The 72,089-nt window shown below is 42.2% G+C and overlaps 1 protein-coding gene across 1 annotated transcript; it reads left to right on the plus strand.

Annotated features, from left to right (window-relative positions):
• Nucleotides 1-5,349: 5,349 nt before the first annotated feature.
• On the plus strand, nt 5,350-50,809 carry tbx15 (T-box transcription factor 15). The gene is made up of 8 exons (XM_071536169.1): nt 5,350-5,536; nt 14,064-14,271; nt 18,029-18,130; nt 27,366-27,537; nt 38,028-38,195; nt 40,224-40,288; nt 45,746-45,843; nt 49,974-50,809. The coding sequence occupies exons 1-8, from the start codon at nt 5,350-5,352 to the stop codon at nt 50,807-50,809; spliced, it is 1,836 nt and encodes a 611-aa protein (XP_071392270.1).
• Nucleotides 50,810-72,089: the final 21,280 nt, after the last annotated feature.

A 72,089-nucleotide genomic window follows, 5' to 3' on the forward strand; every position in this document is an offset into this window, starting at 1 on the left:
CAGGATTGGGGCGCAAAACAAAACGGAAACCCCGTCTGACAAGCGGCGAACGAAAAATCACTTCAATATTCCTCTAATATTCCTGCAGGGACTTATAATGAGTCTGAGGCACTTAATATGGGTTTATAGTGACTTAATCGCGCTTTATGGTATTTTTATCGCCTATGGTATCACTATAATATTCATACAGGGACTTACAGTGAGTCTGATTTTACAGTGACCTAATATATTTTTTATTTTCTATAGTCTTTTCGGTGGTAGTCTATCATTTTTTAATATAGCTGCATATTTTAAATTTTGTTGTGATATTTGTATAGTATCCCTATACGATTTGCTATAGGTTTATAGTTCTCTTAAGGTTATGAGGTTAAACGACCTCAGAAAATAAAAGAAATGCGACAGAATGAAATATTAAAGGGTTATGCAGCTATTCATTGGGTGAATACATAGCCTGTGTTTAAAATTTGCCATAATTCACAGTCTAAAATCATCACGATCAAGATCTTATTGAGGCTACAAGCTTCTTTTCCTATAAAATTATTCCTATATAATATTCCTATAAAAAGCGCAATGCATATTTAGATCTATCGACTGTTAGTCTGAAATGCTTTAGGCCTACTACTCCTTTTTAATATGGTCTATTGGGCTATTTCCAAAAAGTTTTCTTTCATGCTCCAACAAAACGTACAGAAAATGAACAATATGTCTATAATAAAGCCTATGTGGTAGTTTTTATCATAAATAAGAATCCCTGCGCGCATGATTCATTATTTCCTTAAGTGCTGATGTTTTTTTTCTTTTCATTTTTATAGTTTTTTCATGATTAAATCCCAGAGCCGCAGTCTGTAATCCCAGCCCGGGTTCTAATCTCTGAACTGACAGACAGACAGAAACTAGAAACCAACAAGAACTGAACTTTCACTTTCTGATCCGGATGAGCTGAGCAGTTCGTCTCCGGTTTGGTCCGACCTGATGGAGATCCCAGTGTGTGTGTGTCTGTGTGTGTGTGTGTGTGTGTGTGTGTGTGTGTGTGGTGGGAGGGATCCGGGGGAGAAAGTCTCTTGGAAAAAAGATTAAAAACGGCCTCTTCAATATCAGTATCCCCTCATTTTAATAACTTGTGAGCGATATAGCCTATGAGTAAACTCTGACCTGCGGTATTTGATCATCTGAAGACAAGAAAACCAACAATTTCTAATGTAAAAAGCATTCATTTATGTCTCGTTTATACTTTTACTTTTGTCTTTAACGGCCCTATCGTCTCCTCACATCACTTTGATGCTTCTCACTGATGCAAACTGTGAATTTGCGCCTATAAATGTGGATAAACTGCCTTCCAGCTGCCTTCCACTCCATCCCTGCCCATAATACTGACAAATCCTAATCCTCACATATTCAATATTATGTTTTCAATGCCATGGGTTCCTCCAGTTGTTCTCCGCAGTATATTTAGAGTATACCGTCCTGGGGAACCGGAGTCCTCGGCCTTCCTCGCCCGGCCCGGCCTGAAGGTGCTAAAACAACGCGAGAGCTGTCGTTTGGGACGCTTTACTGCTTGTTGCATGCTTTATTTCCCAGGGGGACGCGCGGGGTCAGAGGGCGGCTTTTACTAATTGAATATTAACGGCGCGTTTGACTGTTTCCACCCACCGTCCGCCTGCCGGGGCGCAGGCTACACCCAGAAGAAGGAGGTTCCTCAGGGGGTTTCGGTTTGGGAAGAGAGGCGTAAACACGCAAATAACCCTCTGATTTGTTAAAAAATAGAATACAAAAACAAAAAAACTGTCAAATGTGAATAAAAAAAACCCGGCGTGGTTCTTAAAAGAATGTATTTTAATACTGCTGGAACATTTCATAAAGCCGTTTTCGAGCGCCATGAAGGATTTGAACCTTTCTTTAATGGTTCCTTATAGCAGAGGTTCTCAACGTGGGGTCCGGGGACCGCCAGGGGTCCTTGAGCGGGTTCCAGGGGGTCCCCGGCAAAATGATGAATCGTTGGACTTCATTATTTAATTTACAAGTTAACACAATCAAGGATGACTATTATAGTCGTAGTAGTTTCTCTGTTATCTCTCTACCTACAATACAGATAGTCATGGAATTCTGCACTAAATCATATCTAACAATAAAAATATTCTCAGATTTGGGTACGAGGGACAAATTCTCATCAAATGGGGGTCCGCGGCCCTAATGTGGACTAAACTAGGGGTTCTTGAAATGAAAAAGGTTGAGAACCACTGCCTTATAGAACCAAAAATGGTTCTGCTACTGCGCAAGCCTCGAGAACCAATTACTTAACCTTTTTTTGTTCAGAGTGATCTATCCAGTCCAGTGTGAACCCAGTCGGCCTGTCCGCTCCGTGCTGGGTGAATGAGATGCCAGGACTATAATTGGGATCTAAATGGCAAACAGTTGGTTTTAGTTTTTACTGCTTGTGTTTAATGAGTTTCCTCCCAGAGGGACCGAGACCCCCGCTACACACACACACACACACACACACACACACACAGACAATATTTACCATTAGTTTACCATACCAGGAGTTTGCGCAAAAACACCCATAAAGGCTAAATTCATGTCCCCCTAATCAACTACATATTTCGCAAAAATAGTTTTATAAATCATCCGATAGGACTCACAGTGAGTCTGCGGTACTCAATAGTCAGTTTTGATCCCAAATCAAATCGTCGTATTTTAGTAGGCCTGTTTAACGCGCTGTTACGCAGTGAGAGTATTTCATTTCCATTACGCTACTTTACCATACAGCCTACAGGAAAATGCATATATTTTCTCTTTCTCCCTGCAGAATAATGACAGAATAATAACTTAATTGCACCGTGTTAAACTACAGAAGCTGCCCCTAAAGAAAAATCACTTTGATATTTCTATAATATTCCTATAATGACTTATAGTGTCTGTGGTACTGAATAGTGACCTATCGCACTTTATTGTATTCTTCTCCTGTGGTATCACTATAATATTGTTATTATATTCCTATAGTGACTTATAGTCTGCGGTATCCAATAGTGAGTTTTTAGTGACCTTATTGAACTTTATGGTATTTTTGTCTCCTATCTCCTATGGGAATATTATAGTTTTGCTGTGATATTTGTATAGTATTCTTCTAAAATGTATTATAGGATTACTATAGTTGTTTTTAGCGAGAGATAATTATTGTTTTTAAGATTACAAATACAAAATTCCCCCTTCAGGTTATGCAGCTTCAGCAGATGCAGGTTCACTGAAGGATTTGGCCTGAAAGTGGAAGCTGCAACACGCAGCGCGTCTCCTGAACACACTTCCAGTTTCATGAAACGTTCGTTTTGCTGGTTACCTGTTGCGCGTTTTGGGCGGATGGGAAACGTGTGAAATATATTTTTCACATGGTATAAAATGATCAGTTGTGTTTGGAGGTGTTCAGCCCGAAACCCCCAAAATCACATTTCTATCACCCGTGTTTCATTAAAACCAGGCGCCGCTCTCCTCCTGTCCGCCTCATCAGGCTGCAGCTCTGCGATGCCGGTTTGACCAGAGAGAGAACACAGCCGGTCCCGTTTTTATTTTAAAAAAGCTGATAATTAGAATAGGCCTATATATGTGGCCGAAGCAGTCTGACCCTGACTATTTTATTATTATTATTATCATTATTATTATTATTATTATTATTATTATCATTATTATTATTATTATTTCAGACGTTTAGGCTACTGACAATTCTCGTGAAAATATGAAAAACCTATTTGCTCATTTGACCAAATACAAAATCTCATTTTTTATTTTGGCAATATAGCGTTTCCGTTTAGGTAGCAGTCTTCATAGGCACCGTGAAGCGCACGGATTTGTTTTACGGTTACTGATTGTGTCATTGAATATTCATTAGTTTAATGATAAATGAGACTTGGGCTAATATCGGTATAAAAAACAGAAAAACATGAAGAACTGATTTTGTAGAGGCAATTTTATTCCAATATTGGCGTTACCAGTTTTGGCATTAGAATATATTGTTAGAACAGAGTTAATATAATAATTATAACCGGACAGTTAATTAATAGACAACAGGGCAGCGGTATAAATCTCTGTTTCATGCTGCAGGTCCTGGATGATCCCTCTCTAAGATCTCACTCAGTCTGCTGTCCGTCATCCAGAAGAATATTTGACTGTTACCGACCTGCAGACGCACCGCGGATCCGGTGAAAGCGCTCACCGCGTGCCGGGAAGAGCCACCGGTGTTTTGTGTTTTTTTCTCTCCCCCCAAACCATTTCTGTCGCTAATCTGTCCGTCCCTGCGCCCCCGGGACGGAGCGCCACCTGTCCCGCTGCAGCGCGGCGCGGCGCGGCGCGGCGCGCGGCTCGGCTGCTCAGCTGTCCGGTGACACCATGGAGCTGTAATGTGACTTCCCCCCCCCCCCCCCCCAATCCCCGGTAATGATGGAATCAGCGTCCCAGCCGCGCAGCGTTTACTTGATGAAAAGACAACGATTAAAATTATTGTTGGATGTTCGCCATGTCGTAAAGCTTTATCAGATGGGCAGCGGGCCGCGGGTCGGCCTTGGCCGGGCTTTTCCTGCTGGGAGACCCAAACACAGTGCGGATCAAACCTCGATCTATAAGTCGAGCAGCAGGCCAGGTTTGATACAGAGGGAGAGGAGTGCTGTTCTGTTAATAAATGGACATTAAAAGACAAATTCACACTCTGGTGATTCCCTATTACCGTTTGTCGGGGGAGAAGCTGCATTTAAGGCAAATCTGTTTGTTTCAGATGTCATGGGAATAATTAACCAGATGATAAGATAATGCATTTTTCCATACAGTCGAGTCAGTTCATTTACTGCAGTCCGGCTTTGGGCTCCTCTTCCAGGACAAGCTGTCTCCCTCCGCTGCCATTGGGGGAAACATTTTGTCTCGCTGCCTTTCCTCACTTCTGATTGGACGCGGCGGGTTTGACAGGGCGCAGGAGGGCCGCCCTTCGCGCCTGGGAAAGCAAAAAAATAACTGCTCCAGAAGTGAGTATCAATCAGAGAGAAGTTAGAGGGACAGAAAGAGAAAAAGAAAGACGCGGAGAAGACGGACGGAGAGACGCAAAACGCGACAGAGCGGCATCAAAACGATCAATCCTCCTCGAACTCGAGCTCACCGCGCAGCCGGGATGGCACAGTCCGGGTTCAGCAGTTTGACGCGGCGTTTCTAGTCAGAGTTGGGATTACTTTGGACACTTGGTGAGTTTGCGCCCCCGCTGTAAACACTGACGTGCGCATTTTTTTTTCTCCGCTTTGCTGCGTTGGACGGACCGGAGTGGGCTTTGTTGCTGCTTTCCCTCCCTCCCCCCCCCATCGGGTGGATTTGAGAGAAATGAGTGAGAGGAGGCGATCTGCCGCAGCTCTGAGCTCGAGAGCCCACGCTTTTTCCGTGGAAGCCCTGATCGGCTCCAACAAGAAGAGGAAGCTCCGGGGCTGGGAGGAGAAGGAGCTGGAGTTGTCCATGGAGAGCCTCGCCACCGACGGAGAGGACCCGGCGCACTGTCTGGATATGGACCCGGGTCAGTGCGCAAACACGCACCACACCGACAAAAAAAAACAAAAAAAAAAAACGCCAAAAACGCCAGGATCTCCCTTACACCGCTGCAGTTCTAACCCACGAGCCCCGAGTCAAAACATGGCTACACATGCAGTGACCCAACCCACGGTGGGACAGTCAGGCTCCACGCTGCACAGGACTCCATCTGAATCCAGTATGGAGTCCTGAAGTCTGATTTTTCTTAAACCCAAGTGAGAGATTCTGCCAGTGGGGTGAGATGGTTCACTCGGTTCCGGCGCGGTTCCACTTGTTGAAGTGAATTTTACAGAAGCAAAAGTGTCAGTATAGTGAGTGCCGTGTAGGAGATGTAGATTGTAGACATGCTGCATGTAGGGCAGACACACACACACACACACACACACACACACACACACACACACACACACACACACACACGATGATTCAAGGAAATTCCTGGAACGATCCGATTTGCATTGGAAACAGGTGAAATCATCTCACTCCTACTGGCAGATTCCTTTTCCATTTGTTTTTAATAAAAATACGATTTCAAGACAAGCGCGCAGCCTAAACGTCATATCCCGGTTTGGGTTGTGGAGGTTTTGATTCAGGACTGGTGGATTATACTGAGGCGCTGTAATTGAAATAGCCTACTGAAAACCCGCTTGGATCACTTTAGTAAATCAAAGCGTAAAGCTGTTTGGCTGTTTGGGGGCGAGCTGCTAGTCCGCCTGCTGTGTTCAACATGAATTAGTCTGTATGGGCCTGCAGGAGGCCTCGGCATGTTATACACAACCGAATCACTGAGGCGTATTGACAAAACACATGACATAATCTGATACATTTTACGCTCAAAGTGAACCAATAACTGCAAATGTTATTTTGGATTATAGTCCCTGTTGTTAAAATCCGCGCTAGGCCTTGGGCAGCCTTATAACACATTGCGCAATAAAAGCATCCGCCTCGCGCCACAGTTCCTCCAATATTCTCCACCTATAACACACTTACAGAACCTTTTTACAGTTAATATTTAAGGCTCTGCCATTCGCGAAGAATGTCTATTTAGAGAAAGTATCAGTGTTAAAATGTAAAAAAAAAAATATATAAACCGAGATTATAGTCCAAGCAGCCAGCCTGCAGCTCCAGGCCGGCGCGTAAAACTATTCTCATGATTAAGGGTTGGAATTGTTGGAAATGTGTTAGTAGTTACTGAAGTGTTGTGGAGGAATTGGCCAGTCGTGGAAAACAAGCTGAAAAAGAGAGAGCGCGCTCACACACCAAACTGATTCATATTTTGCTTCAAGCAGACTTAAAAATAGGACTGAATATGTTTTATTAGTTGTTACTTTTCCTACACACCATCTTCTGAATGTCTCATTAAAACTTTATATAAAAACGGTCATGACTAGGCCAATGCCATTTTTTATTATAGCATTTATTTTGCTGAGATTGTATAACTTTTCAATTCACTCTATTTGCAACACCTTTTAACGTGAATTTAATGATTAGGCTGTATACAATTAAGCAAAATGCCGAGTAAATTGATGAGTTCATTAATGAAATAGTCGGCTAGTTGAAGTGTTGAATCTGTGTTTTTTTGGCTCCTCCATCTCCAACATTCTGCTGTTTGTCTGCGGAGGGACTGGAGAGCTAAAGCCTGTAAGGAATGATTTCAATAACAGACGTGAAGTGACTTTTAACCTCGATGCTTTGCTCTGAGCTCAAACGTCGCCACTTTATTTAGTAGACGGCCTCCCTGAGCTGACGTGTGCAGAGGCGCGCGCCCCGCTTCAGCCAAACTTTTTATGCTTTTGGAGAATTGTTGTTGGGGATAGTTTCTAATAAAACACGGGGATTCAGTCCAAAACAACATTTGAAGGCGATCCGAGCTTCGTCAGACTCCAGACTGGATGAAACTTGAATGATCCTCGTGGAGAAACTGGGTCCAAATGGGCCCGCATATTTTTAGAAAACTACAGTATTTATATTTGGCGAGAAAAAAAAACCCCAAATGATTATCTTATAAATCACAGCTTAATTAATCGTTTTAGAAATATTTTATAGAAATAGAATATAAACGAGTCTTTCTCGGGACAGACAGTCCCAGGCCGGCGGTGGATCCTGCGGCAGGTTGCAGGTTGACCTCCGGGGCGCAGCGCCTTTACGCGCGGCTCCTCTTCGGTCTGAACCGCTTCAAACGCCTGCGCTTGGGATAAAAAAAACAGGAAGAACTGAGTTAAATTTGTTTAGGCATTCCCCTACAGCGAGCATGTGACCCTACATGGCATATTAGAGGCTATCAAACGTGTTAGTGTCCAAACAGACACATCAGGACACATTGGTAAGACTCTGTCCCAGGAAGCCCATATGGGAAGATTTTAGTTGTTGATGATGCAGAATTGAATTGTAGAAATGTCTGCAGAGCAAATGGAGGAGATGAAAGTGGTGAGAGGGAAACATTCATGCGAAGACAAACCGCTACTTTTTGTGTGTTTGAAAGGTCAAAGATCATGGCTGGGTTTAGATTTAATAGCAACACAAATATTCCTTAAATGCTATTAAATAGCCTAAAGCGCACATAGATAAAGCCTGAAGTATTTTTTCTCATGCAGTTTCTGCTTTTTGGCGCCGTATGGCAGGATAGTCATTCTACTAATCCTCACATTTGGATAATTTCTAGTGAATTAAATTAGGGTGTAGGCTAATTAAACTGTCCCTCAGTATGTTGAAGACACCCTGGAAATCCCTCAAATGACCCCGGACCCCTCTAAAGGACCCCTGGGTGTCCCCGGACCCCAGTTTTAGAAGCGCGTGTCCCGTCCCCGGCCCTGTCCCGGCCCCTGCAGCCCTCCTCGGGCTTGCCACGGGTTGTTTCAGGGTGTAAAGGCTAGTTGATTAAATAACCCGGTTTACCGGTTCCCCGCTCCCGCAGGTCCGCCTCATTACAGCAGCCGGCTCCAGGCAGAGCGGCGGATCCTGCTCCAGATCCAGAGCCTCCGGTTTTGACGCGCCGGGCGGCGGTGACCGGGAACAGCGAGTCTCTGTGGTCAGATTATGTGGTTTAGAGGAATCTTTAACTGAGTCATTTTTTTTCTACTCAAGTCAAGGCGAGGCTCTAAGCCGGCTGGTCATATAACATGTTTATTAGGCTGAAAGACAAGGCCAGGACTGCAGCGAGTTACAGTCCCAGAGAAACGCAGCGGGTCTAAATCCTGACTGGCGTGGATTCTCATTTACCAGACTGAGGGAGAGATGTTCAGTTCATTTAGCGCGGTGTGTGTGTATGTGTGTGTGCGCCGGCGCAGAGGTGAATATTTAAACATACAAGGCCTAACAACCCTACTACAACTAAATGTCCTTTAGATTTCCCCTTCCAGACGAATATAAACAGGTTTTAACAGGGCTGCAGGGCTTATAGCGACATATTTTGTATTTAAATCTATTGATCAAAGACCTGACTGAAACTTTCTTCACTTCCACCGATAATATGACATGAGATATTTATATTTTACCCTCAAATAAAATCCAAACATCTTTTTGTTATCCGTGGTGCTGCAATTTACGAGTTGATATTTTCGCTTTTACGCGCACAGTTTCATTCATTTTTTTTCCAGCAAAACTCTCCGGATAAATCCAAAGACTTCTACCAATAAAGTTCCATCATAATTACGGAGTGATACAGGCCTAAAAAGGAGCCAAACGCCGCTCCTTTCAGCGAGTATTTCTTTCATAAAATACTTTATCAGTCCACTTTCTCCGCGCAGGCTGACAATAGAGATGTGAGCGCATTATATGAGCGGGATTAAACCGTTTATTGCTTCCTTCTTGCCTGAGTCTCCATCAGTGCGCAGGGGAAACAGGTGCTCTCTCAATATGGATTGGGTTACTCAGTGATTTCATGGTTGGCAGATTGCTACTGCCCACTTACAAAAAATCTGCTGCAACTTCATTAAATGCATCTCCCAGTCATACATGAGCTGCAGCACAGGCATCAGCGATAATAAAGGATATCAATATTTCACTACACGCAGAAGGAAAAATTCAATCTGCGACCCAGTTGAAAAAATGGTTTCCACTTAATTATATGCGTCTCCAAATCGTAATTGGCTTCTTTAGAGGGATGCGAGACCGACAATAAAGGAATATTTCACTTTGTAGATGCAGGATAGGACTTGAATCTACTACCCAATTTAAAAATAATAATAATTATAATCATTACAACTTCATTCCACACATCTACTATTGGTTAATGGGCGTCATTAGAGGCATATGAGAGCAGAAATAAAGGAATATTTCACACTAGCTGTAGAATTTCTATCTATTACCCATTTAAAAAAAAATCTGCTATAACTTCATTAAATCCATCTGCTGTTCCCAAACACTCTCAGACCAAAAATAAAGGAATAGTTTACTGTAGATGTAAAATTTATATTTATTATTACCCAATTAAAAACAGTTACAACTGAATGAAATCCCTCTCCTATTCATAAATGTCTTCCATAAGAGTGGCAATAAAGGATTATTTCTCTATTGATGTACAAATAGCCAATTAGAAATAGTTGCAATTTAATCAAACAAATCTATTCACTGGTTATGACTTCTTTAAATGCATTTCCTTCTCCTGTAATGTTTATTTTTATTATTGAAAGTATATTATGCCTAGACTCCATTTCCAAGCGGCCAAGTGGAGCTCTACCAGTGTCTTATCTTTAGATGTTTTGAAATGAGAGTCTGTCAAGCCTGATGTGAACATGGATGGATGGAATAACACAGAGGACGATGGTGAGATACTGACTTGTTTAACTTCAGACCAATTAGTGGCATGAAATGGATGTTAGCCTCTTTTTAATGAGGCCTGGCATGAGCTGATTGGGAGCCGTTAACCACAAGATACAGGCTGTGTGTATGTGTGTGCGTGTGTGTGTGTGTGTGTGCGTGTGTGTGTGTGCGTGTGTGTGTGTGAACGTGAAGTTAGGCCATGGAGCTAACCACAGCAGATGTCAGGGCAGCGTTCTGCTGAGCGGGCAAATTTTTAGTCATCAATAAACGTCACTTTCTATTCATTCAACGCAAGAAAAAAAAAAAATATATATATATATATAATGCAACTCCAACTTTAAACTCGGGATTTGTATTGAAGCCGCTGAATATAGTGATACTGGACAGAGATTGTTGCTTTATGTCAGTTTTACCATTTTTAAACAATTTTTTAACAATTTCTGAGCTTTGTAAATGAATCCTCAAGTCAGCTGGTTAACACTGCATACACATACAAACACATGCGAGCAAGGATACACACACACACACACACACACACACACCCATATACGCAAGGATACATGCATGCAAGGATGCACGGCATGCATGTGCACACACACACACACACACACAAAGGCTGCTTTCCTTGTCAGTATTGAGTATTATTGAGTAATACAGTATCTGATAGGTGGTATTTCAAATGTGTGTGTGTGTGTGTGTGTGTGTGTAGGACCATAGACTGCTGTAGCGATTATCCAGTGTTGTGTTTTGTCTGTCTGCCTGCATTCAGCTGTTGGTTTAGACTCTAGCATCCAGTGTGTGTGTGTGTGTGTGTGTGTATGGGTGTGTGTGTGCGCCTGCTCGGCCCTCCTTCACACATCTACAACATGCATCCGTAATGCATTCCTGCAAAATTATCTCATTTAATCTGGCTGCTTCGGTCGCAGGAATGTGTCTGTATGTCTCTGACGGCTTCAGTTTCCCATCTGAGCTCAGCAGGATGCGAGCCGAGGCCATGAGACAAACACGCTTACAGTGGAAACTAACCCTATAACCCAGGCCCATACCAAAATCCATATTCTTCTACTGCAGTTTGTGATAGCTGACATTTCGCACTGATATTCACTATCTTCCCCAAAAATGACAAGTATTCAGTGTCCCCCCCCCCCCTCCCCCAGACTTTTCTTCGTGTCAGGGTGGCAAAAAAGCCTCTGAAAGAGCATCTCGGGACACTTAAAACTCTCCACTGATGACATTCTGTTAGTGTCAGCAGCTCTTTAAAGGCAGAGAGACACACCACACCTATGCACTGGTAGAGAAACACTCTGGGAAACATTAGGCCTCTAAGGGAAGAATTCATTCATTCATTCATTCATTCATTCATTCATTCATTCAAGAATTCATCTGCAAATTCCAACAATTCAAAGAATAAATAAAATGTGCAAAGAAAATCAAATTTCATGTCAGATTTTCAGGAGGAGCCTCCATCATATCAGAGGTGGATGATATCTGATATTTAATCAAAGCTCAATATTGACAAATGGATATATCACTCTTACTCTAGTTTACAAAACTCTATTGGCAGTCAGGATGTAGTTTCCCAGCAGCACCTTAATGCTGAGATCATCTCTGTCTTACTGACTTTCAGTGCACCAACCAATATTAGGCTATACTATTATAATATTAATATTAATATTATGTGAAGAAAGGCTTTGGGAAAGCTGCTGTCAGGATTCTCCAGTTTTACCGTTTTTAAACAATTTTTTTTTAAACAATTTTTAACAATTTCTGAGCTTTGTAAATGAATCCTCAAGTCAGCTGGTTAACACTGCATACACATACGGACACAAACACATGCAAGCAAGGATACACACACACACACACACACACACACACACACACACGTATGCAAGGATACATGCATGCAAGGCTGCACGGCATGCATGTGCACACACACACACAAAGGTTGCTTTCCTTGTCAGTATTGAGTATTATTGAGTAATACAGTGTGTGTGTGTATTAATTGAGTATTATTGAGTAATACAGTGTGTGTGTGTATTAATTAATATTCATATTATGTGAAGAAGGCTTTAGGAAAGCTGCTGTCAGGATTCGGGCCGTCGGTCGTCTTCCTCAGCTCCATGTCTGTGTGTAATAAGCGTGTTAAGAGAGAGTGAGTGTGTGTGTGTGTGTACGTGTGTGTTGTATCTGCATGCTTGCGCGTGAACAAGTGTGTGTATTTGAGCTAACAAAAAAAAAAAAAAGAAAAAAGAAAGAGAGAGAGCACATGTATGTGGGCGAGGGTCCTGACCGGCTGAAAGGATCTCCCAAGAAGATGATGGAAAGTGTCAGCTCCGTCTCTGCTCTCTCTCTCTCTCTCTGCGGTCCCTGATCCCCCCCCCCCCACCACCACACACACACACACACACACACACACACTCACACCCTCCCTCCCTCCCTCCTCCCTCTGTATCTTCCCTCCTCCTGCCTCTTGCTCTTGTTTCCAGCCGGTTTGGCCGGCCGCTCTGCGGTGGTGAAGCCGGGACTCTGTCCAGTCTCTCAGCAGCTCTGCATTTGCATAACCATATTTGTGTGCCCCGGTCTGCCAAGTCAACCTCCTCATGTCAGGGCCCTCAATAAATAATACATTATTAGAGAGAGGGAGGGGGTGGGCAGGAGATTTAGCTATAAGCTCTTTCTGAGAAAAAGGAAAAAAAAAAAAAAGAAGAGCAGATTGTGAGTTTGGAGTTATGAGGTTTCATCTGGGTGGAGTTCAGTTCTGAGATGCATCAAAGATGTGACAACCAAGCTGGCAAAACTGTTCCGTACTTTCTATCTATTTTAAATATTTAACCGCAAAAAGATACTTAACAATACACCACACTAAGCATAAAGTAGCATTCAAACATCATGAATATGCTGATTTTGATTTCTGATTTAAGAATAATAATAATAAAAAATAAAAAAAAAGTCAGGTACAACCATATAATTCCAAGTCCATGAAATTGAGAAATTCTGCATTTGTCTTCAGTGTAGGAGCGGATCTCACAGTGTTTTTATGATCTTTGTTAAACGAGAAAAATGCAATGTGGATTCAGAATCTGCTGTAATTGTATAATCTTATTCCGAATATTGAGGGATTTTCCTTTGCCACAGTTTTAGTGTTTTACTTTCAATCAGTCCTATTTAGTTTGATGATTTTCAAATAAACCATAACAGAGACAAGGGGTGGAAATAGACTCTGCCTGTCTGTGATCCTGACAGCTGAGTAAAGACTTAAAATAAAGTGAACAGCGACAGATTTAAAGTCCGAGGTCTTCCTGTCTGTCAACCTCGGAGGCTCAAATGTATCAAATCTGTCCTGTAGGTCTGGATGAGCTTCGGTTTAATCAGCTTTACCCCGGGACAGTGTCAGGGACTGTCAACGGTCACTGACTTTCTCCAGAAGGGGGAAAAAGCTCTTTGGGGGGGAAACTGCATCTGCTGAGCGTTTCCCATCGGATTCTTCACTGTGTGGCCCGATTTAAACTTCAATATTTTCTCCATCGCATCCCACGCTGCATTTAGTCTGCTTTTGACACGAACCCAAACTCCATGACGAGTTGAGCCGGGGAGCCAAACTCCAAGCTTGCAAGCTGCAGGTGATCTGGACGCAGCGGAGCGCGCGCCGCTGTACTTTTCACTGCGCCAAGTTTCCTGCGCAAAGCCGCTATTAATTCCTCTGTTTCACACACAGCCGGGTTCTCATCATCCCGTTCGTTCCCCCCATATAGACTCCGAGGCGAGCCCCGGCTCGGACGGAGAGGGTCTAGCCGAGAGGACGTCGTGCTCCTTCGGCTCCCCTGCGGACCTGGCCCCGGGCCCCTGCGACCCGTCGCCCCCGGCCTCCATGGAGGAGATCCAGGTGGAGCTGCAGTGCGCGGACCTGTGGAAGCGCTTCCATGAGATCGGCACGGAGATGATCATCACCAAGGCCGGCAGGTAAATCACCCCCCCCCCCCCACACACACACCGTGCCGATCCGCGTAAAAAAAACAACGTAGGCTATTTGTCCCGTTATATGGCGAGGAAAACAGCCGATTGATTCCCGTTAAAATCCTTTATCAGTCATGTTTTGGAGAAGAAACTAAGCGCGCGCTGTTATAGGCTAGATGGGTTATTCTGTGACTAAATATCCTAGCACTCTCTCTCTCTCTCTCTCTCTCACACACACACACACACACGCGCGCAACACAAAGTAATTTTTACAGATATTAAGAGAAAAGTCGTTACTCATTACTCATTAATTTCTTTAACGCCCGCCCCGAACACACACACACACACACGCACACACACACACACACACACACACACACACACACACACCCTGGACTGTGTTTTGCTGGGTGCTAATGTGTTGCACATGCAGGCCGCTGTGTGATCCGGTTCAGGCCGACATGACGCGGCGGCTCTTCCTGGTGTCAGAGAGGAAGGAGAGCTGCTTCTAATTAATCTCTCCGGCGTGTTTTGTGTTTCTCGCTCTTTCGGGCCACGATTACAACCCAGCGCGAGCGTATGACTTGACCTACGGATCCTCAGGAAGGACCTTTCCCTGCTCTCTGCCCCGCTCGCTCGCCTGGGGCGCAAACACTTCCACAGATTTCCAGATATTTTCTTCTCTTGCTGGACTCTTACGACCAACCGATTAGGCTATTATTAGCAGCCTAATCGTTTTTTCAAATGCACTGCAGAATATCCATCGTTCCAGGTCATTTATTCTAGATTTGAGTCTTAAAAGCATATTTTTCTTAAATTAAGTGAATAAATCTGCCAGCGGGGTGAGATAATTTCCCTTCCCCCCCCCCAATGCAAATCAATTTGCATGGAGCATTTTATTGAGTAAAGTGTCATTTTCTTCACTCTGGTGGAGTCTAATCCAAATTCTTTCAAGATAGTGACACTTTCCTGAAACCAGTAAAGCTGCGTTTGTCTGAGCCAGCTGGCCGAAATGTTCCACTTGTTTTAAGAAAAAAAAGATTTTCAGACTAAATATGTGACTAAAAGCCGCATTTTTGCAGTGTGGATTTTTCCCCCCCTAAAATGGATTGAGTGCTTTTCACTTCATTGGGAAATGTGGAATATTTGTATTGTGCAAAAGGCAAACCTATAAGGGCAAACTATAGGCCTATATTATTATTTCTGGGTTATTTAAGCAAGACGAGCTGAAGATGAACCTAAACTGACCTAGTGTAGTTCAAAAGGCCCAAGCTGGCCTATCCGATCTAGATTTAGTGAAACAGGGGAAGTCCGAGGCCAAATCAATTATCGCAGGAATACAAAATTATTCCACGAAATATGAATCATATTTTCCATGTTTAACAGGTGATTCACGTTGGTTTTAATTTATAAAATAGCGGTGACGTGACCGTATGCTTTATTCCAGCCTATTAGTCTGTAAAATAAGCTTCACTTGTTTCGTTCTGTTCGGAAAAGCTTTTGAAACAAGTATTTTCTTTTCTTATTTGATGTTGTTTTGGATTGAAATGCCATTAGAAAGATGCAGACCGGAGCTATTTTTCATCTCCTCCTCTCTGGTCTGAATTCAGATGAATAGAAACTGGAATATTGGCCTCCCCTCTCTACCCGGTTTCGTTATAGACCTTTTTTTTTTTTATGAATTGGCTTTAAATTGGTAATCGCCTCATAAATAGAGCAACAATCAGTGTCCGCTGCAGCAGAGTCGGGCTGACACGACCGTCGCCGCGCGTATTTCATGCCTCGCTCATAATAAGCCTATAAATTCAGAGGGAAGGGAAGTAAGAAAACAGCCCTCTTTTCTCATTACGCGGGCCGGGATTTACGACCTTTAAATGAAAAGGGGAAAAAAATGCAGCGTTTGAAGTGCAAAACGAGGAATTAAGTTAAAATGTCTCCCTCTCCGTATACACACCATTATTTAATAATAGGCGCCTTTTTTTTTCTATTTCAGACTAATTTTCTTGGGGTTTGCATCGGATTAGTGTGCAGCAATAAATCCCGTTTACTCTATTTAGGCTAGATATATGAATAATATTTCCATTTTCCCGTTTTAGATTTTTAGGCATTAGGCTGAAATGACAATGCAACAGCAGAATAACCCTAAAGTACTAGATCAGCAATATTATGAGCAACAGCACTAAAGAGGGCAAAGGTCAGAGGTCAGAGTGGGCGGTTAATGTGGAACAAAATATTTCCTTTCACCCTAAAATGATGGAGAAGTGCTAGGAATAGAAATAAGAGCTGAGGAGAGAGGGAGAAGTTTTTTATTTTGTTTGTGTTTTTTTGACAGGAGCATATTAGCATAATTTATTTTTATTTTTATTTATTTTTTTGGGGGGGGGGGTACAGATGTGTTAAAGGCTCTGGATAAGACTAATGTTCTTCATGGTGTTTTAAAAAATAAATGTAGCTTTGTCAAAAGAGTATTTATTGAATGAATTTGAAGAACTATAAAACTAAGTCGTCACAATTCTGGCCTCTGATTGGCCGACAGCAGCAGCTCCTCTAATTCAAATGAGGTAAACCTGAGTCGAGGCTTTCCAGTTCAAATGCTGCAAACCGGACCCCGATTGGACGGATTTCAGTCATTCATTTAGTGAGGGAGCCAATCAGGACCGAGTCCAGCTGTGATGCTTTTCCTGGAGTTAGTCTGAAACTGCCTGGAATTAAAAAAAAAAAAAGGATGGCTTTTTGAAAATGCAATAACTTTAAATTTAATGTTGATGCTGAAGATGAGGCCTAGAGTGACCTGACTGGCCAGACTGCACCCCCAACACACACACACACACACACACACACACACACACACACACCCCTGCCATTCACCCTGTGGTGTGATGGGCTTGTTCAGTGGGACTGTGTTGAGATTCACGGTCAGTGGGCAGTTTGTTCAAACTGAGCGAACGGGATGCCAGGCTGGAAAATCAACATTTCTCCTGTTTTCTCTCTTTAAACGCCAGGGAAGCAAAGTTGGGACGTCCTGCTAAAAAAAAATATATATAAATGTTGCTCCTTAGGCAAGAAAGATATTCATATTTTGGTATTTTTGTTAATTGTGATTCTCACTGTCTCCTTTTTAAATTAATTCATATAATCTGTATCTTTCTATTTACTGAGATGGTTACAGTTTTGTGAGCGCAATAGGTGAGAATATAACTGATGTGACTGATATAAAAAAGCCTGTAAGCCTATGCAACCTTTCCATAGGCTTGGGATGATTGAAATTCAATATATCGCAATACACAAATGTGACAATACGTAACGTGGGTCATATGTCTTTTTGTAGTTTAATTAAGGCTTACTGCATCCCAGTTTACCCTATTTGAAGAGGTGTGTGTGTGTGTGTGTGTGTGTGTGTGTGTTGGGTCAGCCTGTCTTAAAGAGCTGCTAACCCAATCTGAAATAATTTCATCAGTCTGGTTTCAGTGGAGAGTTTTAGTCTCCCACGATGATCTAAATGCTGTTTCAGAGGCTTTTCCACCCCGATAAGAAGAAAATAATAATATGTTTTTTTGCATAAAAATGGTCAAATTTAAAGATATTGAATATGGGCACAACTGACACACTCTATTTCTCAGTGGCATTTTTTGCACCTGCAGTCACTGTTTTATTATTTTTCAGGTGTATTTTTGCCCCAAGTTGTTCCTGTATAATAAGGCTGAGGTACATTAGTATTACAGTATCAGATATATCAGTATCTCTCTGTGTTGTTCCTCTCCAGGCGGATGTTTCCTGCCATGAGGGTAAAGATCGTTGGCCTGGACCCTCACCAGCAGTATTACATCGCCATGGACATCGTGCCTGTGGACAACAAGAGATACAGGTGCGTTCATCACACACACACACACACACACACACACACAGGTGGGCTGGATACTGCGGTTAGACTGATACATCGGTTTACAGATATATCAGGCCGATATCAGATATTGGCCAGTCAGTGTCGCTTGCTACCGATATGATGGAGGTTTTATTTTCAGATTTTTTCGATTTTTAGTGTCCCACGATGGTCTTTAAATGCTGTTTCAGAGGCTTTTACACCCTGACAAGAATACAGTTCTGTGGGAAACATGGAATACTTGTCAATTTTTTTGGCATAAAAATCTTTGCATATCACCAACAAATCTGCAACTTCGGTCTAAAAATATCAGTATCGGCCTTCAAAAACCCATATCGGTCGAACCCATGCACAGCTGCATACATAGCATGCACACAATATGCACATGGGCAGTCGTATCTGCACACACATGAGTGAACACACACACACACACACACTCGTCCTCCTCCTCCTCCTCCTCCTCCTCCTCCTCCTCCTCCTCCGCTGCTGGACAGAAATCGGTGTTTTCCTGGACTGATTCTCAGATGTTGGACTGAGCATAAATATTTTTGACCTAGTTGGATTTTGCTCATTTCTCGTGCCTCATGTCAGAGACGTAACCGCCTTTGGACCGAGCAAAAACATATTCCAACCTCGTTTTCATTTTCTGAAATTTCTCTTAACTGCTAATGGAAATGTACCTGTCCTAAAAGCAGTTTCTCCCATAGTTTTGAAGTGAAACCAAAGTCCGCACAGTGGGAAAGGCTTATGTGTCGGCTCTCCTCTGGATATGCAATAAGACTGATAGTCTGGCATGCAGCATTACTCCATAAGCCAGAGAGAGGAGATTGAAATGTATTCATCATCCCCCTGGCCTAGAGGATAACTTATAGCCGCAGTCTGTCCCGCAAATAGGATAACTCTCAATATTCAGGTATAATGATGGAAATGGGGGGAAAAAAAGAGGAGGAGATGGAAAGAAAATCCTATAATGCCGCAGTTGCCTCTCTGCAGGTTGCGTGTGGTAGTTTTATGCGTCTAGGGTTACTTTTATGACTCGATATCGTTTTTTTTTTTAAACGTATTATGATAGAAATGGAAAAGAGATGGAGAGCTGACCTGCTTCTCCTTCGACAGCTGTGTTGGGGAAGTTTTATGTTTCCCAGGTGCTGATGCTGGTTGTTTCATCAGGTTGTTTCTGTGTGATCTGATAATGTGGCAACGCACAAATAACCAAGGGACCTGCCTCACTGTATGTAAATTAGTCTTCGACCGATATGGGTTTTTGAAAGCTGATGCTGATATTTCTGCATTGAAGCTGACAATTCAGTATCTTTAAATTTGACCGTTTTCATGCCAAAAATTTTTTAGTGTTACTGCCAGGATTTTATTCTTGTCAACATTATTGAACAATTAAACGACTAAACAAAATGTGCAACGACAATAAAAATTCCTTTTTTTTATTTGTATTTATTTTTTATTTGTATTTATTTTTTTATACAGTTTTTCTCTAGCTGTGGTCATGGAGGAACCTTCTTCATATCAGCAGTGGAAGACATGACCGACCGATATCTGATAATTACTAAAAGGCCGATATCGGCGGATCCAAGATATCGGTCTAAAATCTAATGTAAACATCACTGAAATATCATGGAACTAATTCAGCTTAGGGCTGGGCGATATGGACCAAAAATCATATCTCGGTGTTTTTAGGCTGAATACACGATATATATCTCGGTATTTTCTACAAAGTGTGCTAAATGTTCAGTTGTAAGTAGGGCTGGGCGATATGGACAAAATCAAATATCACAATATTTTTGACCAAATACCTCGATATCGATATTGCGACAATATTGTAGGGATGACTATCGGTGCTTTCACAAAATATTTACACAATGAGATTTTTGATAAATATTCATCAGTAATGTGGATATAATGACTAAGTGGGTAAAGGCAAATAATAGAACAGCTAGAACAGTCTGGTAAGTTCAGAAAATGACATCACTTTACTGTAATGCAGCCTTTAAAACCAGGAAAAGACACTTATGCCATATCACGATATTACCATATCCAAAATCTAAGACGATATCTAGTCTCATATCACGATATCGATATAATATTGATATATTGCCCTGCCCTAGTTCAGCTCATAAAAAGTGATGGAACAGCAGGTCCCATAGGAAAATTATGTAAACGAGTCCAGTTGTGTTTTCAGTACTGAACAGTGCATCAGTGTTTTAACGGCTTCTTTGGCAGCGACTGGCTGCACTTTGAAGCAAAATCAAACCCAACATGTTTACAGCCGGTCGGTTTTGTTTTCATGTGTTGCTCTGTCAGGAATAATATCTGATTAAAGGCAGTGCGTGCCACAGATATGTCCCCCCGTTTTTCTTGCGGTAAAAAACAAAAAGTCTGTCATCTGGGACGGGATTGGAAAAGGTTCGTCCCCCTTGTCTCGAGTCAAGTCAAATTTATTCACGAAAAGCGGACACAAATCCGTATATAATAGAAACACAGGACGGTTAAAGAAGAGACGGCGGTGATGTTTTATACAGCTGTTTATTAATGTTTAAAGTTCAATAAGTTTTCCACCGAAGACCGAGCCGCTCTCTCCCTGCTCTCTCCCCCGCTCTCTCCTCTCCCCGCGCCACCAGCACCACCGAAAATATCACGGAGGATTTTAGAGGCCCAAAAGATCTTGTAAAATTAAATAGGATTTTCTTCCTGGCCGGGGAATTTACCGCAGGGCTTTGCAAACCGAGCCGGGAGCTGTCACTGGTCTGTCTCACGGCCCTCGGGAGTCGGGGGGGGGGGGGGGGGGGGGGGGGGGGTCTGGAAATACGGTCTTTATTGGAATTTACTCGCTTTACTTAGGCTCCCTGCCCCTTCTTTAGGAACGTCTCATTGGTACCGCGCTCATTAAATCTCCATATATTACCGCTCTTTTATGTGGACGCTCGCTAGGGCCCCCGCTGGATGGAGGGGGGGGGGGGGGGGGGGGGGAGAGCGGAGAGCGCCGCTGTCTGGCTGCTCCAACACACAGGAACTCATCCCTGATCCTGAGTGTCACAGCACACACACACACACACAGGGACACACACACACACAGGTATCCGTACACAATCAAAAACACGTTTTAACACACAGAATCACACAAAAGCACACACACATGTTTGTACTGCTATACTTGTGAGGACAGTCATTGATTATATTCATTCCCTAATGCTTAACCTAAATCTAGTCGTAATTCTAATCTTAATCCTAAACCCACATCCTAAAACTTTAACCTAACCTAAACCTAATCGCAATTTTAATCATAACCCTCAACCCAAAACCTAACCCTAAACTAACTTGGACCCTTACCTTAACCTAACCTATTCCTAATCTTCACCCTAAATCCAAGTCCTAACCCCAAACTAACTTTAACCTAATCTAAACTTCATCCTAATTCTGCCTAAACTAAAGCCCAAATCCAAAACTAGCCCGGTAAAACTGAAAAAAACGGTAAAGTGTCGTCACTTTGGATTAGGATTTTCTTGGAATTCTCCTCACCTTTCTATCCTTGTGAGGACATTTGGTCCTCATAAGTATAGAAATACAAGAACACACACACACACATACACACAAAGCCATTGGTCTTCTCTTACAAACTCGGAACACACACCAGTCAACCCTGTATGGTAATTCAATAGCAATATTTACTCTGTCAGTACGGTAACCCAATATACAGCCTGGGTTTGGCAAGTGTGTGTATGCGTGTGTGTGTGTGTGTGTGTGTCTTTTTATGTGCATGCCTGCCTGTATGTCTTTCCATGAAAGAGTATATGTGTGATGAGCTGAGAACACACACACACACACACACACACACACGCACACACAACCTGTTTTTGTGTGCGGCTCAGTGTGTGTCTATCCGCATGCGTGCGTGTTAATGTGTGTTGCGTTACATGTGTGTGTTTGTGCCAGTGGGTTTTGTTTGAGTGGAAGAGAAAGTGTGTGTGTGTGTGTGTGTGTTTGAGAGACAGAGAGAAAGAGATAGAGAGATAGAGAAATGAGAAAAGACGTGGCTGTGTGTTTTTGTCAGCGTGTGTGTGTGTGTGTGAGCGTGCAAGAATGCGTACACGAGTGTTTAAAATGTGTGTGTGAAGTGTGGTGTTGGCTCCCCCTCCATCTGTCCAGCAAGGGTGTCACATAAAGTCCGATCTTTATTGATTGTGCCGGTGCCAGATGGTAGATTTATGGAAGATGAAAGGGGGGACTAATCAGATTTCCAGTCCTGTTTGGGGCTAAAGTTTCCCGGTTCCTTAACACTTTCCCTGCTACGCCGAGCGTAACCCTAAACAGCACTCCAAACAGGAAATTACACAAACGCCTGGCACCTTTTGCATGTGTGCGTGTGTGTGTGTGTGTGTGAGTGTGTGTGTCTAGGTCAAAAGTCAGATGTGTGTGTGGAGGTGTGTGCTTGGTAGTATACGGCAAAAAAGGAGGAGAGGGAGTTAAAATTTGTCTTTTTTCACTGCTGCTATTGCAATAATAATATGGTTTAATGTCGAAGTAAAGACTCATAATCCAAGTCTGTCCGTCAGTAGCCTGTAACTGCCTCATATTTAATCTTTTAATAAAATAAATAAAAGTCTGTTTCGTTCTATCTATCGCCGATTCATTTAACACAACAGCGATTTGACCTATAGCTCCATTTAGCACCAAAGCTGGAGACAAAATAAAAAAAAAAAAAAACGAGACAATCTTGCGGATTATCACTTAAAGGTGATAATCCACAACAACACAAATTATAGTAGACGTGGCAACAGAAAAAAAACGCTAAACACAAACTCGCTTTCCCAGTTTTGCAGACTCACAAATCTCCCAGCAACCACCAGTCTGACACCATCGTTGAGGTCCAGTGGAGAACTGGCTTTGCACAAACAAAGGCTAATATAAAACAACCAGGCTAGAAAAAGAAAGATACTGGAGTAAGCTTGTTGTGGTGTGGCTGTAGACATACTTGCCAACCCTCCCGATTTTCTCGGGAGACTCCCGATTTTCATCGCCCTCTCCCGGTTTCCTCCCGGGGGCCACAATTCTCCCGTATTTCTTCTGATTTATGACAAATTTTCACACCTTTTTTTCCTTTCCGTTATCACAACCTGTTTCTTGCACTGTACAGCGTGTATAAGCCCTACGACTCTAAAATTCTACTGTTTCCCCCCGGACAACAATACAGCTACACCAAATGTATCATTTCCATGGAATGGAATGGAGAGTTCAAAGAGAATGGAGAGTTCAAAGAGAAAGAAATGGTCGTGTAAATTTCAGACGTCCTGGAAAGAAGAATTCCCGTTTCTTACGGAAAGTTTTAAAGGAAAGGGGCGTGCGTTTTGTAAAATCTGCCGGTTCGGATTTTTCCGTCGAGCATGGGGGTCACACCGACCTGAATCACCATCGAGACGCTGAGAAACATAAGAAGGAGATGACAGTGCACCAGGGCCAGCAAAGCACCGTAGGCCTGCTTGGTAAAGGGAGACCTGATGCAGTAGTATATGCTGAGACTAAGATGGCTGTTAGTGGCCAAACAGAACATCCCCTTCACCTTCAGTGATGAAATAAGCATTTAACATAAAAATGCTGTTGCAGTGTACTTATTATTTCGTTATTTTCATTCTTTAAAAGTCACCAGAATGCAGGAAACAAAGTCTCTGAAACTCAAATTTGGGGAGGACCCCCACACCCCCCCGGTTTTGAAATCCTCCCTATTTTTGAGGTCTCAAGGTTGGCAAGTGTGGCTGTAGATCCATTCAGTAATGTTCTCAGTAAAAGTGAATAGTGTGATAAGGTGGATTTGTTTCTAAATGTAGGTTACTGTGACACAGTAAACTGTCTTGTCTTTAGCCCTAGTCTCTACTCCAAAACATGAAGAGTTGTAGCTTGAGAAGAGTCAGCTCAGTTAACCTGAACAAACTGTTAGCTAGCTAACTAGCCAGCAAACACACTGATGTTAACAAGTAGGTCTATCTGCAGCCTGCAGACTCACTACAAGACACGACCCCACCGACTAGTCAGTAGAAGAAATGCCTCCTCATCACGACAGCTTTTCGGCGGGTATTTCAAACTCGTGGCAGAGGAGATCTCTAGAAGCTAACTGGCTATCAAAAGACCGCTGATTCTATGCTACTTAGTTAGCAACTTAACATAGCTAAGCGGACTGATGCTATGATATGTGGTTAGCAAGCTATATCAATGGAAAGTTGAAAAACAATCGTTTGCATAGGAAATTATATGTTTTTTTTCCTTCTGAAAAGTAAAGCTGCGTGAAACTAGCCACAATAAGGAAACTCACTTCCGGTAGAATTTCTTAGCCTTCAAAATAAAAGTCTTGATGTTTTAACAAAATGGTATTTCTCTTGTTGATAATAAATATAAACATGTTAATCACAGAACCCCCTCCAAGAAACTGTGATAGTGACAATGCAGATGCAGGTTCATGTTGATGTTAACTGCATTAATTCACACTGAAAGAGGAAAAAAAGTACACATTCAGCTAGTGTGGCTGGGAAAACTACATTTTGTGCCTTCTTGAAATGGGCGTGAAATTGAATCTACAGGAGAGGAATAAGAAAATGTATAGCCTAGAAGAAACCTATCGTCATTGTAAGTGTGGGGGCTGTATATTCTTACTTCGTGTATCAAGAGCTCTATCAGTGAATTAAGTATACAATTAGACTACTTCAATCACAATTTGTTTTTTATTCTTTAGTTATTTAGGATTAGCCAGATACTATGGTTGGCTAGCTAACAAGCTAGCAAACAGTCACTCAGATTTGCATGTGGGGAAACAATCAGTTCCCACTCAAAAACAGCATAGAAACTAAACTAACCAGGTTTATTCAATTCTGTTGAGACGGACAATTTGTGCATTTAGAAACACAATCAGCTGTCCAAAGCTATTGTTGCCCAAGAGCTGAGGACCTCCAACATGGCCGCCAGAGGCTGCGTTGTGTCACCAGAAAGTCCTCTATACTTCTAGCTAGCACGCATTTGTCCATGCCTGATGTGCTGTGTGTGTTTGTGGCAGAGAGAGGCTGAGCATATTTGTGTGCTAGTCTATAGTAGCCTATTTATACATATGAATGTGTGTGTGTGTGTGTGTGTGTGTGTGTGTGTGTGTGTGACTCAGAGGGAGACAGGGTGGTGCAGCCCTTCAGAGGCAATAACAAAAAGGACCAAATGAGAGTTTTGTCCATGTTTCACCGCTGAGTGATGACTTTGGCAGAGGCGTTGCAGCTGAAGCACTTTCAGCCGAGCACATGGCCAGAACTAAAGGCAAACAGCTGTGCCTCGGGCTCTCTCTCTCCCGCTCTCCCTCTACCTCGCTCGCTCACTCTCTCTTTCTGCCTCTTTCTTTGACTTTCCTCTCTCATTCTCTCTTCTTTCTCCTTCTCTCCATTGACATTATCTCACTTGTTTTTTCCCCTCTCTTTATCTCTTACTTTTTCTCTCCTTTGATTTCTCGCCTCTCTTTCTTTATCTCCCTAGTTTCTCTCTCTCTCACTCTTTCTTTCTCTCCCTTCCTTCCTTTTCCTTCTTTCTTCCTCTCTCTCTCTCCCTCTCTCTCTGCTGTTTAATGGGTGGGACGCCCTTTATTGTACCCAAACTCACACACAACATCATCAAATATTATGGCTGAGCTTAATTGAAACTATGCAGCCGAGTGTGGGACTGCATATGGAATATTTTATGTCGCTGTTGTTAGAAATTTCAAGCACAATGAAGAAACAACAGCTGAGTTTTAAAGGCTGGTGTTGTGGCAACGCGGCCCAGTATTTTGATTTTGTTATCCAGCAAGACGGCAACAATAAGCCGAGACACTCCGTATGCTTTATAATAACTCTTACACCATGTATCCCCCAAAGTAATGCACCCAAAGTGAGTGCTATCTGGAGGTTGCAGTGTCCTTCCAGGGTAGAAAACCGTCAGAAAACTTGCCGACTTCAAATGCAAATCAGATTACTGCATTCAAGTTTTCCTCTTGACCCAAATAAACAATGTGCAAGTGGAAAATGAAAAAAAAAATGCTGTTGTGGTTTTGCATTGCCATTTTCCAATTTGCGTTAGCAGTTAAATAAAGTCAACTGTACGCTTCCCTAGTTCTGCTCTCACAGGGAGTTAAAACGCTTTTGTTTTATTGGTGAATGCACAGTACAGTGAAATCCGCCTTCATGCATTTATCCTGCATTAGTATGGAAGACAGTTATTTCTTTAAAGTTAAAGGAATAGTTCACCCAAAAATGAAAATTCTGTCATCGTCTACTCACCCTCATGCCAAATGAAACACAGGTGAAATTTGTTAGTCCATATAACACACAGGGAGGCTGCAGCACAACTTGGTAGCAGCCTTCTCCAAAACAACTGAAGTCAATGGGGACCTGTTCTTTAGAGTTCCAAAACAAAAACAGCCAAACAATCACACTGTGAATAGAAAGACCTATACACCATTATTTGTTGCAAATCAATCAGCTGTAGTTAAGATTTGCACTAAATGATGGTGTAAATATACTGTAGGTCTTTTTGGAACTCTGAAGAACTGGTCCCCACTGACTTCAGTTGTTTTGGAGAAGGCTGCTATGGAGTTGTGCTGCAGCCTCCCTGTGTGTTATATGGACAAACTTCACCTGTGTTTCAACTGGCATGAGGGGGAGGAGATGATGACAGAATTTTCATTTTTGGGTGAACTATTCCTTTAACCAGTAAAGCCAGATTTGTATTTTCTAAAACAAAAACAGTAATGTGTTTCATCCAGTTATAGTTTCCAGACCAGGGCTGAAAGGAGAGGAAAACTAGATTTTTACAAACAGTGTTTCTTGGAGAAGGAGGAAAAGGGCAGTAAGAAGTGGGACAAAAACATGTTTTTTGTAACAGTTGTACAACTTTTGGTCTCACTTGATTTGGATAATCCAATCCTCAACTTACTATCCAGTGACTATAATGTGTCACTAAAAAGACTGCAGGGTTTCAGGTATAATAGTGAGAAAAGTAGTGTACAGATAGATATTCAGTGTCTGGGTTAGGGTTAATCTTAGGGTTACAGTGTGTGTACAGATAAGTGACATTTTGTTGAACATCTACTCTTTGTCACCTAGTTAGCTGAGCATCAACACTGGGCGATCCAAATAAAGCGTTACACAATCTATGTTTTCAATGGTTTGATTTTTCTAAAACATACTGCTGCTGTCTGTCTGTGCAGGTACGTGTACCACAGCTCCAAGTGGATGGTGGCAGGAAACGCGGACTCCCCGGTGCCTCCGCGGGTCTACATCCACCCGGACTCCCTGGCTTCAGGAGACACCTGGATGAGGCAGGTGGTCAGCTTCGACAAGCTCAAACTCACCAACAACGAGCTGGACGACCAGGGACACGTAAGGACAAAACTTCCTGTTTGGGCTTTTATTTTGAAACTGCCTGTCTGTCTGTCTGTCTGTCTGCCAGTAGACACATTCTTGTAAACACAATAACTCAAGAACAATATAGAAACTTCACACTGACACCACAGGTTCCTCCTATAGAGCAGATGATCAGATTAGATTTCGACACCTTGCTGCATAAATTTACATATAAATGAGGAAAAACAGATGTTCTTGAAACTACTATAATGCTTTAAAATATGGAGCTCATATCAATACCATCCACATGTTATGTGAAGACAGGTATGTTGACATTGAAACACCGTCTAATGCAGTGGTTCTCAACGTGGGGTCCGGGGACCACCAGGGGTCCTTGAGGGGGTTCCAGGGGGTCCCCAGCAAATGGATGAATTGTTAAACTTCACCATTATTTCATTTACAAGAAGTTAACACAATTAGAGAATGTATAACAACGACTGTTCTGATCATAGTTTCTCTGTTATCTCTCTACCTACAATACAGACAGTCATGGAATTCTGGACAAAATAATATCTATCAATAAAAATATTCTCAGATTTGGGTCCAAGAGATAAAAACTCATCAAATGGGGGTCTGTGGCTCTAATGTGGACTAAATTAGGGGTCCTTGATAGGAAAAAGGTTGAAAATCACTGGTCTAATGAATGCATTAATTAGTTGATTATCTTGAATACATCATGGTGGTGGTGGCAGGACGCTCAGCAGCTCAGGTGCCTCTTGTTTTGCAAAAAAAATGTCAACATTTGGCTGCTGCATCATGTGAAAACCTCCTATCTAAAATGGCCACTTCAGGACCCACAGACCAATCAGACGCGAGGATTTTAAAATATTGCTGACTAAGCCTAATCCTGTAATCCTGACAAAGGCTATTACAGTCGAAACGCTTTGGGTTTTAATATTAAAGCTTTGAGTCGTGCACCATGGAGGAGTTTTAAGATTACGACAGATTTTTATGACCTTTAAACCGCCCATGCTAGAGGTGTATGCACTCATGGAACTGTAAAACACAAAGTCTACCAAATGACATTCACTGTATACTTCAGTTGGGACGTTTTTGATGCCTTTGCTTGAAAGGAAAATGTAGACGGTTCTTCATGTGTTGAGTAAATTTCATGACCACCGAAGTCATAAAAACCTTTAAAAACGGAATTTATGTAATACATGGATTTCAACTGGAAAATAAGTTTCTTTAAAAATTACTTTTTGTGTTGCGTTTGTGTGTGTGTGTGTGTGTGTGTGTGTTCTGTGATGATGGGCGGTGTGGGTTGCCACATACTGCACTCCCACACCTAGGCCTTCCTTTTTTTTTTTTTTTTTAAATTAGTCCAGCCTGATTGAATATTATTATGTCTGTGGATTAGTGTGGCGAGATGAAAGGTCTGGGATTTGAACCCATGCCCTTGTTTTACTATTTAATAATTTCTTTTATGGCTCTGTAAAGCACTTTGTAATGAAACGGTTTCGTTAAAGGCACTTAATGAATCAATTTGACTTGATTTGTGGTGCGCTCAAGCAGCCATGCTACTGAGGTAAAAATTTGAATTGCAATACAATTAGTTTGACCGCAGTCTGATTTACTGCCTTGATCATATCCAGTCAATAGCATAACTTTGTGGTGGTGAGTAAAGTAAGTCTCTTATTGGCTCTTGGCTCCTCTACAGTGTAATGTGGGTTTCCTAGGTGAAGTTTTAACTGTAATGCACCGAGTTAGACCACAGTCTGTTTGATTTACTGCCTTCGTTATATATAATTAATGAGGGGGCAGTGAGGTAAAGCGAGTCTCTGATTTGTGCTTTACTGCAGTTTAATATGAATTTCATATGCAAAGAATATGAAGCGAGAGAAAACAGTGTCAGCTTTTGATTATAGGTCTTTATTGGCCTTCGTGTTTAAAAGAAAATGGCAAAAACACAGAGTGTAGCTCACAGTCCCAGTGCTTTTATTACCGACTGTGTCTGGACTGCATGTTAACTATGAGATGATAGTGGAATAGGGAAACTGTACTGTGCTTATATTCTTATAGTCTCTTAAATATATTGTGAGATGGAATTATCTGGTATCTTTTCAAATATTTAACCTTAAAAAAAGGTGTTTTTTCTAAGTAACGTCACACAAGCATAAAGGAAAAACATTCAAAGATCATGAATATGTTGATAACTAAAAATAAAAATAAAAGTCAGATAGAATCGTATCATTTCAAGCTCATAGTATATGGAGCTGAACAGTCACTCCCTCCAAACGTGTGAAGCATGGATCTGCATAAACAAAGACGCTGCAGCATACAAATACAGAGTCAGCTTGGTATTCAGGGGCCGGATTCACAAAACCCTCTTAAGAAAAAAAAATCTTCTCAAGTGCCATTTTTTTCTTAACTTTAGTCTCAAGAAAAAAAATTGGAAAAAATGCTATTCTCAGAAACAGTTCTTAGATATTTTCTTAACTTTCTTCTTAGTTGTCATCCTAAGAAAAAACTTACGAATAAATGGTATTCTTGAAATGAAAGTTGTCAAATTTGTTCTTGATTTTTTTCTTAACTTTACGACGGCCCTTCACCTGTCTTAAAACTACTACAGTGAAAAGGTAAGCCTCTAATATCATATATTTAAACACATTTTAGACAAGTAGGTTATAGTTAAAAGTCTTCATAGGTTCCCCTATACCTAACATTAAGATGAACATTTATTGTAAAGCTTTATTTGGTGTAGGGCCAGGTAGGCCTCTGTCTCATGTTTATTGAAAATAAGCTGCAAATTTTACAGTTACCAACAGCAACCAATGTTTAAATCTTTGCTCTAGTTGCTCTAAATAGGTTTTTCCCCAATTGTTTTGTAGATGGAAGCACTTTGGGTTGCCTCCTAGCCTTGTCGCCTAGCCTTCTAGCCTTATCTCCTAGCCTCCTAGCCTTGTCTCCTAGCCTCAATGGCAGTAAGCCTAAAGTTTATTAACCAGAATTAATTCAGGTTCTATTTTGAGAAGTTCTTAAGTAGGAAAATTAAAGAAATTTGTAAGAAATGAGACTGTTACTAAGAAAATATTGCGGAATTGCACTTAAGAGCCTTCTTAAGAACTTCCTAAATTTCCCTCTTATGTAATTTCTTAAGATCTATCTTAAGAACACATTGGTGAATCCGGCCCCAGAGCCGCCGTCGCAGTTTAGATCGATCTTTTTGTGGAAATAACAACGAGCTGAAAGAGTCAAGTGTGAAATCCAAAAGCCGGTGAAAGCAGGAGAGGATCTGCCTGTCTGATCCAAACAAACAAACAGCGGGAGATGGCACAAGATGGCCGCTATCGAGACTGCGGAGCGAGTCCCAGCCAGACTGCTTTGATTACAGCGGAGTAGGAGATATTGTGGAAAACAGCGCGAGGAGGAGCCGCATTCGAATCAGTTTCCCCGGAGAGCTCCCCCGCCGACGCCAGGTGAAGCGATGACCAGAGAAGCGGCGTGACCCGACAAAATGGCGGCGTCCGGTTTACGGTCCGACCGCTTGCGAGCTACGCGGTCGCTGGCCGTTTCCCGCTCTGTCCCAGCTCACTAGATGATCATATCGGCTCAGTGGTGACAAATGGAATAACATCTGGGCGAGTTTTCTCATGCAGGGCTTTTTGAGAGCGAGGGGAGGTCGTCTTCCCCCCCTCCCCCCCTCCCGCAGCTCAGTTTAAGGGCTTTTGTTGCCCCGGGAGGGGGAGGGGGGGGGGAGGTTTTAGAGGCCAAAGGAAATTAATTTTGGAGCTTCCTGTGTGGGAAAGCTCAACCGCAGAGAGAAGGCGTGCTCCGGCCTCCTCCCCCGCTCATCCCCCTCCACCCCCCTCCCCCCCCCACCCCCCCCCCGCCCCGACTTGTGGTGTCGTGAAATGTCTGCCTCATCAGAAACAGACACCCCGCATGTCACGAATCAGACCTCTCAGCAAAAAAAAACAGAAGCAGGGGCTGTGAGAAAACACAACATTTTACGATGAATCGCGTTTGCAATTTCGTGATCGAGATCTCGCAATTTTGACTGATTGCTGCATTTGTGCCACATCAAAAACCCTGTCATTCTTTGAAGAAAAAAAAGACGAAGAGTGACAGTTTTTACAAGTCATCAAGTCAAACAAACATAAATCAGAGCACTTGTCAGCAAGCAGATCACTGCGTCTTTGCTCTTTGACTCTTTGCTCTTTGACAAATTCCCAGAAATAAACAGAAAACACCACAAATTGCTGTGGAATTTAAAAGAAAAAAATAAATAAATTAAAAAGCAGCTGCAAAATGTTGTGTTTTTCGCTGCCGGCAACATTACTGTGACAAATTTTGCCATGGAGTTTGATGTGTCGTTCTCTCCCAGACAAAAAGAAAAAAAAAAAAAAAAAGATGGCATGCACTGGGGCTAGACTGCACCGCACTTCAGTAATATCAAAGTTTCGCTGCGAGGGAGCCTGACTTATTGTAGCATCGCGAGTATCAAAACCAGACCTGGGTCAAGTAGTATTTGCAAATACATTTTCTTGTTTTGCAGCGTTTGTTTTGCCCTGTTTGAAGGGTTAGATGGGTGGAGTTTGTCACATGTAATGATATTTAGCATCAGACCAAATTCATCCAATCAGAAAATGTTGCCTGAAAGCCAGAATATTGTCCTGTGAATGAGAACTTGCTTTTCCAAAAACAGAATTGTACTAAAAGACAAACCCCACCCACCTGGTACTTCACGTCGACTAAAACAAACTATAAAAAAGTATTTGAACCAATTGTGTGATCAAAACTCACTGTTCTAAACAGGCCAGCAGCTTGGTAGCGTGACAATGAAAAAAGCTGCGGCTCGATATCTAAACTGAGAGAAAATGCTGGCAGACTAACAGGCCACTTTAAAATGTGTCTCGCTCCGGGACGCCCCGCCGCCTGACTGGACCCGCCGGCCTCGGGGGGTTCGTCCGAGTGCGGCGGCCTCGCGGGTTCAGATCCGCCTCATGCTGTCACTCTCGTCTCTCCCTCTATTTCCTGTCTGTCCTCGCCGCTCTTATGGGAAAACCTAATAAAACACTGGAGGAGAGTGGACTGCCCAAACCTTTTTTTTTTTTCACAGTTGCTCTGTTGCCGTTGTTAATGATCCGTTGCTTTGTAATATATCACAGAGCGTTGTCACTTTGAAACCCGTTCAAGATCCACTGCAGAGTTTCCAACTACACTGTCAGCAATCTGAAAGTATGTCTGCTTTTCTTAATTCGTTTTTGGAGATGGAAGATGTTCATAAGACAGCGGTGATATGTGGGATTTTATTGCAGTTTTGCTCACATTCAGTCAATACTGTAACTATTGTGGTGGTGATCTGAAGAAGGGCTGGGCGATAATTCAATATTATCTTTTATGGAATCATATCGTGATGATATGAAGCTATTTTGATATCGTGACACACATTTCTGCTGTCTAAATTGATGATGACAAGCAAATTTTACACTTAAAACTCTCATAAATGAGGTATGGTAGGTATATTATTTGACACCACACCTAACATTACCATTCTGTTCAATGAGATGAACATTCATTTGATTATTTAATGTGATTTTGCATACATGAACCATATTGTGATATATATTGATATCGAGAAAAATCCTTATGATTATCATGATATTGATTTCAACCATATCGCCCAGCCCTAAGCTGAAGTAAGGCTCTTAGTGGCTCTTGGCTTCTCTATAGTGTAATGTGGATTTCATAAGTGAAATTTTAACACTGATCTAATGAGTTAGCCCGAGTCTGTCTGATTTACTGCCTTGACACCGATTGCCAAAATACTAATTTGCTTTTAAGAGAACCTTAAAACACTGCTGCTTTGAATAAGTTGGAGATTTTTTTTTTTTGTTTAAGTTTTTCCTCCATACTTTTATATACATCTTACACTTTTTAAACGTTACTCCTCCTCTTCTTGTGTCCCTCTGTGATTACTGTCTGTCTTTGCCACGGCCCTGAACTGTTTTCACTCTGTTTCGAAAGCACTTTTTTTGGCTCCGTTGTGGTATAAAATTTGATTGAGTTTTGATTTGACTTTTTGAAGATGCAGGCATTTCACATGACAGCTGTAACCGTAGCGGGGGCAGCTTTGGTGTCTGCTGTTGTCTGGCTGGTGAAACTTTCCAGAGGATTTACAAAGGGGTTAAGAGTTTGTCATTACCAGCCATCGAAATGAAAATATTGCTTGTTTTGGCCTAATTGTATTTGAGCGTGAACAATAGTCAGCTAATGTCCCTTGGCTGCTCTCTCTGCTGTTGTGAGTTCAGCGTGGCGATGTGCGATCCGCTGTGACCTCACATCGCCCCGGGCTCCACTGGGAGCTGTGAGCAAGCGATGAGGAAGGTAGGGAGGATAAGACTGGTGTGTGTGTGTGTGTGTGTGTGTGTGTGTGTGAGAACTGTTCAAGTAATAATCTGCAGCATTTCCATATAAACAAATGTCTGTTTTTCTACTCTCTGTCAACCGATTGTGTGATTCAGTCTCTATCCAGTTCGTAAATCTTCTCCGCTGTCTGTTCTAAACAGCCCGGAGTCTGGTGGCTCTTTCCCGGGAAAAATCCTCTGCCGCACAGGAAGTGATGCGTTTTTTACGTTTCCGGTTTGTTTGGAATCAACAGAAGAAGAAGAACTGGGTAGTTAGCATGAGCATGAACAGAAAAAAGAAAAGACTGGGTGTTGTGTCAAAATATCTATCACAAGGAAATTATCAAACTAATCACAAACAAGCGTGATCTCTGTTTATTATAAAGCGACTAGGTAGAATGCTTTTGATTGGCTACTTTCATTCTTTGTAATGCCGTGAGACGTTTTTTTTAAAATAATTGTTTGAAAAGCCAGCGGTAGGAAAACAATCCACAAAATTTGAAATGACTTTGTTATGTTTTTCTTTGGCATGAAAACTGAGGCGACGACACACCGCCAGAGGAAACAGGTTTTTTTTTTTTTTTAGGGGGAAACAAATTTTTTTTGCACGACATCAGTCCCTACAGAAACACACACACTGCATCAGCGGAAAATCCAAGCTCCGCCCCCACACTGTTTGATTGACAGGTGATCTTTTGGGAAGTGCAGTGCACAAACACCACAGTGAGGTGAGGCTGAGCGACAAAGATGGAGACAAAATTAAAAAAAGAATGAGGATCTCGCACATTACCACTGTGTGTTGTGTGTGTGTGTGTGTGTGTGTGTGTGTGCAATAGCCGACTCGTATTTTTTTCTGTGTGTCTGTGTGAGTGATTTGAGGCCCAGGAATATTAAATTTACTGTTGCTGATGCTCGGTGCTGTTCCCCCCCCCCCCCCCCCCCCCCCCCCTCCCAAGACATGGTTTGAAATGACCCCCTCTGCTGCAGCGGGGCGAGGGGGGGTGCTTGGCTCTGGGGAGGTTTTCTCACTCTGAGGTTAATCAAGAGCAGACGGAGCCCCGGGGCCCCCGAGGCGAGGCGGGGGCCGACGCAGTCTGACGCCTCCGCTCCCGCTGTGAACTAATCCTCGGCCCCTCTCCTGAGCGTCATCGCTAGGGAAACCGGCTCCGGCTAATTGACTGTTGTGAAGTGACTCGCACATATTGTGTTCGCATTAAGGAAATAAAAGGCTGGGAGTCAGAGTTCAAGTTTAGTGTTTCGTCTCTGAGCGAGGACACACACACACACACACACACACACACACACACACGTTTGTGCTGTATTACTACACATGTAAGGCCCTTCACTGACTACTTCATTTCCTAACCCCTAACCTCAACCTTAACTACATGCCTAACCCTTAACCTAAATTGAACCTAATCCTAATTCTAGTCTTAACACTTTAAAAGTTAGACACATTAAAGTAAAGACTGGCAAAATGTCCTCAAGTTAGAAGATTTCACTTATCTTTCTATGGCATCTGGTCCTCACAAGGATAGAAATTAATATAGAATATAGAATAATATAGAAAGACTGTGACCCATGCACACACATGATACGCATAATGCCTTACTTCCTTTCCATGTCTATTTATCCTTTTTATCCTTTTTTACTTATATTTATATGGAAGCGTATTGCATTCACCAAAGAAAAAAAAAATCGGAGATGGTTTCTCGTAATTATGACTTCTGTATCTCATAATTATGACTTAGGATCTCATAATTATGAGATAAAGATATCGTAATTATGAGATAACTTATCTCGTAATTACGAGAAAAGAATACTTCCGGTTTGGGCGTTTAGCCTTCAAAATAAAAGCGCAAGATTTTAAACATGTAGAAATACTGTTTTAAACCAATTACCTTGGATTTACTCGTCAAATTCAATAAGTGAGCACCCATTGTTCATTATTATTATGACATCAAACATTAAAATGGGTGCTCACTTATTTCTCTTAATTATCTCATAATTACAAGATCTTTATCTCATAATTATGAGATCCTAAGTCATAATTATGAGATACAGAAGTCATAATTACGAGAAACCATCTCCGATTTTTTTTTCTTTGGTGAATGCAATACGCTTCCATATATTTATATTTGATATTTTTATATTTTTATATTTATATTTTTATTCCTCCTATGTAGCTTTTTATTTTGACAGGTTCAGTGCACTTCAATCACTGTAAATGTGTCAGTGTTAGCAAGACTGCTAATGATGATGTTAAAATTGTGTGTTAGTAAGATATACAACATACATACAAACATTAAGATAATATAGGGAATGTTAGTGAAACATGAGATAACAATATAACATCCAAACAATGCTAGAAAGACTATAGAAATAAAAGAACACCTGCATACACACACACACGCTACACCTGTATGTGTGCAGTGTCATGATTCAAGTTCAAGTTTGTTCCAAGTTAATTTATATAGCGCTTTAAATAAACAAAACAAGTTTGTACCAAAGTGCTTTATAGAAATTGGAGAAGACGAGAAGACGAATAAAAATGCAAGAAGAATAAAAGAGTGGAAAAATAAAATAAGTAGACTTGCACACGGATACACACACACACACACACACACACACACACACTCACACAGTAAAAGTGGGTTTTAAGACCTGAATCAGCAGATCTGTTTTCAGGGAGACTGTTCCACAGATTCCTCTTTGTTCTGTATATTCTTCCACCATCACTTCTTTTTTTTTTCTTTTTTCTAACGTCTGTTTATTGGTATTTTAGTTAACAAACAAACAGTAAGCAGTGTATACAAATGATATAAAATATTCCCAAAACAGTACAGAGTTAAACAAATAAAAAATAATAATAAAAAATAAATAAATAAATAATAAAAAATAGGACACGTACAGAACATATACAGAATACAGTATAAATATCAATCAAGGTACCAAGCTGCTTTACATGGTGATTATTGACATCTTACAGTAGCTATAACCTAGTTATTGTAGCAAAGAGTTAGAGGATGTTTATTGCCTAGCCTCTACATCAATGGTTCTCAACGTGGGGTCCGGGGACCACCAGGGGTCCTTGAGGGCATTCCAGGGGGTCCCCAGCAAATTGATGAATTGTTAAACTTCATTATTTTGTCATTTTAGAATGACTATTTTGATCATAGTTTCACTGTTATCTCTCTACCTACAGTACAGATAGTCATGGAATTCTGAATCAATCAAAATCAATCAGACAAAATCATATCTAACAATAAAAATATTCTCAGATTTGGGTCTGAGAGACAAAATCTCATCAAATGGGATCTGTGGCACTAATGTGGACTAAATTAGGGGTCCTTGATATGAAAAAGGTTGAGAACCACTGCTCTACATAATCAATGAAGGGTTGCCAAGTCTTATGGAACTTTTCAATGGAACCACGTAAAGTGAATCTGAGTTTTTCCAGTTTAAGGTGTTGCATAACATCTTTGATCAACATAGTGTAAGTGGGAGGCTGTGCCTGTTTCCAGTTCAATAGAATTAATCTGCGTGCTAAAAGGGTTATGAACCTTGCCACAGTGGAAGTGAGTCCTCTAAGACAGTGGTTCTCAACCTTTTTCATATCAAGGACCCCTAATTTTGTCCACATTTGGGCCCTGGGCCCCCATTTGATAATATTTTGTCTCTCAAACCCAAATCTAAGAATATTTTTATTGTTAGATATGATTATGTGCAGAATTCCATGAATATCTGTATTGTAGGTAGAGAGATAACAGAGAAACTATGATCAAAACAGTCATTCTTCTACATTCTCTAATTGTGTTAACTTCTTGTAAATGAAATAATGGTGAAGTTTAACAATTCATCAATTTGCTGGGGACCCCCTGGAACCCCCTCAAGGACCCCTGGTGGTCCCCGGACCCCACCTTGAGAACCACCGCTCCAAGATGACTGTCCTCTCCCGGTACCCCAAATACAGCCAGCACTGGGTCAGGTTCTACCATGTGTCCCAAGACATCAGACAGAGTTTTAAATACAGAGTTCCAGAAATTGGATCATTTTGGGCATACCACCATCACTTCTAATAATAGCAATAATACTTCCATGTCTCCATGTTTTCAGATCATCCTCCACTCCATGCACAAGTACCAGCCTCGTGTCCACGTGATCCGGAAGGACTTCAGCAGCGAACTGTCTCCCACCAAGCCGGTGCCCAGCGGAGAGGGAGTGAAGACCTTCAGCTTCCCCGAGACCGTCTTCACCACCGTCACCGCCTACCAGAACCAGCAGGTCGGTCTGTCCCAGACCAGGTCCCGCCACTGCTGTCTGTCTTTCTGTCTTTCTTCCTTCCTTTCTTTCTTTTTTTCTTTCTTTCTTACTTTCTTTCATTCACTCTTGTTTTCTTGCTTTCTTTCTTTCTTGCGTTCTTGCGCTCTTGCGTTCTTTCTGTCTTTGTTGCTTTCTTGTTTTCTTTCTTCCTTTCTTCCTGTCTTTCTTTCTTTCTTGCTTTCTTTCTTTCTTTCTTGCTTTCTTGCGTTCTTGCGTTCTTGCTTTCTTTCTTTGCTTGCTTGCTTTCTTTCTGCCTTTCTTGCTTTCTTTCTTTCATTCTTTCTTGTTTTCTTGCTTTCTTTCTTGCTTTCTTGCTTTCTTTCTTGTGTTCTTGCGCTCTTGCCTTCTTTCTGTCTTTCTTGCTTTCTTGTTTTCCTTCTTCCTTTCTTCCTGTCTTCCTTTCTTTCTTACTTTCTTTCTTGCTTTCTTGCATTCTTGCTTTCTTTCTTGCTTGCTTTCTTTCTTTCTTGCTTGCTTTCTTTCTCTCTGTTGCTTTCTTGCTTCCTTGTTTTCTTGTTTTCTTGCTTTCTTGCTTTCATTCCCTCATTTCCTGTTTGAATTTTGATGGACTTAAAGGGGAATGCCACACATTTTAAGAATTCACATATGTTCTTCCTGTGCCTCAGGACACTTCCGTCAATACTTGTGAACATGCAACACTCTTTTTCTTAAAGCTAGAAACGGGAGAACTGAATTTGTGATTTCACTGGAATGTAAAATCTGGCTCTGCTCCTTAGATAATGAATGGGGCGCTGACTTTGTTGACCCATATGATTTTTGGGTGAGTTCTTGCACCCAAATGAGGTTTCAGTTCTGGTTCATTCCTGTTAGCAATGCTAGAATATAAACCGTTTTGGTGTGATAACTCAAGTCAGCACCCCATTCACTGTCAATGGAGCAGCCCTTGATTTCACATCCCAGATCACAAATCATCAAGGCTTTTCTCTCTGATTTCTTGTGCAAGTTCACAAACATTGACGGAACTGTCCTTCGGCATGGAAATAACATATATATAAATTCTTAAAATGGGTGGCATTCCCCTTTAAAGCTGCAAGAGGCAAGATTTTGCAGCTTTGTCTGCAGCTGAGAAGACTGTCCCATCCCCACTACACACAGAAAAATAAAAGCGCGAACTGGAACCGAAAAGTTCTTTGGAGTGATGCCACAGAAGAACCATTTCTGGTTCCACAAAGAACCTTTCAAGAACCTTTTAAGAAATATATGGTTTCAAACAACCATATAAGGTTCTTTGGGATAGGCTATTAAAAAGTTCTTAATTCTTAGCTAGGCTATTGGATGGTGGGTGATGGTGTAAATGTGGAAAATAACCAAACCCCTCTATATTGTGCAATTGCAAATGAGGCTATAGAAGGACAGATAAAAACACAATGCAGGAGTCTAGTGCAGAAATGGTTCTTTAAAGAACCTTGGTCTGAAAGGTTCTTTGTGGAACCAGAAATGGTTCTTCTATGGCATCACTCCCAAGAACCAGGCACCTTTATTTTTCTGTGTGTAATTGAGACCCCATAGGTTCACATTATTTGCCCAAATTAAATTCTGGCGTTGGTATGGTCACTTCTCTGCCGAATCCAAAGCGACGAATCCAAACTTCAGAGCGAAATCCAAACTGTGTCCTAACCAGCAGCAGAGGAAGCTGGACTCAGCAGCGTTACACCTTCTCCTCTCTCGTCTCTTCGGTTTCTTCGGTATGAAGCATCACAGCCGCCGGCCGGTCGGTAAACAGTTCACTGACCTCACTGCGCAGGATTTCTGGGAATTGAAGTTCAAATCTTTCAAAGCCGTTACCTCTCGCTGCCAGTTGGAGCTGCCAACGTGTGAAGTTGCCTCATGCAGCTTTAATGAGGCTCTTTGATGCTGTGTATTGTTCTTTTTTGTATTTCAACAGAGAGAAAAAAAAAATCCTTGTGTTTTTCATCTCACTGGACGGCTCTGTCATTGTTTTGATTGTAATGTTCTTCTTGTTGGCAGATCACCAGACTAAAGATCGACCGCAACCCGTTCGCCAAAGGATTCCGGGACTCGGGCAGAAACAGGTACAGTATCTCAGTCTCTGTTCAACCCGTCGGCCGCGCAGCCATGTAATCCAACCTGTCGTGGCGTCCGCCATGCCGCGGCGTGCAAATCTATCCTTTTTTTTTTTTTCCTCCTGCGTGGCCTTTAATATGGAAATAATCCCCTGGAGATACCACTTAATCCCATATGCTGCTCCGTATAAAAACAGCCGCTCGAGCCGCTGCCAAGAGGAGCCCTTCAGATCTGCTGGGAGGGAGGGAGAGAGAGAGAGAGAGAGAGAGAGAGGGAGAGACAGAGAGAGAGAGTTGCTGCTGGATGGGATCATTTCTCTACCTCACCTCTCTCTTTTTCTGTCTCTATCTCTCTCACTCTGTCTCACTCTCTTCCACCCCGTCTCCCTCTATCCTCTCGTACTATTGCCTCTTCTTGAAAAAGTAAAAGTGACAGAATTACATTTCCCCACCATAAAAGTTTTTCATGGAGGAGACACTACACTACACACTACAAAAATAAAGGTGCGAACGGGAACCTGAAAATGGTTCTTCAGAGTGATGCCATAGAAGAACCATTTCTGGTTCCATAAAGGACCTTTCAGACCGAGGTTCTTTAAAGCAGTGATTCTCACCCTTTTTCATATCAAGGACCCTAATTATGCACACATTAGAGCCACGGACCCACATTTGATGAGATTTTGTCTCTCAGACCCAAATCTGAGAATATTTTTATTGTTAGATTTGATTTTGTCCAGAATTCCATGACTATCTGTATTGTAGGCAGAGAGATAACAGAGAAACTATGATCAAAACAGTCATTCTTCTACATACTCTAATTGTCTTAACTTCTTGTAAATGAAATAATGGTGAAGTTTAATAATTCATCAATTTGCTGGGGACCCCCTGGAACGCCCTCAAGGACCCCTGGTGGTCCCCGGACCCCACATTGAGAACCACTGCTTTAAAGAACCATTTCAAACACCCACCATCCAATAACTAAGACTTATTCCAAATCACCATATATGGTTTATTTTTCTATGTGGAAACAGCAAGTAGTTTGACATTTAAGCGCGGTGGAAAGTAAGGGTGTGGAGGCTTTGGGGGGCGGATGGGCGCAGACTTCACCTCCGACGCCCCGGGTTCAATTCCCAACTTTTTATAGTGAAGTTTTCACTGTCAACAGCAATTCTTCTTCTTTAACCATGACCAAAATCTTTCCCTAACCCAGTGATTCTCAACCTTTTTCATATCAAGGACCCATAATTTAGTCCACATTAGAGCCACAGACCCCCATTTGGTGAGATTTTGTCTCTCGAACCCAAATCTAAGAATATCTTTATTGTTAGCTATATATGATTTTGTCCAGAACGCCATGACTGTACTGTAGGTAGAGAGATAACAGTGAAACTATGATCAAAACAGTCATTCTTCTACATTCTCTAACGGTGTTCACTTCTTGTAAATTAAATAATAGTGAAGTTTAACAATTCATCACTTTGCTGGGGACCCCCCGTAACTCCCTCAAGGACCCCTGGTGGTCCCCGGACCCCACGTTGAGAACCACCGCCCTAACCTTAACCGAAGTGGTTTTACTTGCTTCGGACTTAGCCCGGTCGCCAACCTCTTCAGGTCACAAACACTTTGAAAACGGCGTGTCCCATTCCCGCTATTGTCATATAATCCGGCCGGTGGTGGAGGAGCGTAATCTTCTCATTATTCGTGTCCACAACATGTAATCTGCGTCTCAGAGTTCAGAGTTTGTGCTCATTTCATGGACGTTTTGGAGACTGTGTTGCGTCTCCCTCAGGCTCCCCTTCTGTTTTGCGTCTCCCTTCTCTCCCTCCGTCCCATTCTGTCTTCTCTGTTTCCTCCTCACTTTCTTCCTTTGCTCCTCCTGCCTTCTTCCCTTCCTTCCTTCCTTCCTTCCTTCCTCCCATCCATCCTTCCTTCCTCGATCTCTCTTGTCTCTCTCTGGACTCGTCTCTCTCTTTCTCTCGGTCTCGGAATTATCATATATAACATTTAGGGGGGGGGGGGGGGGGGGTGGTTGCGGGGGAGGGGGGCACTGAACCACCAGACCCTCAGCACATGAAAGCAGCCCCCTCCATCTGGTCTGCATTATTGGCACAGATATTTGAGACATCTTTTTTCATTTTTCAAACAATAGACTGTTTGATTTATGAACTGGCATTAGAATTTCATTGCAGAAAAACTACAGATGAAAAGATAACGGGGGAATGAGATATTTATGTGGCGAGAGAGAAAATGAATTTATCCTCACGTCCCGCACATCGCATTCGCTTTGCTCATTTCTTTGGCTCGTTTTTGGGTTTGTTTTGCTCATATTCAAATAGGAGTGCAGCGACTCTGAGGATTCAACACTCAACGTCTGTCACCTGAAGTGCTTGAGAAACATTTTTACACTCATGCTGGAGTTGATCATTCAGGAATATTACCAGGGTGTTATGGCTATGACCCTTGACCCCCATACTATTGATCATGGGTCATGGGTTTGCACTCATTACAAGTCACTCTGGATAAGGGTGTCAGCTAAACACCTAAAATGTAAATGTAAATATTCAAGATTCAACAATTTATTGCCTTGTCAACAAGTTGACAGGAATTTGCCTCAGTGCAACTTTTAAGATGATACACAAAATACATAACACATAGAAAATACATTAAAAAGGGGATGGGATAACAATAGATAAAATGTGAAAACAATAAAAACAGAATAATTCTAAAATAGAATAAAATCATAGTACAGTAAGGTTGTGTTCACACTGCAGCTGAAAGTTTCCCAATGTTTATGTTTTTTTCCTTCACATGTTTTCTTATCAATGTGAACAGCAAAAAGCTGCATGGAGTCACATTTTTTCATTTTTTCTGGTCTGGAACACATGGATGAGTGGGACAAAATTGCGTCCTGAGGCATGAGACCTACACGCGACTTGTGTTTGAACGCTCAAACCGGCACTTGTCAGCGTTGCCTTGACAACAGATAAACCTTACGTCATTCACCTGAGATAATCGCCATAATTGAGGCAGCTTTAGCAGCGTTAGCATGGAAGACAACGAGACACAACAACGGAAAGAAAGACAAATAGCCGACTCGATTGGTATTTAGGGAAACGCCTCAATTCAGTCAGAACTAGAAGACACAAACTGTGACCGATGTGTTAGAGACAAGCAGGAGAAGCACAGCTACAAAAACTGTGTGACGTCTTTTGTTATTGTTGTTCTGTCTTTTCAACAGTGGTGGAAGAAGTACTCTGATCCTTTACTTAAGTAAAAGTACCAATACAGCAATGTAAAAATACTCCATTACAAGTAAAAGTCCTGCATGAAAAATCCTACTTAAGTAAAAGTACATAAGTATTAGCAGCAAAATGTAGTTAAAGTATTAAAGTAAAAGTAGTGGTTTGGTCCCTCTGACTGATATTTTATTATATATGACATCATTAGTTTATTAATACTGAAGCATCAGTGTGTAAGCAGCATGTTACTGTTGTAGCTGCTGGAGGTGGAGCTAGTTTGAACTACTTTATATACAGTTAGCTAGTTTAGTCCAGTGGTTCCCAACCTAGGGGTCGAGCCCCTCCAAAGGGTCACCAGATAAATCTGAGGGGTCGTGAGATGATTAATGGGAGAGGAAAGAAGAAAAAACAAAGTTCTGATACACAAATCTGTTTTCAGTTTTTGGACTTTTTCTCTAATCTTTGATTTTTGCTGAAATATTGGATCATTTGAACATTTATTGAAAGTACAATATTTCCCTCTGAAATGTAGTGGAGTGGAAGTATAAAGTAGCATCAAATGGAAATACTCAAGTAAAGTACAAGTATCTCAAAATTGTACTTGAGTACAGTACTTGAGTAAATGTACTGAGTTACTTTCCACCACTGATTTTCAACATCGCTGTCGGTTCATATCGCTATCAGATATGACTCACATCCTAGCGCAGATATGAACAGCCATCCAAAAAAAAAACATCAGATCTGAGCAGCGGTTCAGGTCAGAAGTCGTGCGGTGTGAGCGCAGCCTGATGCCCTGCTGCTGTGAAACATTACCAACCGATTCCACATTAAGGTGGAAACACAAAATCAATAAAAAAAAAAAAAAAGGAAAACCGGGTGCTGCTAATTCTCAAATTAAGCACCGACTCGCTTTCCTCTCTCTGAATTCCTTAATAACATCTTAATATAGAACTCTCCCCCGGCTCTAAGTTACGATGGTGTCGCGGGCTGGATGCCGTCCGGTGGCTTGGCTTCACGGGCCTGCGGAGGGACACGGCTCATTTGTTGGGTTTTGGGTCCCGCAGCGGGGCGAGCGCATGAATGAAGGCAGTGATGGCGAGGGCCGGGGCGATTAGCGCCGCGCACTAATGAGCTGCTACGGCCAGGGAGCTAGTGGCCCTAAAACAACACGGTGAGCGCTGGGCTCCTTGGGACGGGGCCCGGAGGAGGCGGCGGCGGCGGTGGCGGGAGCGGGGGGGGGGGGGAAGAAGTAAATCAAGCAGGAAGGAGAACCGTGTACAGAGTCGAGATGAAACGTCACCCAGATTTATGTGCGCAGTAAAAACCTGCTCCTTTTTTAATGGCTCCAGTTTCCTCCGAGCAGGACTCCAGTTTCTCCCTCTCTCCCTCTCTCTCTCTCTATCTCTCTTTCTCTCTGCTGCTACTCTCTCTCTCTCTCTCATCTACCACCAGCCTCTCTCTCTCTCTCTCACACACACACACACTCACTCTCCAATGCTCTCCTCTTTTCTATACCCCTTTTTCTCTCTCAATTCTTTTTCTCTCTCTCGCTGTAATACTCTATCAATCTCAGTCTCATTCACCACCAACCTCTCTCTCTCTCTCTCTCTCTCTCTCTCCTTCTCTCTCTCTGCTGCTACTCTGTCTCTCAATCTCTCTCTCTGCTACTCTCTCTCAATCTCTGTCTCATTTACCACCAGTCTCTCTCTCTCTCTCTCTCTCTCTCACACACACAGTCACTCTCCAATACTCTCTTCTTTTCTCTACCCTCTTCCTCTTTTTCCTCTCTCAATACTTTTTCTCTCTCTCGCTGTAATACTCTATCAATCTCAGTCTCATTCACCACCAACCTCTTTCTCTCGCTCTCTCTCTCCTTCTCTCTCTCTGCTGCTACTCTGTCTCTCAATCTCTCTCTCTGCTACTCTCTCTCTCGCTGTAATACTCGCTGAAATCTCAGTCTCATTCACCACCAGCCTCTCTCTCTCTCTCTCTTTCTCTCTGGGTCTCTCACCCATATTCCACCTTCTCTCCTTTCCTGTCATTTATTCAGCATGCACACACATACACACACACACACACACACACAGACTTTGGTCATTATTGACACCTTTTTCCCTTTTTTGCACTCTTTTCCTACTGCTATTTGCATTGCTTTGGCACAGATGTTTAAATTGCTCGCTCTCTCTCTCTCTCTCTCTCTCTCTCTCTCCCTCTCTCTCTCTCTCAGGACCGGCCTGGAGGCGATCATGGAGACATATGCTTTCTGGAGACCGCCTGTGCGGACTCTCACATTTGAGGACTTCACCAACATGCAGAAACAGCAAGGTGCGTGGCAGAGATACATTGTTTATCATTGTGTGTATGTTCTCTGTTTCTCTGTTTGTATGGGAGAGAACGTTATGTCAGACTGGGCTCTTTAAAGGAAAAGTCCTCCCTCAGATGCTCATCATCATCATCATCAATCTGTGATGTTCAGTACATTGTAGGAGTTGTGGTTATAGTGCATTCTGGTCTCTCTCCTGCTCCTGTGGGTGGAGGAATTGGTCTCTCTCCTCTTCTACGATGGATTTCTCCCTCACAGAACATGATTGAAGATCTTTTCCAAGTAGTTATGATCCACTAAATTTGGCATATTATCCACCAAGCAGCATTCATTTAAATAATAACAATAGTAGAGCTGGGTATCTGCTTCTTAATCTCAGACTGTTCCAGACATTTCATATTAATCAACAAGGAGTTTCCAGTATTCTTTAGTCTGGTCCCATGATGCTGCCTGGTTCTGTTATCGCAGGGATCACAGTCATTTTCATGTCCCGGATCTTCAGATAGACACACATGACGCCCCCCATTTGATCAGACTGTTTCCCAGGAAACCCCATATGGGAGGATTTTAGTTGTTGATTTAGTATTGAATCATAGAACTGTCTGCGCTGTATGTGGGGAGATAAGTGGTGAGACTGAAACCAGTGACTAGCTCTTAAATATGTATTTTCTAGTGAATTGGATAGTGGTGAAATTAAAATGTTCCTCATTTTGCTGGGGACCGCTGAAGGACCTCTGGCGGTCTCTGAACCCCACTTTGAGAACCATTGCTATAGCACTAACTTAACACACAACTCTTTCAATTCTTGTAATCCATTATTTCGAGCTGCAACGATTAATCGTTAATTTTTTTAGAAAAATAAGTCCAAATTCTCTGATTCCAGCTTCTTAAATGTGAATATTTCCTGGTTTCTTTCCTCCTCTATGACAGTAAACTGAATATCTTTGGGTTGTGGACAAAACAAGACATTTGAGGACGTCATCTTGGGCTTTGGGAAACACTGATCCACATTTTTCACCATTTTCTGACATTTTATAGACCAAACAACTAATCGATTAATCGAGAAAATAATCCACAGATTAATCGACAGTGAAAATAATCGTTAGTTGCAGCCCTACCATTATTAGTTACTTTTTAAAATGAGAATGTCATGTTTTAATAATAAAATAAATACAAAAAAAAGTGAAAATCCTGTGTCATCTCATGCAGACAACATGCTGCTAACTGAAAAACCGCAATCTAAGTCTGCTTCTTATAAATAAGATTGATTTAATGCTTTGCAAACAGAGCCATAGCCTTGCATTGCATTTTAAACCAATTATCGACAACACACTTGGCAGCACAAGCCTTATTGCTACAGCATGTTGTTGAAGTGGGTGATGCAGAAGAACTCGAACACCCTATTTTTAATAAAGAATAACATTGTAACATAACTAGTTACTTTTTAAGGTAAGTAGCAAAATAAAGCAACTTATCACCTTTAAAGAAACTTTCCCCAACACTGATAGTATTGTAGTACAGTGGTTCTCAAACTTTTTCATATCAAGGACCCTAATTTAGTCCACATTAGAGCCACGGACCCCCATTTGATGAGATTTTGTCTCTCGGACCCAAATCTGAGAATATTTTTATTGTCAGATATGATTTTGTCCAGAATTCCATGACTATCTGTATTGTAGGTAGAGAGATAACAGTGAAACTATGATCAAAATAGGCATTCTTAAACGACAAAATAATGAAGTTTAACAATTCATCAATTTGCTGGGGACCCCCTGGAATGCCCTCAAGGACCCCTGGTGGTCCCCGGACCCCACGTTGAGAACCACTGCTGTAGTATGTTCAATCAATCATGTTCAATATCTTTATTGTCTCAAATTGTTTAGTGCTTCTCGTTTTTAACTGTTTCAGTGTTGTCCTGTCTTTTATGCTGCTGTCTTGGCCGGTCTCCCTTGAAAAAGAGATATTTGATCTCAATGGGATTTTTTTTTTTTTTTTGTTCAAAGTCTTTTTATTTTACAAATAGTATGTAAATGACAATACAATTTTACAATATATTCACCCTGCCCCCACCCCCCCCCCAGTCATTCTCAAACAGAGCCCCACCCCTATTGCACCATTGTTTCATCTTCAGGCAACATTAGTTAAGCAAAACTAGAGTAGGAATACAATTTACAATATATACTAGATGTACACTGAGAGAATATATCAAGACATATATAAGATCTCAATGGGATTTTACCTGGTTAAATAAAAAAAATAAGCAACAGAATCCCTAAAATAAGATCATTTATGATTCATAAAACAGTCAAGTAGGGCCTATACTAAAAAGGCAAGAGAGCAACTTTGTATCGCCTCACTAGCGGAGCACCACTGTGGCGTTCTGCGGTGACTTTGGCGCACACGCTGTCCCAACCTGACCTTTTCCCTCTGCATACTTTCCCCGTATATCTCACCGCATCCTGCATCGGCTATGGGTGTCCTTCGTTTTGAGCTTGGCCATGCGCTGCCTCCCTGGCGGAGCGGCCCGCGTCTGCTGAACTTTTCACTTCGCGCCGAGGCCCTTGAAACGAAAAAAAAAAAAAAATCATTAAACAAAAAAACCCCCCCGCGGCTTTTTTGGACGGCACGGAGTCCGCCTCGGTCGAGCCCGCCGCCGGCCGCCCTCCCTCCCTCCCTTTGTCCCGGCTCCAGCGGGTGCAGGCGGCGGAGGAGGCGTCTCAGTCATCTCTCGATTTCCTCCCCGCACCTCCGTGGCCCCCGGAGGTCAGCATGACGTGACGCTCCGCTTTTCGGGCCGAGAGCAGCGGGACATCTGTTTGTTATCATTAGACTCCTACGAAGCGATTAGGCTTTAATTAAAGTCCTTGCGCCGCCAATGAACCCCGGGTCATCCAGAAAGGACACTGCAGCGTGTAGAGTGTGTGTGTGTGTGTGTGTGAAGTGTGTGTGTGTGTGTGTGTGTGTGTGTAGCGTTACCCTTACGGCACCAGACACCCCGTTCCCTTCAAGTAATCAACTCTTCCCCCTCGGCGCTGAAGCAACTCAAGCCCCTTCTAACCAGAGCCGAGAGGAAAACATGACATCACCAAACTATTGTCCTCTCTCCCTCTCTCTCTCTTTTTCCTTATACATATCTACCTCGCCTTCTCTCTCTCTTTCTTTCCCTCCCTTTTCTTTATCCCCCCCCCCCCCCAGCAGTGATATTATCGAAGGCATATGGTGCAAAATCAGAACCCCAGCCAAGCGAGTCCTGAATTATTTAGTTATGCCCCCCCCCCTCTTCCCTTCCCTTCCCTCCCTCCCTCCCTCCACCTCTCCCCCTCCTTATTCTGGTTTCAAACTGAATTTCTCCAACAGCAAGATGAACCCAGGCCAAATGCTCATTAATAGAGAAATATGTGATTGATATCCCACAGCTATCCCTCCATTCCAGAAAGCTTGCCAACAAGGGTTTTTTTTTTTTTTTGGTGTGTGTTTTTTTTTTTTTTATATTCCCCTTTTCCCCTTCGGCTGAATCTATACGTGTCTAAATTCAGAGCGCATGGCTTTTTTATTGAGGAAAGGACTCGGTTCTGTTGACCAGACACGGTCAAAACTGAATCCATATTTATCTCCAGATATACGAGCGATATATTTTATGATATGGTTCATGAGTTTCAAAGAGAGGCCCTGCAATTAGTCTGTGGAGTTAAGAGGTTCAAAAAGTACATGTGGATCAAAGTGGTTAGTTTCTAAATTTGGGACAGGTGAATTCATAATGTGACTTTAATGCTTTATTGATCTCTGTAGGGAAATTCTCTTTTCTTCTACACACTTAGTCCCCCAACTTCTATGTATTAATTAGTTGGATGTTGAAGAGTTTAGTCCAGAGCTCCTGCAGATAGATCTACATCTCTGTTGATTCTTAAGAAACTTCACATTATTTTAACATTTGGAAAGACATTGTTTAATGCCTATTTTGGACTTGAATAGGACTTGACCCACTCTGGTCTTGGTCTTGACCCACTCTGGTCTTGGTCTTGACCCACTCTGGTCTTGGAATGAACTTGTTTTGATCTGAGCTGGTTCAAAGCATCCACCATATTGCATGTTATCTCACTGTCTCTGTTGTGTGTTCTTGTCTGTGTTCCAGGTGGAAGCACAGGAACGTCTCCCACCACCTCCAGCACCGGGACCCCCTCCCCGTCCGGAGCGGCTCACCTGCTGTCCCCCTCCTGCTCCCCCCCCACCTTCCACCTGGCCCCCAACACCTTCAACGTGGGCTGCAGGGAGAGCCAGCTGTGCAACCTGGGCCTGTCCGAGTACCCGGCCTGCGCCCGCGGCAACATGGCGGCCCTGCAGGGCTACGGCGGCCTGGCCGACAGCTCCTACGGACGCCTGCAGGCCGCGGGGGGCGGCGTGGCGTCCGCCCAGTCCTCCGACTCCTTCCTGCCCCAGAGGACTTCCTCCCTGATCGCGGCCGGCATGCAGGGCGGCGCCCACGGCTCCCTGAGCGCCGGCGGCGGCGGCGGCGGCGCCGGGGGCAAGATGGACGCCTACGGCGGCCAGCTGGGCTCCTTCCCGGCCTCCCAGCTGCAGTACGTGATGCAGGCCGGCGCCGGCTCCAGCTCCGCCTCCTCCTCCTCGTCCGGCTCCTCCCCTTCCTCCGCCCACATGTTCGGCGGCGGCCACCACCACGTGCAGCAGGGCTCCTACAACGCCTTCTCCCTGCACAACCCCTACAACCTGTACGGATACAACTTCCCCACCTCCCCCCGCCTGGCCGCCAGCCCCGAGAAGCCGCAGGGGGGGCTGCTGTGCTCCTCCTCTCCGGCCGGGGCCTTCGCCGAGCGCCAGTACCTGTCCAACGGAAGCATGGACACTATGCACATGATCAGCGGCAACCCCGCCGGCGGCCAGCAGGGCGGCGGCTCCTGTGACGGCCGCCAGTACGGCTCCTCCTCTCAGATGTCCATGCACATGGTGTAGAGACCGGGACCCGCGTCCGAGACCCCGAGTCTCGACCCTCACCTCACTGTCCCCCCCCGTGTTTCCGAAGTCTCAGTCTTTCAGTCTGTAAGCCACGACCTGGTTTAAAGACAAACGATGTGTTAACGGTGTTTTTACATGAAGTGTTAATGTACCGAGGTACGAAACGAACCTTTTCAAAAAAGGATATCATCTCACGTTTTTGTTTTGGAAGACACTCCGTTGCGTAAAATAGAACATAAAGGGAGTCGAAACTATTATTTAATTATCTTTGTGTTGATAAAGAGAATGAAGTGGGACAGCGAACCCGATTCTGACTTTGAGAGCAAACCCCAAGACCAAGTCAGATCGGGGGGGGGGGGGGAGGAAAAGTGAAGGAAGAGCCTGCATGCTCTGGTTCAGAAGGATTATCAGGTGTGAACCCATGAATCTGTTATGGTGCAATAGTAACCGCAGCCTCTTTAAGCGACTCATCTTTTGGTTTTGGCGGACTCAGTCGAACGCCATCCAGTCATGACATCATGTTACCAAACCACGCTTCCCCTCCCCCCCCCCTCCCCCCCCTGTGATCCAGATTTTGTTTTACTCCAACACTTGTGCCGCATCAGTTCTAGAAGCGTGGAAGCGCGCTGGATGGCGGTTACGGTGTAAAGTTTTTGGTCGGAACGAAAGAGACAAGCCCGGACAAGATGGCCCGAGTGACTCCCAGGCTCCACGAGCGGGACGGAGCCCGAGCGGATGGTGCCGAACGGGGGGCGAAAGACTTAAAGGCCAAGGTGACTGAGGGACTCTAAGCGTCTGGTGTCGGCTCCCTCGCCTCGAGTGTGGGAGGGGCTTTATTCAGGAAACCGCCACACGATCATCATCATCATCACCGATCCCTTTTCCTCATAGACTGGAATGGCTTCACTATTTTTGAGTGGATTACCTTTTTAAAGCATATATAAGATGGCGAATGCAAGCAATAACATAAGCTTTAAAGTTGTTGTGTGAAAAGTTATAAAGAAGCAATAGGAAAACAGAGTAATTAAAGTATGTTTTGGTGTGTTGTAGATAAGTGTATTTAAGTGCCAAGCAATATAACAGTTTTACAGGCCAATCTGCTATGGAAACAAATGTGTGAAAAAAAGGGAAATAGCAAAATTATTCTTTTGGGAGGCCTTTTAAAAAAAAAAAAAATGTAAATACAGGTGCCAAGCACACAAAAGCTCAATAAACGTTTTAATTCATGTACATGGTTTTTGGATTCTGTTTTCTTCTTCTTCCCTGTGGGAAGTAGGATTTTGAAAAATATACTTAATATTCAGGCATTTATTTAGACATTTTAGTTAAAATGTGCCAAAAATGCTCTTTGTTCCATTGTAATTCAATGAGCAAAGATGTTCTTATTGGTAATCTGCCCTCCAGAAACTGAGGCCAGGACTCAGATCTGCCAGAGGAAAAGACGTTTCTTTCCAAAAATGAGATACTGACCGTTTGAAAAAAATAAAAATTATTTATAACACAAAATGAAAACAAATTATAGTGCTTTTCAATGTAACCCAAGTCCTTGGTTGACAAAACGATGACACTTTTACATACTGGAAGTTTTACAGATATTGACTGATGAACTTCAGTAATGATATTTTTCCCCTCAAAGTTTTCAAACCTACACAGCACTTTGGAGCAGAGCCTTCGCAGTGTAAGCGGGGCCGCGGGAGCTGGTTTACCAGTCGATCACGGCCTCTAAGCAGCGACTAAGAATGACATGATTATTAATCACGCAGGAGAACGCTCACTCCCCTTATAAAACACACACACACATCTGCTCTCCTCCACATCACAGGCACGGGTTTCAAACGCTGACGCAATGCATCGATCATAAACCAAACTGGAAGAAAAGCCCCCAAAAAAAACGACATTTTTTTTTTCTTCCCCCTGCTGGTTCTGTTTATTACGAAGAAAGAAGAATTAAGCTCTCGTGCCAACTGCACTGCTGTTGTGCCGATGCGCATAAATATGGCACCTGTTTAAAGAGACAGAGAAATCCCCTTGTAATCATTTAGAGTAGGGAAAACATATAGTATTTATGATGGTTCCTACTCCTACCCCCCCCTCCTCCCTTGTTACACAGGCACAGGCTCCGGGGATTTAGCCGGGGGCCAATCAGCATCCATTACACGGATGTCTCCTGAACGGCTCTCCCCCCAATCACTTCCTATCATGCGTGCCGCTCCGGCCATGAAATATCATATCTGAACCATCATCAGAAAATGAAGGGGGGTCCAGGACCGTGGAGACAGCGACCCGCTATTGGAAACACCTGTTTTCCAAGCATGACTTCAAATAATGAGTCGGGTGATGTACCGGAGAGAAGCGCATGATTTCACAATTTGGCATAACTCCATCTATCTGGACATTATTTCCAATAATTATTCAAGTTATTTGTCTGATATCCACCCCCCCTCTCCCTCTTGTTCCAGCCGTATTCAAACCCCCCCGCCCCCCCCCAATCCCTCCTCCTCCCCCTTCCTCACCGCAAATTTACCTCGGAGGCCCGTTAAATTAGGACATGTCCATGTAAAGAGGAGCGCCCGGCACATGGATCCACAGCGCAGGGAGATGACATAATGTACAGCAGGTCTGTTTTTATACTGTAAACTATCCATCAGGTCCTAAGTGGAAAAGAATGGCCGGGGGTTTTGAATAACAGCCGCTCGCAGCCTTTCATCGTGGCGTCCGCCATTAGAGGCGAAATATGCAAAACAATCCGACTGATTGATTAACGACGGCCGTAAAAAAAAAAACGCGGAAACCGCAACGGTCGCGAGATACCCCGACCGTCTCGTGACAGGATTTTTTTTTTTTTTACGAGATCCCTTTTCTTTTTGCGGGTGCCTAATCTGCCGCTTTGAGCCCCCTTCTTTTTTTTTTTTTTGAGTGACAGCACGCTGACTGGAGGGTATCCCATAATCCCCCTGTGCCGGGCCATTGATCTTTCTCTCCGCACACATTTCAGACGTTTTAACGGACTTGAATCCCTCCCCGGGGAACTCTACTGGATGAGGAGGGGTACTTGGCCATATGCAAAAAAAAAAAAAAAAAAAAAAAAACCACAGGAAAAACATCCCTTTAATTGCTGCCTGGGATCTGAGCGCCTGGTTTTGATAGGCTGGAAGTGTTTCTGTGTGACTGTATATGAGACAGGCAAATCAAAATTCCTGGTAAACTATTGCCCTCTTGTGTTTATTCCCCTCTCTGCTCGAGATTCCTCTGTTTGGCCCATCTTCACCATAAATTATTACTGACAGAAGGCGAAGCTCCACTCGGCCGAGGTGTTACAATACGCCTGACATGTGTATCGGAGCACTAAATCACCGCTCGTTCACAAAAGGGCCATCGCATACCATCAGACGCCTGAACACGGCCTTTTTTTTCCTCCTTCAAGGAACATCTTGAATCTATTTAAAGATTGATAATGTCATGATACAGATGTCAAGCTTGAAAAAAGAAACACGCAGCCGGTCGGTTGCTGCAGCCGGTGTTTTTCCAGTCACGGAAGTAGTATTTGTATTTATTTTCGAAACGCGGCGGCGGTTTATCATAATGATTCAGAGCGTTAAACAAAAAAGCGAGCTAATGACCTTCTGTGATAGTAAACAGGAAGGCCGTCCGCACACATCCGTGCCTGCGATGAGTTAGCATGCTACTACTCCTTGTGTTGTATGGGCCTGTTCAATCACCATGTTGAGTCTGTCTCTTGGGATAAGTCTCAATATTATGACTGTGTCAACACACGGCACTGGATCAAATGAAGGCCGGCTAGAGGAGTCCTGGGCTGTGACCGGAATGGATCACTCTCTGCGTTTTAGGGCACTAATACGTACGTCAGACATTTTTTATTAGTGTCCGAATCGTGAAATGATATTGTGGAATGATTTTGAGGGCACTACATATTTCCCACAATGCACTGTAATATGTAGTGAACAAGCCCGGTCACTAAAACCATGAAAGCATACCAAAATGCATTGAGTCTGTCGTCACCTGGCCGTTGCCAAGCAACCAAGCTGTAACCCTTCTGTGGTTTTATAATGACGGCATCCTCTTCTTCACCAAACCTCGTTTACTAATGCAAGTAAATAAACTTTTTTTGGTACCAAAAAGATGTCAAGCTACTCTAAAGATGTTTTCTTTTAACTGCCAATTCATAACTAATTATAAATGCATGTTTTGTTACGCTAATCTGAGCTCGTTAACACTAACATTAACATTAAGGTCTGTTGTTCAGGAAGGTATTTATCTCTAGCTGCAGGTTATATGGTACACAGCTTATTGTAAGGTGTTTTTTGTTAATGTCAGCTAGTGAGAAGTCCAAAACGTGAAGGAAACCGCACAGCTGGATTGGTGAAGTGCCAGCTGTGTGAAAATAAACAGAATATTTTTTTCTGTTTGTCAGCTAGTGACACATATATGGCTGGCTTTGAATGAATATTGGTAACTTGTCAAATGTTAGGTGAAACATTTGTTTATGCGACCGGTGAACGCAGACGCAGGTTGATGATGAATTAAGTGTCCGAATTCACTCATTAATCATGTGTGATTTACCGCTAATTAGTGCACTAATAGAGCAGCGCTATATAGGGAAATACACATGAGGGAATAGTGATCCATTCCGGTCACAGCCCTAGTCTGTGCAGGTCAGGTGTCAGTAAGGCAACACAGGGAAAAATCTGGAACAGTTTCCATTTTGCTGTGGAGGATCTGCAGTTGGATCAGCAGTTGTGCACTGCAAAAAAAATATCTCCATCTTAACAAGTCATTTACGCTATTATTGAGTCCTAAAATCATAATCTTCTTAAAATAAGTGAAACAATCTGCCAGTGGGGTTAGATAATTTCACTTGTTTCCAATGCAAATCAACTTGTTTCAAGAATTTTGTAGAATCAAGTGTCATTTTCTTGATAGCAGTGCAGTGATTTGCCTTTTTCTGACTTGTTTCCAGATACTGACACTCATTTCTAGAACATTCCTGAAAGAAGTGAAGCTGCATTGGAATCAAGTGGCGTTATCTCACCTCACTGGCAGAATTTGTTTCTCTTGGTATGAGAAAAATAAGATTTGAAGGCTGAATATGAGACGAAATGACTTGTGAAGATGGATGTTTTTTTGCAGTGTGTGACAGATCTCAGATCAGCCATCAGCCTGGTGCCAGCATGGAGGTCCAGTGGAGAGAAATATAAAACAACCAGGCGATAAAAAAAAGAGATATCTGAAAATGATTGTTGTGCTGGATGTAGGTCTGTTCAGCAAAGTTATAAGTAAAAGTGAATAGTCTGATAAATTTGGGCTACTTTCTTGTCTGTCTTGTCTTCGGTCCTAGTCCTTACTACGGTGAACTAGAGCGATAACTATAAAGATAACTATAACTAGAAAAATATTTAAATCGTTTGACATAAACAGAATGTCTGTGTTCCCACTGCAACGATAACTATATAATCATCCAAAATGATGACTATAACTATATTTCTGGTTCCATCTCAGAGCCTTTTTGGACGCAGAGACAACGTAACCAACAGCTGCAGATAGTGTGTGTGTGTGTGTGTGTGTGTGTGTGTGTGTGTGTGTGTGAGTGTGTGTGTGTGAGTGTGTGTACACCATAGACTATGAAAAACACCCATACATATCAGTTTGGCTGCTGCACAGGCACACACCCCAAGACACATAACAGATGATGTTGAAAAGAAAGAAAATGCCTAAAAATATTTGAATCTACTATGAAATCATTTTTTCTTTATGCCAGTGAAGTGAAGTAACTTATTACATTTACTTATTAAGATGTGTATTAAAACCCCAACAGTGTGCAAGCTCTGGACTCACCTGGTTCATCCTCTATTATAAACAATTGAATGGAACAGTCGAATTGATTTGAATTAAATTGATTTAAATTGAATTGTTATTGAATTTGTATCTATTATATTATTATAATTCTTAAAGGAAGTATCCACCGTAAAGCTATTGAAGCTATTGAATTACTGCTTGCATTTCTGGACACATTTTGTTGTTGTGTTGTATTTATATACAGGAGCAGGAGATAGACCAGAGTGCACTGCAGCAACAACTCTTAGAAAGCACTGAACCTCGTAAGCTGATAACATCTGTGTGGATTTTTCCTTTAACATTGCTAATAACTTAAATGACATTCCATATTGACTTTTGCTCTCATGTCTGGAATCAATTTGTAGATGTCACTTTTTTTGAAGACCATATTTGGGGCATTTTTGCCTTTATTAGACAGTATATATGAAGAGAGACAGGAAGGATTGGGGAGAGAGTGTGACTCAAAAGCAGGAAGTCATGGTTGGATGTAGGTGTGTGTGTGTCTGGTATGGATGTATGTGTGTATATATGTGTATGGGTGTGTATATGTATAAATATATAGATGTATACGAATGTATTTCATTTTATACTATCCCTACTATTATTATATGTTTATTTATTTTACTTTATTTTATTTTTATAGGTGTGTGTGCATGTATGTATATGGGCGTATACATGTTTGAATGTGTGTGCATTTATGTATGTTATTATTATTGTTATTATTATTAATGTTATTATTGTTGTTATAATCTATCTTTATTGGGGGGTTTTTTGTGTTTTTTTTTTTTTTTTTCTATTGTTATATTACTATTGTTATTATTCTTGTTATTATTTATTTATTATTGTTATTTTTTTATGTTTATTTTTACTTATTTTTTGCTATTTAGTCACTTATTTATTTATTTACTCTTTGTTTCATTTTTCCGCTGATTCATGTCAATGTCAAGGTACCTGCATCCCTCACATCCAGGAAAATAAAAAAAAAACTTGGTCACAAAAAAAAAAAAGCAGGAAGTCATGGTCACATGGTATGTGCCTTAGACCAGTGATTCTTAACCTTTTTCATATCAAGGACCCCTAATTTAGTCCACATTAGGGCCACAGACCCCAATTTGATGATCCAAATCTGAGAATATTTTTATTGTTAGATATGATTTTGTCCAGAATCCTATGACTATCTGTATTGTAGGCAGAGAGAATAGTGAAAGTGATCAAAACAGTCATTCTTCTACATTCTCTAATGGTGTTAACTTCTTGTAAATTAAATAATGGTTTAAAAAAACAAGTTTAACAATTCATCAATTTGCTGGGGACCCACTGGAACCCCCTCAAGGACCCCTGGTGGTCCCCCGACCCCACGTTGAGAACCACTGCCTTAGACCATGGTCGAGATCTCATTTTGGAATAAAACACTTCACATGCGTCCACTCAGCTGCTGTTGCAACATAGACTTTATTCATATGGGAACAGACCAAAAACAAAGTGCTTCTCATCCCCGCGTGACCCCCGATCAGATCTTTTCACTGCTGGCTTGACATGTGGAAAACAAGAAACGAGACCCTGGGCCCACATGGTATCAAAACTTCAGATTTTCTGTTCCTCTCTAAATCCATTCATAATCACATCCTTGTTTTCACGCCGCATGGAAGGAAAGGAGGTTTAGAAAAGGGTTTAAAGGAGGAGGAAAACTAGATTGGGAGATGAAAGGGACGGAGGAGTGGAAGATCAGAGAAAGAGATCTGGATGGTGATTCACAGCTTCCTCTCGCTCTGTGTGAGGAATAACAGTTTTGGATCGGTCATATTTCTACAGTGAGGTAGGAGACACACACATCTGTATCATTAGTTATGAAGACACTGTTTTGACTACATTCATCGTCTCACCCTTAACCTTAACCTCAACCTACATGCCGAACCTTAAAGACCCTGTAGACAACTTTTTTTGCTTTAACTTATCATTATGAAGTAAATATTGATTGCACAGTGTAATGGCTATAGAATAATGACACCATCGGCATTTAGATTGGTTCCCTATAAGCCTCGCTTTCACTATGCAATTCTGCCTGCCACCGGGTACGATCTCCCGGGAGAACGAAGGCTCAACTTACGGCACAAAGGAAGTGCGTCATCCACTGCGCAACCAAAAGAGGAATAGGATAGGTTTTCCCCGGTAGCTACGGTTGTTTCTTGCTTTGGACTGGCGGTATGTTAGCCATGTTGCTAACGCTACCGCTAGCAGCCAGTAAACGAACCAGGAGCTACACGGAGGCCAGGACCAGCCAGAACAAAAGAAACAAACATCTAACTATCTTTGTTTCTGGCTGCTAGCTAACGCTAACGCTAGCAGCCAGAAACAAACAAATGATCCATTGTCCGTTTGATAATCTAAACAAAGAACACGTTTTCTTGCAGTGGCCTTTCTAAAATGAGCAGTGGTGAAAGTTACTATATTGTGTTATGATCAAGGAGTTGATAAGCAGACAGATGGTTTGTTCTGTTGCACAGAGCTAGGCTCTAACAGAAACAGATCCTGTTGTCTTTGTGACAGCGGCGCAAACAACAGTACCACTTGGAAACGCTAGGGGGGGACAACGGGGAAAGCTGAAAAGTTGTCATCCACTTTAACCCTTATCCCAAATTAATGTGTAAATTTATGTTGATTAGCCATTTAAAAGACTAAATGGTTATAAATGAGGCTACATAGGGTTTAAAAGTGAAAGACTTAGACTATGTCTTCTGGGGTAAATTACAAAAATAAAGCATTAACTTGTACTTCTCTGGTGCATATTTTTTTATATTTACAGCTGCTTATGCATTGTTTAAATATATAATAATGTATTTACTGCTTGGTCTAAAACTGGGCTATACATATCCAAAAAGATTCCGAGTTATATGAGAGGTAAAGCATAAATGCGATGGTGAAATGACGTCTAGTGCTCAGTGGGAACTTTAAAGGTCCCATATGGTGTAAAGCAGGATTTCCCTTGCCTCTGTGATTATAAAGGAGTTGGATGGTCTATCTACACATGGTGAAAGTATCAAAACGCACAGTCGCCAACTAAATCCACACAATCCATATTAGAAAAGCGAGCCTCTAAACGAGCCGTTTGGACTTCCGTAACTTTGTGGCGTCACAAAGGTTCGCTCATTATCATTTTTGTAAGAAATAATAGACTAACAAAGTGTTTTTTTTCAAAGCGGTTGAGCGGTTGTCATTGTTTATTACCGGAGAGTTTTCCCTACCTGTAGCCGCCGTTTCACTCTCGAAATGGTTAGCCAATCGGAACAGAGGGGTCGTTAATATTAATGAGCCTTAAAGGCACGGCGACAGAAACAGCCTGTTCTTGGTAAGGCTCAGAGAGATGCTGGAAAATGAACGTATACAAATGGATTGAGAGTGTTTTTGGTACATGACACCACACACACAGCTTTGAATGGACCTCAAGACACAAAATAAAACACTGGAAAGTGGAGAATATGGACCTTTAACAATTACCCTAACCTGAACCAAACCCTAATTCTTCTAATCCTAAAATAGACCAAAGAAGAGAAGAGAGAACTGGCAAAATATCCTTGCTTAGGACTATTTTCCTTGTCTTTCTATCCTTGTGAGGACATTTGATCCTCATACGGACAGAAATACAAGAGCACACACACACACACACACACACACACACACCCCTCCACACGCACACATATGCACACAAAAAGAGGAGAAATTAAAGGCACATATTCTCACATTCTCGGGGAAAGGCCTCTCTGCGAACAGGTCAACAGGAAACACTCTAAACGATTTTTTTTTTTCTTTTCTTCCTCAGGAGGGGAAAGAGATGTTTGAGATACCGTCAGCCCCAGAGGCAGGTGGTTCTGATAAAGCCCCGGGGCACAGATGGAGCCAGGCCCGGCCCAGGCGTATCCCACGGTGCCTTGCCTGCTGAGTACAAAGACGCCCCGCCGTGTCTAAATGAGAGAGGTCCGGTGCCGTGTGGCGGTTTGTAGTCGGGTCCTCTGAGATCCGGCGGATAGTGTGACTGAGCGGGCCGCCGGCCGGGATACTGAACCCCCCCCCCCCCCCCCTGGTCAGGGCTGACGGTGGACTGTGGGAACCGGACTGGAGCGATAAAGGAAAGGTGAAGTGGAGGCAGCGAGGGACTGAACACCCTGTAAGTGTTAAGTGTGGGTTTAGTTAATTCACACTGAAATGTCACGGACGTTTTTTTAGCTCATTCTGTCATACCATACATCTATTTGACAATTTATGTAAAAAAAAAAAATTCATTACTTTTACTTCCTGGAAATTGTAAAATCTTTAGTGGTGACTTCATTGTATACCAGGAAGCGTAAATAAAAATTCCAACCAATAAAACGAAATTACAGATTTTTGAACAGCCCCGCCCCTTTCGCATCATATAAAACTGTCTTTCTCTTCCTAACTGATCTCCCATTGGTTTACATTGGATCCCTCCCTGAGTTATGTCCCGCCTCATCATCACATTAAGGAAGCAAGATGCTTTCAAAAAGCTGTTTCATTGTGACTTTAAAGTACAGTCCATAACATTTCCATATAAATAAATGCCCGTTTTACTACTCTCTATCGCTGACTGATATAAGAAAACAGTGATTCAACCTATATCCAGTTCTTGAAAGTGATGCGTTTTACGTTTCCGGTTTGTTTGGAATCAACAGAAGAAGAAGAACTGGGTAGTTAGCATGAGCAGTGATAGCCACCATGGCTGAACAGACAGAGAAAAGAGAAACTCAAACTGCAGCAACAGAAAATCCAAGCTCCGCCCACACTGTTTGATTGACAGGTGATCTGTGGGAAGTGCAGTGCAGAAACACCACAGTGATGAGGCTGAGCAACAAAGTTTTTGCCAAAATAAAAAAAAAACGAGGATCATATGGATTACCACTTTAAATAAAATAGTGGGTAAACTATCATCTCCTATCCAACTTACATCAGTTAGATAGTAATTACTGAAGCATACTGTACATTTACCTCATAAAGATTTATATCAGCCTAGGCAATATAAAGATTTATATAAGGCGATAAACTGAGTGTAGCTGGGTTTACCCTCCAGCACATCCATGGTTATAGCACAGACACACATGCAAACACACACATGCACATAAACCACGACAACCGCCATTCCATTTATGTGTGTGTGTGTTCACCACTGAGGAAACCTGCACTTGAGTATCATGGGGCCTGGTGCTGGGAGTCGTAGCCGAGGGAGGAGGAGGGGAGTGTGATGGGAGGGAGGGAGGGAGGGAGGGGGGGCAGATAGCAGACAGATGTGGGTTGTCCAGGATGGGGGAGGGGTGGGGGTGTCGGGGGGGAGAAAGGGAGGTGGTCGAGTTATTGTTGCCCAGATACAGCGAAACAGGTGTCCGCAGGCCTCGACCAGGAGAAATGAAAATTAGGAATGGCGGCTCATTTTCTCCCCGGGCCTCAGCAGCTCAGACACGATCTGCATCTGATGGCTGGAGGCAATAAAATCCGAGAGCTGTGGATTTCCAGGCTCTTCGGCATGACGAGCCACATCTTTCGGTCCGTTTTGCATAATATCTATTCGTTGTTTTTGCTGGAAGCCTGTGTCTCTGAGATTCTCCTGAAAAAAAAAAAAAAAAGAAAAAAGAAAAAGAAAACTGTGTGAACAAAAGGGAATTTTGCAAGAACTTCTAGCTCTTGAGCTTTTGAGATGGTCAGGCTTGTGACTGGATGGCTGCCGGTTTGAATCCTGAACTACCTTGGAAAATCTGAAAACTGAACGAGAAAGGCTTTGTAGACTGACATACAGTAGTAGTCGGTGTAGAAGTCTCCTTATGCTACATCTAGATTTTCATCTTAAGGGTTAGAGCAGTGATTCTCAACCTTTTTCATATCAAGGACCCCTAATTTAGCCCACATTAGGACCGTGGACCCCCATTTGATGAGATTTTGTCTCTCAAACCCAAATCGGAGAATATTTTTATTGTCAGATATGATTTTGTCCAGAATTCCATGACTATCTGTATTGTAGGTAGAGAGATAACAGAGAAACTATGATCAAAACAGTCATTCTTCTACATTCTCTAATTGTGTTAACTTCTTTGTAAATGAAATCATGAAGTTTAACAATTCATCAATTTGCTGGGGACCCCCTGGAACCCCGTCAAGGACCCCTGGTGGTCCCCGGACCCCACGTTGAGAACCACTGGGTTAGAGGGTTGGAACAGTGTTGCAGCAGCAAGTAAAATTTGTTATGTGATTATTAACCTGTCAAAGTGTCCTTAAGCAAGACACTGAACCACGGGCTGCTCACTCATTGCAAATTGCTCAGAATAAGAGCATCATCTAAGAGCCAAAAATGTAAATGAACCTAAACTACTGTAAACAAGCATCTAAAAAGTGGAATTTCTACAGTGTTGATGGGATAAACTGGTTTACAGACCAGGGTTAAATTGTACTTGCAAATAGTTTGTAGCATTTGTTTTAATCTACATGGAGATCCAGATAGATGGGGTTTACCACATAGGACAATACAGCGAATACCAAGAAAGTTTAGTCGATCTTTGGAGAGTATTTAAAAGACAATTTAATCTGCGGTTGACGACTCACTCATCTGGTTCTCCGAGCATTTTACGACAAAGCTACAAATTATTTGCAAGTGCTGCGTGGCCCAGGTCCGCTGTGAAGGAAACAGCACCAAAGAGAATAAAGCCAGAGGTCAGTTTCATACATAAAAGGCTATCTCGTAAAAAACAACGACGCTTGTAAGTGTGCATTTCTAACGCTGCCCCCCCCCCACCCCCCCCCCGTCCTTGACAGGGCTTCTGAGCGGGGCGTTCGAAGTTTTCCATTCGCCACGCTCGTTATTTTCACAGGAAGTTTGTTTAACGGTCAATAGATGGACGACGCGAACAGCCATCACTCAAGCCATTTGAAAATGCAGGCCCTAATACCCCCGGCTAAATATTCTGGAAAATATTCAGCCCCGACACACATGCGTTCAATAAATCACCTTTATAATGCTTGTCACATAAAATGTTACTACGACTGTGGGCTGGAGAGCGTGTCCGTTGTGCTAATGCCGGCCTGGTTTTCGGGACTGCCATGCGGCCCTCGGTTTCCCCCGGCACCATCAATCTATCTACGGGGCCATATTTGCCCCGCTGGTGCGTGTCTGAATGCGAGTTTGAGGGTGGCAGCTGCGTTCCCTCACGGACCTCACCTGCACCGCCTGGGCAGGGGCCAGGGACAGATTCGCAGAAATTTCACGGTGACATTTCTGAGGCCGTCAGCGAGCGGCGGGTCTGACTTATTACTCTGATAAAACAGCATTCTATTGTGGTCCGGATAACGCTATTAAACAACGCCGAGGTAATCCCCGGTAACAGGCCTGTTGAAAGCTGAATCACACCCGCCTCGCCTCGCCTCGCCGCGCCCGCCCGGCTCGGCCGAGGTCACGTTGCGAGGGAAAACAGGACGCCGGGGGGGGTCTTCTGTCTTTCTCCTGGTGGGATTCGGAGTGGCTGCACATGTTCAGCAAGCTCCTGAAACCTGCGTGTTCTTACCGTGTTCCTACTGACTCAACTCTGCTGAACCCTGTTTTAAGTCCCTGAAATACACAGTTGGAAGACAAAAGGCTGGCTGTGGGTCAGTGTTTAGTTACAGTACACACACGCACATACAAGCAAACATGCACACACACTCAGGCAGAGACAGTCACACCAACCTGATTATGAAAAAGTGGATCAATGCGAAGGCAGCTGTGTGTCTGTCACCGTTCATGCAGACCCTTTGCCTTGCTTCAAAAGTCGTCTCACTGGGCGTCTTATTTGGTATAGACAGTGGTGGAAGAAGCACTCAGATCTTTTACTTAAGTAAAAGTAGAAATACCACAGTATTAAAATACTCTGTTACAAGTAAAAGTCCTGCATTCAAAATGCTACTTAAGTAAAAGTACAAAAGTATTAGCATCAAAATGTACTTAAAGCAACAAAAGTAAAAGTACTCCTTATGCAGAATGGCTCATTTCAGAATAATACAGTATATATTATTATTGAATTATAATTATTGATGCATTAATGTGTAAGCATCACTTTAATGTTGCAGCTGGAAAAGGTGGGGCTGATTTCCCCTACTTTATATACTGCTGGGTATCTTACAGTAATCTATAATAATAGGCCTACATCACAATTTATTAGTTAATTAGATTTTGAAGTAATAATTTGAATCTGCAAAATAACTAGTAATTTAGTAGTTAGTAAGTTATCAAATAAAGGTAGTGGAGTAAAAAGTATAATATTTCCCTCTGAAATGTAGTGGAGTAGAAGTATAAAGTAGCATAAAATGGTAATACTGAAGTAAAGTACAAGTACCTCAAAATTGTACTCAAGTACAGTATTCGAGTATAGACCTATTTGGTATTTTATAGTTTTCTTAATTTAATTTAGCGTAAATATAACTTTTAATCATGGATTATGGAAAACATAATCTTGAAATGATGCTGCACTCTAGCAAGCTAGCTAGCTAGCTAAAGGGCTGCAGCTGTTTGGAGTGATGGGAGCGGTGGGCTAGCTTAGCCTGGCAGCACTTTGAACCGCCAGCGTTTACATTCATCAATCCTCAGTTTCACTTGAGAAAAAAGCATAATTTCCCATCATAAAAGTGTATATATTAGTTTTTAGAGCAGGTATATTCAGCTTTTTAATAGCGGCTTCTATCGCACGCAAGTTTGGAAAATTATGGAAAAATAATGGACTCATGTTCAAATCAAATCAAGAAAATAAAATCAGGAAAAAGTCTGGAATTTTTGAAACTGTATAGGAACCTCGACCACTAAATCGTGAGCTTAGAATTATAAAGTTCTATCTGCATTCAGGATAGTTGAGCTTCAAAGTTTTCAGCATCCATTGAGTTAAATGGAGATAGGTCCTTTTGTTTTAGAAATTACTTGACTCAAAAACCATTATTTTCCAAAAATAACACCACACATATGTCAACAGGCACTCATAGAAAAGGTTCATGCGACTACCTCAGTTTTGACAAAAAGGTCAGATAGAACCTTGTTATACCAAGGTCATCCCATCATGCCGTGCGTATGGAATTACTAATTTCTCATCGACCCTTAATGGAGACAAAACCGTGTCTGCCGTGCAACCGGCCTTATAGAGACACACAGACCTTTGAACCGGCTTTGGGCCCAGTGCGGAGGCTCAGGCAGGCGGATGCTCAGTTTCCATCTGCAGCTTTTCCCTTCACGGCTGAAGGGCTTTTAAAGGAAACTATAAAGGTTACAGCGGGCTTAAGGTCTTCACGAGCAACACTTGTCTTCTCAGTATAGCTTGGCAGGTGGTGAGAGGAGAAGGAGGTAAGGCTGGACAGATGGAGGCGAGCAGAGCCTCCTCGCTAATACGCAGTTATCACTAGTGATGAAGAAATAAAACGTTTAGCGCCTGTGTGTAGCTGCGGGGTCGGGACACACACTTTGCTCTTTCAATGGGGCTATGGGATTTATTATGATTTTGAATTATAATGTTAAGAGAAGATAAGATAGGATAAGATCAGATCGCACTTTATTGATCCCCTAGGCTGAAATTCGGGTGTCACAGCAGCAATTGGCAGAATAATGCCAAGGCAGTACAAGGTAATACGGTAATAAAAAATAGGAATAGGAAAGATAATAAGGCAGTATAAATAAATATAAAACTATAAGAATCTAAAACTATTAAAAGTGTCTCCAGTGTCTCAAGTAGTAAAGTGGTGTTGAGCATTGAGTCTTGTGTAATAAATAACTCCTGTGTAAAATTGAGTCCAAGGATACAGTCAATGTGTATATGTAGAGGGATAAATAGAATATATTGTGTATTTAATGAACTGTTCCTCTGTGATTCTCTGTTAGTCTCTGCTCCACTGCCTCTGTGTATTTATTCTGCTTACTGAAGAGAAAGAAAGGGATTTTGATTCTGGCTTCACTCTGCCGTCCTTCGAGACAAATCAGCAGTGTGTGTGAACGAGTTCAAGTTCAGATGTCTCACAACATGTATAGTTTGTGAACGTCATCCCTAACCTCCCCCCCACCCACCCTCCCTCCCTCCCTCCCTCTGCTGTGCTCAGTAGGCCTTAATCCCTCACACCTGCTCCACAAAGGAATGCCAAGTTAAATTTACAACCACGAGCAAAGACCCAGTGGAAAGAAGCTTTTAATTGAAGATGGCTCTGTGACTTTTGGACCGCATAACACAGTTGTATGAAGTATTTAGACAGTTGGGCTTACGGAACTCGCCAGGCCGTTTCAAATCTAATCGCTTTCCAGCCTAATAACTTACTTACCAATGACATGCGGGCATTAAAGTCAAAATGAGCTGAAAAGTATTACAAAAAATAAAGTCCCAAAATAAGGACTTTGTAGCTCTGACCTTTGCACTCTTTAAAATCAGAGTCAGAATCAGTTTTTATAGGCGAAGTAGGAAGGAATTCGACTTGGTAAGTTGCTTTGGTCACAAACATAACACAACACAAAGTTATAGAAGTAGTATATGTAAAATAGAAATAGAAATTTAGGAAAAAAGTCTAATTTCTTTACAGTATGCACACGGTTCTCTGTTGGAAAAAGTAACAGAAAAAAAGAAATAAACAGAAATATACACAGATCTAGTGAATATATTGCACTGCGTTCTGAGTGTTTTGAGCACTGCGAGGAAAAGCTGTAGGCACAAGCTGTAACAATATAAACAGAGTATAAATAGGTATAAATATATAATTATCCAGCCTGTGCGGAGCTGAGTATATACTGTACATTACAGCTGTTTGCAACGGTGGTGATGTTGGAATTTAAGCTTTCGACTGTTGCACTCCAGTAAGCCGCTCAGCCAACTGCCTGAAACGCAGATGTAAATATTTTCCCTAACAGGCACACGCTCAAAACTAGACATGAAATATTTGACAGAACTGAAGAATTGATTCTTTATTGATGTTGTCAGTTCATGAACTGGTGACAAAACCACAGGGTAAAACCTGCTGCTGTAAAATCATAGCGCGCTTTACGTATAAAACTGTGATAAAACACCATTGTGTTAAAATGGAAGGAATGCAAATGTCCAATGAATGTTTGATTTTGAATGATAATTAAATAATAATAACTAAATGTTACTCTTCTGTCAAGCAGTATAGTTCCTGAACAGTAGCTAAACAAAGGCTGCCAAGTGCCATGGATAGCAGCATGAGTGGTGATTCCGGTTGGCTCATTAATATTTAAATAAGATAAGATAAGATAAGATAGGATAGGATAAGATAAGATTGCACTTTATTGATCCCCTGGGGGATATTCAGGTGCCACAGCAGGAATTGGTAGAACAATGCCAAGGAATCAAGTACAGGAAAGATGATTAAAAAAACAGGTAATAAGATAATAATCAGGTAATAATAATAAGGTAATGTACAGAAATATATAACTATAAGTAACAGTGCAAATGAATGTGAAGAAATGCAAATAATAAATGCAGATTAGTGCAAATAAATGCAAATAATAAATGCAATAAATAAATAAATGAATGAAATGAACAATTAAGCAGTCACAGGTGTGTGTTTATTGGGTATTTTACAGCGGCTTTGAACGTGACAGCCAATCAGAGCGGAGGACCGGAGGAGCCGTGTCAGGCCGGCCATGTCCGCCCGCAGATTGAGAGCTCATGCTCGGCCCGGGCCGGGGCAGCAGGTTGTGTTTGGACTGCGCCTCTGTCCCGCCAGAGCAGCCCTGCCCGCCGGGCCGCTTAATCCACTTAAAGCCAATTACAAGACTATTACTGTGATCGCCCTCCAGAACATGACAATGGAGCCGGAGGTGGAGGGGGGAGAGAGAGAGAGAGAGAGAGAGAGAGAGAGAGAGAGAGAACGAGACCGGCCTGCAGTGCCGCTGCTCTCTCTGTCTGTCTCTCTCTCCCTCTCTCTTTCATTCTCTGTGTAGTCTGTCTCTATAGCAGCATTCTGTGACTTTATTCTCTTTTTCCTCTTTTTCTTTTAAACTCGGCTGTTATCTTGATTACTTGCAGTGGCGATGACTGATATAATTGGTGTTTTGGCGAGAGAGACGGAAGGTGATGACTGATGGGTTTCTGGCCTGGTGAATGAGTTCAGGGATTTAGAAAGTGTTTTTGGGGTTTGTTTTAAGGTCAAGGGTCATCAAGCTAGACACACCAATCCCCCCCCCACCCTGTGACACTTTAATTCATTTTAAACATATCAGAACGCATTGGACCCTTGTCATCCTGCTTGATCCTGCAGGCTAAACTTGCTTTCATTGAACGTATAAACTAACATCCTGGTGATTTTTTTAATACTGGTGTTAAGCAAAGCACAACTTAATAAAACAAATCATGTTTGAGTGTCTACCTTCCTACCTTTACTTCCATTTATTGTTAAAGTCTGTGTAATCTGTGTGATCCATGTTTTGTTTTTTTTGTAAAAACTTTCATAAAACAATTCACGTTATATCAATCAAAAATCAAAACAAAAAGACATTTATTTATATAAAGATGCTGTGGATTATTACTTTTAAGAGTGCAGCACAGTACAGGACAGTATGTTTTGTCACAGAAGGATTTTAAAAACCTTCACTAATAACGTTGTAGCTCTTATCTTCTGCTGAGTTTGCAACATTGCACCAAAAGAAGATATTTGTGTGATCTTACTTGTGATTAAAACACTTGAATGAGAAAATGTCTTGTTTCTACGGAGCCCCTCTGGGGTCACATGGTAGAAAAAAAAAACTCGATGTGTAAATCCGTGCGCACGGATTTGTAAACCGTTTCACAATCCGTTCGCATAAATGCTAAATTACACATAAAAGCTGTGAAACTCCAAAAACACAAAGCTAAATCAATTTAACTAATTTCACTATCATTAAATCTGCCGTTAAATCTAGATAACATTGAACTTACTTGGTGGATGTGGTCACCGCGGTCCATGCAAGGCAGGTCCATTCACTGAAGGACAGAAGAGTGCATGTACCCGTGTGCATGGATTTGTAAACCGTTTCACAATCCGTTCGCACAATTTACAAATCTGTCCGCACAGATTGTGAATCCGAAGGCACGGTTTACAAATCCGTTCGCACAGATTTACACATCGAGTTTTTTTTTCTACCATGTGACCTGAGAGGGGCTCCGTATGTTTCCTTCCTCAGGTACCACACACTTTGTAGGAACCTGGTCTTCTCCGCACCAATAACACTCAGGTGTGCAGAGGACCTGCTGTTTTAAAATTGACCTCCAAACCACGATATTCAACTTTACTCTTGAAGAATGTCTGTGAGTTGATGCGTTTCTCTCCAGGATGCAGGCTGTGTCAAAATTAAGATCAGCCTCCCTGAAACCAAGACACTGCAATCAGCAGCAGAGCCTCTTTCTTCCCAAAATAGTGTGTGTCGGTTAATAAATCCTGCGGCTGGATGTTCGCCTGCAGCCGTCTTTAATAAGAGATACGGAAACTGGTTTATGTTCCCTCATACAACACATTCAAGAGTGTGTGTTTGTGTGTGTGAGGAAGACAGACAGAGACAGAACGTGTGTGAGTGTATTGTGTGTGTGTGTGTGTGTGTGTGTCATCATACATATGGTGTGCACACACACAGCACGTCGTCCTCCAGCATCACATACGGCACGTTGACTTAATTACACAGGAAGTCGGCCCTGTGACATTCTTCCTCTTATTTATGATGTGTTGCGGGCATTTGTACGTCCAAACCAACCAAGAGGGGGAAACCCTGGTTTCCAGGGTTTGTTGCATATGCTTTCAGAGCCATAACTCTTGGCCACATTTATGTTCAGCCAAATATTGTAAGGGCAGCAGTTAGTCAGGAATTTAGACCACTTCTGTGTGGAAAACACTCAGTTACAGTAAACGCTCGCCAGCAAAACAACAACAAATGCACTGAGGACTGTATGTGCGGTTGTATTGGAATTTAATATTTCAGATATGATAAACTTATTTTAATCGTCATAATACATGTTACATAATACATGTACATCTGGCTTTCAAAACTCACTTTCTGGCCCGTACCGTTTTAGAGCAAAAACTTCCCATCCATTGGAATGTCAATAGACCCCCTACAAACAGTCACACACACAAACACACACACACACACACACACACTACTCGCATTTTCAACTGCTCAATGATGGAGGACAGAGCTACGACCGACCAGCCGGCATTGCAACACATTTCAACTCCATCTCAAGCCAAAAAGCGAACGCCAAAGTTTTATTGTTCCAGTGCTTTGCATGGTGATATACAGTATATTCACTCTTCACTAGACGTCTCTGTTGGATCTCTGCTCTAATTAGCTACCTTACTCGTCTCTATTGTGAAATTGTGACAATGGGCCTCATGCAGGAAGCGATATACGAACAAATTTTCTCTTATTTTTGTTCGTATCCACGATTCTTATTCTGTTAGTACCCATTGATTTCTGGGATTCACCAATGTTTTCTTATTTTTGCTCTTCTCTTAGGTAAGAGAAAATTTTACGAGTGGTTGCGAGCACTCTTACGAAGATAAGAAAAAAACATCTTGCTTTCACAGTCCACAAATTGTTTGTCCAAGGCAAGGAAACATAAGTTTTAAATTTGAGGAACATAAAAAAACGCATGAATATTGTATAATCAAATTTAGATTATTATATATTTAAGAGCAATTATAATGATTGGATTATTAAATTTGTGGGCTAAAGAAATACTATTGGTCCATTGATCCCAATTAAGAAACCCTTGGATGATATTGCGTGCCTGGAGTTGACTTCTCTTATTTTTTCTCTTAACCAGAAAATTAAGAGAAAATATAAGAGAAACTTAAGAGAATGTTGCTGCATGAGGCCCAATGTTATTGGTTGTGTCAGTTACAGGCCACCGTAGCTCAAGGGGGCAGTATTTATAAGCAGTGTAATACAAGTACTAAAAGAATATCGTCATTTTACATTTTACATTTTAGGCGTTTAGCAGAAACTTCAGCAGCTCTGCCTCAGGGAAATGCTTGTAGAACTAAAACTCCAAACTGCATCCAGCAGTAAGGAGTTCAAGACATAATGAACTGACAGTCTCTCTCTGACTGAAGAAATAATCGCAATGAAGTAAGTGTAGACACTGTGTTGGATTATATTTCCCTCTCAATATCTCTCTGAGTAAAATAATCACGTAAGAGAGAAGTTCCAGGGCAATAAATAAAGCAGATAAGGGTTAAGAAGAGAGGTGGAAGGATTATCTTTTTTTTTTTTTTTTTCCTTTTTTTAACCTATCCCCAGTTTTTGCAGTGTTCTGAAAAAACACTGCACATTCACTTTGCATTCCTGTATAATTCTCCAATTTTCAAATAAGATTGCACTTCATTGTCTTTTTATATGGACATGTGTCTAACCCTAACCCTGTCCAAGACAACAGCCACAGCC

This window comes from Centroberyx affinis, unplaced genomic scaffold (assembly GCF_046629955.1).
Source record: "Centroberyx affinis isolate AG114_WGS23_722 - 3 ecotype Tasmania unplaced genomic scaffold, CSIRO-AGI_Caff_v1 ptg002837l_1, whole genome shotgun sequence".
NCBI lineage: Eukaryota > Metazoa > Chordata > Actinopteri > Beryciformes > Berycidae > Centroberyx > Centroberyx affinis.

What these genes read in the sequence shown, in the direction of transcription:
- tbx15 (XM_071536169.1), top strand. Translation starts at nt 5,350, where the DNA reads ATGAGTGAGAGGAGGCGATCTGCCGCAGCTCTGAGCTCGAGAGCCCAC. An exon ending in CCGCCTACCAGAACCAGCAG is followed by an intron (nt 38,196 to 40,223) that starts GTCGGTCTGTCC and finishes TCTTGTTGGCAG; the next exon opens with ATCACCAGACTAAAGATCGA. An exon ending in CGGGACTCGGGCAGAAACAG is followed by an intron (nt 40,289 to 45,745) that starts GTACAGTATCTC and finishes TCTCTCTCTCAG; the next exon opens with GACCGGCCTGGAGGCGATCA.